Raw genomic sequence first — 72,089 nt, 5'->3', positions numbered from 1 at the left:
AATTCAAACACAACTTTAATATAAATTGGAAGAATTAGAAATGTTAGTTTTTTTTCCATGAAAAATGACGGTTTCCATGAAGGCATATATAGATGAAAGGTTTTTAACTATGTTTTCACTTACAAGTGGTGCTAGTCTTGAATCGAAAAAATTATTAGTTGAATTATGTTGACTGTAGATTGTACTACTTGTGATATATTTTACACATGTACTCATGAATTCATAATGAGTATTGGAGAGATGGGAATTGATAATCCTTATCTCTTGGTTGTTAAACTTATCATATTCATTCCTGTTTGCAAATCTTGTGATTGAGAAATAAAGAAAACCTCATTCTTTTGTAGACATCAATCATCTTAATCAAACCACATAATTGTTTGTATTTTTACTTTTACTTTTAAATAGTTGATCGATACTAACAAGAGTACTCTAGTTCAATGGTGGATCTACTTGAAAACAAAGGGATACGACTTTATCCCAAAATATTACTATGTACTCCCTCCGTCCCATTAAAAATGCAACGTTTATTTTTGCGCACTTGTTTAGAAAAAATTATAATAAATAACTAAAGTGGTGAAAAAATAAAGTAAGAGAGAGATTAATGTAGAGGAGAGTCCTCTTTATATTATTCTCTTTTTTACTTTATTTTTTCTCCACTTTAACTATTTATTATTATTTTTTCAAAACATGTGTGAAAAAGCAAACGTTTCATTTCTAATGGGACAGAGAGAGTATTTAATTATCATTTATGATTCTTTCATAACATATTCAAGGCAGTAGCATAGTGATATTGAGTACTTCTGGTTGAATGCTAGGAACTAGGTTTGACTCTCCTTCGAATTTGATCACACACTAGCTGGCCTACGTGCCAGCACACCCGGCGCAAAATGGAGTTGGGTGTGACGCCCAATTGCCCCCTACGAGTTAGCGTCGTTTTTCACCCTTTGAATTTTGATTATTTAATAAAACAAAATCGGTGGAAAAAATTTCTCACTTCCCCTAATATTACGGCTTATTACTATGTTCTCCCATTTTTCATTTAATCCCCTCAATTTATCCTTGATTTATCTGTAAATATCTCATTCATTAAAAAAAAAATTACACCAACTCTTAACATTTTTATTCTCTCTCGAATTTTCTCTCCACAATTTCATTAACAATTATGCAAATATGTCTGACCAACAACCACCATCCAACCCGAGCTGGAGCTGGAGCCAATGGAGCACGCCGAAGCCGAATTACTTGACATTGGGTACTCAAGGATCAAAGATGCCCAACATGTCTGGATCGCGGCAAGTTGTCTCTCGACCTTACTCGGTAGATATGCAGCACACTGACGCACCATTTGGGTGGACTGCCTACTCGATGGCCAACTACGTCCTGACTCAATCTTTGTCCCAATGCTGAAGCGGATAGCGTTCTAGAGTTCAATGTCTGCAAACCGTACTCCCCGTGCGATACTGTAAATTGTTCGAAGTGTGGGTTGCCACTTCGGAAGATCCGATTGTAGGAACCAACCAAAACGCGAAGAAAATTTTGGATTGGGTCACTGAAAGATACGAAGTTGCCCAATCGGGTGGAAATCATGGAACTGTTGTCCGCAGTCCAAAGATGCTTCGCAATCATTTCAAATTAAACAAGCAAACAAAGATATCCTAAAGTTCAGCGGCATCTACGCCATTGAAATGAGGCGGAGCGACAACGTGTTAGCGAGTTGTGCAAAGAAGATGTTAAGTTGCCTACACAAGATGAGAAGAGAAAGAAATAACTGCCGTGTCTCTTGCAATTCCTTATGATGTTAATGAGAAATAATTAGGTGTCCTTTGTAATTCTGGAGATGTGTATATAAGCTTCATCAGCTTTTTGACAAATAGATCATCTAAATGAAAAATACATTTCTGGAAATATTGTCTACTGCTTAATTCTCTACTATGAAGTTCTTTAATTTCTTTCATGGTATCAGAGCAGGATCTTGATCCTGTCTCTTTTACTCTTTCTTTTCTTGTAATTTTTTTTTTAGTTAAAGATGGCAGATTCTAGCAACATGAACGATTCCGCTCACTCTGCTATCTCAACTCCAGTGCTGCCGCAGAATCCACCGATTTCTGTCAAGCTCACTGATGAGAATTTTTTAATATGGCAACAACAAGTTGAAGCCACGATCTGGGGATACGGCCTCGAGTCGCATTTGACCGGAGATGAGGAGCCTCCTCCTGAGAAGATTGCAGGATCCACGGAAGGACAGACCGTGATGAATCCAGATTTCTTGGCGTGGCGACGTCAGGATCAAAGGCTGGCCGCTTGGCTATTATCTTCTCTTTCAGAAAGCGCTATGATCCTTGTTGTTGGTTTGAAAACCACAAAGGACATTTGGGAGGCCATTCAGACTAATTATGCTAATCAATCAATGGCAAAGGTTATGCAGTATAGGCTGCAAATGCAGAACATGAAGAAAGAGTCCCTTCCGATGATGGAATATCTTGGAAAAATGAAATCTTGTTTTGATATTTTGGGATCAGCAGGGAGCAAAGTAGCAGATCGCGATCAGATCCTCTACATCCTTGGAGGATTAGGGCATGAGTATGACCCCATTGTTGCTTCCATCTCCACTAGAGTGGAGCCTTGGACTGTGAAGGATGTTGGAGCTGTGTTGTTAAGCTTTGAATCTCGATTGGGATCTGTTGGAAGCACTAGCATGGAGGGCTCTCAACCTTCTTTACATCTAGCACAACAATCTGGCCAAAACCAGAGAAAGCATTATTTTCCTACCCATAATCGAGGAGGTTTTAATGGCAATAATCGAGGAGGTGCCAGATCCTATAGGGGGCGAGGAGGAAGAAGCTATGGTGGAAACAAAATCGTGTGTCAACTCTGTGAGAAGCCCGGACATTCAGCAAGCAAGTGTTGGCACAGATTTGAGCAGCATTTCACTCCACACCAGCAACATGCTCCTCCTCCACAACAGCCTAATCAATACTCATCTTTTCCCTCTGCTCATCTGGTTCAAGCTCGATCTCAGACTCCTGGTCCTTCTACTATCTGCCCTTCAGAGCTGAGCTATGATCATTCAAGCACAACAGCCTGGTATCCAGATTCAGGCGCCACAAATCATGTGTCTCATGATTTGAACAATCTCAACACAAGTGCTGAATATTCTGGAGGTAAAAAGTTACTTCTTGGTGATGGTTTTGGTATGGATATAGCACATATTGGAGAAACAGAACTTGATTCTAATATTCCTTGTTCTGATAGAAAATTGCTTCTTAAAAACCTGCTTCATGTTCCAAATATCACCAAAAATCTTCTTAGTGTCTCCCAATTTGCCAAAGACAATAATGTGTTCTTTGAATTTCATCCTTCAATCTGTTTTGTCAAAGATCAGGTATCCAAGGAGGTCGTCCTACAGGGAACCCTTGATCATGGCCTTTATCACTTCCTTGTGAAGCAATCCCCGATCAAGAGAGGCAGTGGCCCTAACTTTTCCTTCAAACAAGACAAGTGTTCACCTGCTGTGCACACCACATCTCTAGGATCCAACTCTTTTTCTGCTTCATCTTCTAGACCTGTTAGCTCTAGTCTTGACTTGTGGCATAAGAGACTTGGACATCCAGCTCTAGATGTTGTTAAAACTGCACTAAATAGTTGTAATGTTTCTTTTACATCAATGAAATCAGTTTCTCTCTGTCCATCATGTTGTCTCTCAAAATCTCATAGACTGCCCTATTCTTTGTCTCAATCTGAATATTCTGCTCCTCTTCAACTGGTTCATAGTGATCTTTGGGGTCCTTCTCCTGTGATATCTAGGAATGGTTTTGTTTACTATGTTTCATTCATTGATCATTACACTAGATTCACTTGGGTATATCTTCTCAAAAATAAAAGTGATGTTTTCTCAGCCTTTAAACAATTCAAAGCCATGGCAGAAAATCTTTGCTCAAGAAAAATTAAGATTCTCCAAACAGATTGGGGAGGTGAGTATCAAGCTCTTACATCTTTTCTCAAGGAGTCAGGGATTATCCATAGAGTTTCTTGTCCATACACCCCTCAACAGAACGGTTTAGCTGAACGGAAACATAGACATATTGTAGAAGTTGGGTTATCTCTCTTAGCTGAATCTGCTTTGCCACAAAAATTTTGGGATGATGCATTTTTAACTGCAGTCTATCTCATAAATCTTCTTCCTTCAAAAATCATAAACAACATTTCCCCTTTTGAGAAATTGCATAACTCCAAGCCAGATTATTCCACTCTTCGTGTTTTTGGCTGTCTTTGCTATCCCTTTACCCGTCCTTACAACAGCAATAAACTTCAATACAGATCTGCCCCGGCTACCTTTCTTGGCTACAGCCCCTCTCATAAGGGGTACAAAGCTCTTCTTCCTCAAGGGAAAATCATCATCACTCGAGATATAGTGTTTGATGAATCCATTTTTCCTTTTAAACCATCTACTCCACCACAAACTTCATCAGTTTTCCCTCCACCTCCCACATCTTTTATCTCACCACCTCCACCTATCACTGATTCTTCTCCATCTCCTATCATTCAGAATCCTCCCGATAATTCTCCTATCATCCATTATCCTCATAACACTCCTCCTATCATTCAGCATCCTCATGACACTTCTCCCGTTAGACATAATACTTCTCCTAACACCACTTCACATGATCCTGAATCTGATACTCCCATTCAGTTTTCATCTTCAGATTCTAGACCACATATTTCCTCTACTGACTCTTCTGTCCCCCCTGTGTCTTCTTCTTCTGCCCATATATCTAGTCCACCACATGTTCAGTCCACTCATCATATGACAACAAGAGCAAAGGCTGGTATTTTTAAGCCAAAGTTGCTCACTGTTGTTCTCTCCCCATTTCTCACTCCTAAGTCTGCCTTGGAAGCCTTATTGATTCCCATTTGGAAGGAAGCTATGCTCCGTGAGTTCCTTGCTTTACTAAAAAATCACACTTGGACTTTGACCCCTCTTCCACCGGGCAAAAACCTCATTGGATGTACATGGGTTTTTAAGCTAAAGAAACATATTGATGGCTCCATTGCTATGCACAAAGCTAGACTCGTCGCTCAAGGGTTTTCTCAGCTTCCTGGTTTTGATTTCAACGAAACCTTTAGTCCTGTTGTCAAGCCCGCTACCATAAGAATGATACTAAGCATTGCAGTTTCTTGTGGATGGGATGTTACTCACTTGGATGTAAATAATGCTTTTCTCAATGGCAACCTTAAGGAGGATATATACATGCGTCAACCTATTGGTTTTGAACAAGGGGGTCCTCATCTTGTTTGCAAGTTGAATAAGGCCATATATGGGCTCAAGCAAGCCTCTCGGGCTTGGTTCTTTACTGTTCATTCTGTGCTCGTCACCCTTGGTTTTACTCAATCCAAATCAGATGCTTCTCTATTCTTCAGGGTTCAAGGTCAGGATGTTGTTTATGTGCTCATTTATGTTGATGATATGCTTGTCACTGGTAACAACCAAACCTCTATCAACCAAGTCATAACTAAGTTGAACTCTCACTTCTCTTTAAAAGAGCTTGGGGAGGTGAATCTGTTTCTTGGCATTGAAGTTCTTAAAACTGATCATGGTCTTCATCTATGCCAATCATCTTACATCAAAGATCTTTTAAAGAAAGTGAATATGGAAACTGCCAAAGGATGTCCCACTCCTATGGTGTCTAACTGTGATCTCAGCAAGGCAATAGGAGACCCTGTCCCAGATCAGAGGATATATAGAAGCACAGTCGGGGCGCTGCAATATGCTGCTATTACACGACCGGATATAAGTTTTGCAGTAAATAAAGTCAGCCAATACATGTCTGCTCCATTGGACACTCATTGGCGAGCAGTGAAACGGATTCTGAGATATTTGGCAGGAACAATTGACTATGGAATTCATATACAGAAGTCCAGTGGAAAGATTGTTGCTTTTTCAGATGCAGATTGGGCGGCCGATCTAGATGATAGGCGATCCACAAGCGGGTATTGTACGTATTATGGCAGCAACTTGGTAGCGTGGTGTGCGAAGAAACAATCAGTTGTTGCTCGATCAAGTACTGAAGCTGAGTATCGAAGCTTAGCCCATGCTGTTTCTGAAGTAACATGGATGCAATCTCTTCTTGGAGAGCTTAAAATCAAGAAAGATGAATCAGCTGTGGTCTGGGTGGATAATCAAAGTGCTATGGCACTTGCATCAAATCCAATTCTACATGCTAGAACAAAGCACATTGAGATTGATATTCATTTTGTTCGTGATAAAGTCTTGGCCAAAGAAATTGAACTCCGGCACGTCCCGACAGTGGATCAGGTTGCAGACATTTTAACAAAACCGTTGGCCCGACAAACCTTCATCCGACTACGAGAGAAACTTGGTGTAATCTCGCAATCGGCTCTCGGTTTGAGGGGGCGTGTTAGCGAGTTGTGCAAAGAAGATGTTAAGTTGCCTACACAAGATGAGAAGAGAAAGAAATAACTGCCGTGTCTCTTGCAATTCCTTATGATGTTAATGAGAAATAATTAGGTGTCCTTTGTAATTCTGGAGATGTGTATATAAGCTTCATCAGCTTTTTGACAAACGGATCATCTAAATGAAAAATACATTTCTGGAAATATTGTCTACTGCTTAATTCTCTACTATGAAGTTCTTTAATTTCTTTCAGGTGCATGGCGTGCTGATTGAAATTTGAGTCCATCCAACATGAATTGGGCCTACCGATCAAGTCGCATCCCCTGCCACAGGAGTAGTTTTAACTTTTCATTTTTAATTATGTAATTTTTAATTTTGAGAATTTAAATTATGGCAATTTAATTATTAGGATTTAAATTTTGTAAACTTTAATTTTTAGAAATTTGTGATATTATTTTCGGGTTTTTAGTGCAAGTTTTATCGATGAAATAAAATTTTATTTAATTGTATTTTTAAATTGAAAATAAATAGTGTTGTATGACTTATGAATAGTTAAGGGATGATATGAATTGTTACAAGTGTTGTCCCTTAGTTAAAAGATTGAATAAAAATTGGTTAAAAGTGGTGCGAGATCTATAAATAATTAAGAGCCAACTCGCCATGGAACGTCGGAAAGCATGTTTGCTAAAGAACGTAATAGTTTGAAAGAATGAACAATTATGCGATATAATGTCCGATTTATAGTTTAATTATACACGGGTTTCACTTAGTTAGTTTCACACATATTGATAAGAGAACGTGGGAAAATATTTGAATGTCAAATATTAGGTACGTGTTTGGATGGCGCGCACTAGCTAGTCTTGACCTTGAATATTTTTGTTTGACATTTATGTTTGAAATTTATGTAGAATGTTAAGAGAATGAGCCAAATAATATGGTTTCAATGTGGGATAACAATGTGACCGCTGCGTCACATCACCAACTTTTTTAATCTTCAACTTTTGTAAAGACATGCATGCAATAATAGTACTAACTCAAATGTTTGAAAGAGAGCATCAATTTTTTTACCACTGCTACTTCAAAGCTATTTAAACCATCTCCAAAGATACTAGTACTACAGAACTTAAAATAAGTTTGAGTTTAGTGTAATGATGAAAGATGCTCTTAGTCTCTTACTACTAGTTCCTCAATGTAAAAGAGTTTTCTTTTGCATATTAGGTCGTTCATAAAAATTAGTTTTGTCTGTTTATAATAAGTCACTATCTCTAATATAGTGGATTTCATTTTTTCATTAACAATAACCACTATTTTTTTACAATATCTCTCTTAATTTATCAATTTTATTGTATTAAAACTAGTATTGTTAAAAAACTATTTTTTATAAATGGAAATAGTACTCTATATAAATATGAAAAAAAAAAATAAGTAGTAGAATACGGAGTTTCACTTTTCTTAAACCTATATCATCGTTATATGATTATGTGAGGCATCCTTGTAAAATGAATACCCCAATGTCTAGTATAAACTCCATTCGTCCACGAAAAATAGGGCTATTTCATTTTTATCTCTCGCTCATTTTAGAAAAATGATAATAAATAATTAAAGTTCATAGAAAGAAAAATAAGAGAGAGTATAATATAGACTTGATAGAAAGAAAAGTAAGAGAGAATAATATAGACAGAATAATATAGACACTCTCTTACTTTTCTTTCTATCAACTTTAATTATTTATTATCATTTTTTTAAAATGAATAAAAATAGAATAGCCCTATTTTTTATGGACAGAAAAATATTATATTTTACATGATACTTATTCGGTACCGGCCTCTGGCGGTACTTGACCTCACATTGATGAGAAAAAAGGGATTGTGAGATTTGCTTTCCAAAGTCAATGGCGGCACATTCTGTTTTAATGACTTTTATTTATCAAAAAGGAAGGTAAGCAAAAAGTTGGTGGATTGATTGGAGGTGAAAAATATCACATAGCTAGTATATATAATGGGGTTATTAATAGTATTATGAATGATGCAATCAGCTTTGTATTTTTTTTTATCTTCTTAATCTTATACTCCAATTAATAGTCAAATTTAAATGACGTAGAAAGCAATGCTTGTTTGTGTGATATCTCTTTGAAATTAAAAGAGGCATAAATGAATATAAATATACTATACTTCAATCTGTACATGATTTGATGATTATGGTCCAAATTTAAAAGATGTAAGAAACATAAATAAATGCTATGTCAGTGGCATTTGAGATAAATATTTGTAAATAAGTGTAGCATATTACTCTTCAATTACTAGGTATTATTTTGTAAAGGGGGATAACATGGTGTAATATCTAAGTTTAAATTAGTTAATTATATAGTGAAAATAATAGAGTATATATAACTACCGACGGTTTGATATAGTCAAACCAAGCGATTCAGCAGTTTAAAAGAAAGGAAAGTTTCTTGGAAGTGTTTGGCAACGTGAAATTAGAATTCAATCTCCCGTGTTCCCAATTATTTACTCCACTTGTCAAACTTCCAACCGCGGCGCCCAAGTCAAACAACCCCTATATATATTCCTCAATTATCATGCACATTTTATCATAGTCCTACTATACTTGCATTTCCACACACAAAATCTTCTGAAATATTGAAATGGCTCGGTGTTGTAAATCTGCTCATCTTTCAATACTAATTTTTCTTATCATTTTGATAATTATAAAGCCGAGAATCGTGGCGGGGAGGCCGCGGCTGGCGGATAAGAATCTTCTGATCCAATCTCTTCCGAGAGGCCGCGTGCCACCGTCGAGGGCCAACCCGTGCACCTACATTCCCGGTGGCAAAAGCCGTGGACGATGCGTTATTGCCGTTGCCGGGGAAGAGATTTCCGGCCACCCTGCAGCAGCACCCACCTCAACATGATATTCCATACTCAAACGAGTTTCTACAATTTCATTGTTTTTGTAAATAGTATACTGTGATTGATTATGTATTTTTTCTATACTACTACATTTTAATTATACTTTTCTCAGTTGTAGAATTAATTGAGTGTGAATTTGTGAATCTTGTGATGGTCAAAAATTTACAATCTAATCAATTGAATTGAGTTTCCTTTCCTCACTTTTTATTGAGAGATAGAATGCTAATGTGAAACGGATATATATATATATATATATACGTACGACGTCGTTCCCAGAAGTGTAGTTCGGCAACTACGGCGTTTGCTTTGTACTTCCTCCGTTTTGCGTTAATCGAGACGCTTCTTTTCGACATGAATATTAAGAAACACTAATAGATGTTTAATGAGTTAAGTAGATACGTTAATAAAATCGATAAAGTAATATGATGTATTTAAACTAGTGTAAGTGTAACACCTGTACGTGTTTATGTACAGATCTTTTAATTTATATTATAGTATTTGTTTAAATTTTAAAAAATTGAGCAATATCTACATTATATTGGTCAAACCAATATACTCCATCCATTCCATAATAAGAGTTCTGTTTTGCCATTTTGGTCCGTCCCACATATGAATCATATTTCACTTTTACCATAAATGGTAAGTAGGCCACACATTCTACCAACTTATTTCACTCACATTTTGTTATAAATATAACACTTTCATTTGGTCAATGTAATATACTCCCTCCGTCCCAAGGAAAATGATCCATTCCTTAGGCGGCAAGGGATTTTATGCAGCTTTATTTGGTGTGTTAAGTGGAGAGAGTAAAGTAGGAGAGAGAGAATAAAGTAGAGATAAAAGGTGTTTTCGTTTTTAGTAATGAGTCATCTTGATTGGGACAAACTAAAAATGAAAGTGGGTTATCTTCAATTGGACGGAAGGAGTATAATGGAAAGGTTAGAGCATCTCCAAGGGGGAAAAGTATATTGAGAAGGTATTTACCTTCTCAAAAAGGTTATTATACCTTCTTAAAAAGTAAAGGACTCCAAGGAAAGAATGTAAATTAAAAAGACAAACAAAAATAACTAATTTTTTACCTTTTCTATCAAAATAAGTAAAGATACCTTCTCAAAATGAAAGAAAGTATAATAACTCCCCAAATACTCTTTCCATTAGAGCATGAAATTTTATAAAGAAGAGGTAAATATGGTAATTATTTCTCTTTACCTCTTCATTTACCCTTTCTCTTGGAGATGCTTTAAGGTTATAAAATTGCACTATTTTGACTTACGTTTTCTTTTTCTTTTTCTTTTTCTTTTTGTCTTTTTCATACTTGATTATTGTATATATTTTATTTTAAAAACTATGAAAGTATATTAATATTTAAAAAACTAAAATTAGAAAATTTAAATATAATTGTATGAATAATGATTAAGTAAGGAAAATTTTAGTTACAATGCTAACAAAAATGATTTACTTTTAATTAATTCATAAACAAATTAAAATATAAAAACTATGCGTATTGTGTTGTAAAAACACAACCAAGACGTTTAATCCGCAAGCCCGGTCGAGCAGGATTGGTCGGATTCCGCCAAAAGGCGGGTTCGGTACACCCGTGGTTAAACAAAAAAAAAGTGCTATTATTTCAAAATTTGCTTATTTAATAAACTTTTTACTCCATTTTTCAATTTTTAGTTTTTTTGTCAATCATTCTTCAAAACTTGTAAAAATACTTAAATTTATAAATAAATTTTTAATTATATAGCAATAGACTCTAATTTATTTTTAAATAAATACATAAAAATAAAGAACATGTAAAGAGTAAGGATAAGTGATATAAAGAAAAAGTATAGTACTAAAACTGAACAGTTTTGTTCAGAAACAACACAATTGAGTAAATCATGATTTCATACTATTATATCCCATCTTAGGTTTTATCTCAATGTATTAACAGAAGCTATAGACCGTCCATTGTCTTGCATGTTAACGCCACTAGTCACAATATCGAACCCATCCTTGTAACAAGTCGAGACTCAACCAATCCTCGAGAGCCTCCCTCGCCAAATTACATATTGTAATTGAATTTTATAAAAACAACAGTTCAAGAATTTGCATATTATGCCTAAGCAATAGATTTTGCAAGCGCCTGTTGCTCCGTCCATACTCATTATCTTCAGCCTTACCAGAATTTATAGGGAGAATAGAAAAAATTAATGGCATAAAATATTCATAATGGTCTTTTAGTTAATTTTTCCAAAACTCTTTTATATGTATAGATTGTTATTAATAATATTGGTATGATGGTATTTCTCTTTTCTAACTCACTAAATTAAATTATGTTAAATTTGAAGTAAAGTTGAAAAAATTAAATGTTGTTTTAACTTTTAAGCATAAACTAAATAATGGATGCAATTGAGAATAAATGCTTGCTACACAAAAATTAAATGTTAAATTTAAGAACTTTTCATTCATCCGTAAACAATGAATAATTAAGCATTAATTATATTTTGAGTTCCCAAAATTTGAATTTAAACTAAAATTGAATGCTGGTAAAATTGAATGCTGGCTAAGGGTGTCTCCGGCGGCGCCCCTCCCACTCGCCCTTCCCATGCCACGTCAGCACTAGCCCCTCCCATTCCACTGCCACATCACTAGCCCTTCCCACTGCACTAGCCCTTCCCACTCGCCCCTCCCACTCGCCCTTCCCACAATTAAATTAATTCACAATTAAAATTCACGGAATTAAAATTCGACACAAATACGAACGGAAAATACGAATATTTCAATAAAAAAAAAACATACATCATTCGGAAAAAAAAATTACATAGTAGATAGAAAAAAAAACAACCACATCAATGTCCACCCCTCCGCGTCCAAACCTCTTCGATGATATCCTCCTGAAGTCGAATATGGGCATTTTTTTGCCGCATGTCGGCAAATGCGCGCAACCGCTCAACCTCTCCATGAGGTACCCCCATGTTCACATTCGCGGTGGCCACGCCGTGGCTTGGACCGGCACCCGTGTCATCTTCGCTGGTCCACTGAGTCAGTTCGTCCCCTTCACTTCTCGACAATCATGTTGTGCAAAATGATACACGCGTACATGATGTCGCCGATGTTGGGAATATACCACTGCCGTGCCGGACCCCTCACCATCGCCCATCGACTCTGTAGCGCACCAAATGCGCGCTCAACATCCTTGCGCGCTGCCTCCTGCCGGGTCGCAAAGTAGGACTTCTTCGGCCCGACCGCATGCTTGATTGTCTTCACAAAGACGGGCCGTTTGGGTATATCCCATCCGCCAAATAGTACCCCATGTTGTGCTGGTTGCCGTTGGCGACGAAACTGATGGCGGGACCAACGCCATTGCACCGATCGTTGAAACAGGGGCGACGACCGGAGGACGTTGATGTCGTTGTTCGACCCGGCCACTCCAAAATAAGCATGCCATATCCATAGCCGGTAGTCAGCTACAGCCTTCAAGGATCAACGTGGGATGCTTGGCTTTGAAGCCGGAAGTGTGTATCCCTTCCGTGCGGCGTGGGCAGTTCCTCCACTCCCAATGTATACAATCGATGCTGCCCAACATCGCAGGGAACCCGTGCACCGACCCGTGCATATTAATCAGCCCGCCTGGCAGTCTTCGGGGCTCGGACGCCGAAGATACCGATCCCCGAATATCGCTCTAACGCCCGCGCAAAACTCCAACAGACACTCGGACGGCTGAAGACTCCCCAATGTGGAGGTACTCGTCGAACATGTCGGCCGGGCCTCCGTACGCCGCCGTTGCTGATTGCGGCCGTACACTTCTGTATTGGTGTGTGTCCGGGTTTGCCAGCCGCATCCTCCCTGATCCTGAAAAACTCATACCTTCTCTCAAACGCACCAACGATATGCATAAACAGAGGACGGTGCATCCTAAAACGTCGGCGGAATAAGGCATCCCCAAAACGCGGCTGCGGAGCAAAGTAGTCCTCATACAACCGCTGATGTGCAGGAATGTGGTCCCGGGGTACATGCCGTCGGCGATGGATTGCCGAGGCACGGCCGCCGCGCCCGCCTGCTTGCCGCCGCTGCTGCCCTCTGCGCCGGATCCGTCGATCAATCGCCGCTTGCACGGCGAGATCCAATTCATCATCGCTAAAGCCATCACTATCACTAGCGCCTCCGCCACTACCACCCGCACGACTACTCGCCATTACAGATAATTGAAAAAAGAGGTTTAGAGAGAGAAACTTGTCAACACAAGTGGTGTGAATGAAATGACGTTGGAGGAGCCCTATTTATAGAGTTTAAAATATATATATATATATATATATATATATATATATATATATAAAATGTCGGACGTCCGAGTGGGACGGGCGACCTTCGCCACAGTGGCGCCCGTCCCACTCGCCCGTCGACGGGAGGGGCGAGCCCATCGCAGGGGCACTCGAGACGGGCATGGGCGCCCTTCCCGCCCACTATGGCGCCCGTCGGGTCACCCGTCCCCGACGGGCGAACGGGAAGGGCGCCGTAGGAGACACCCTAAAAGAAGTGGAACCAACAATGAGATTCTAAATCTGACGCCACTTAGTGTTATAAACGCAGGTTTAATGCACTCAATAAAATCTCAAGTTTTAACTCTACACTAAAGAAGATAATTACTCCATCTTCATTAACAACAAGTGGTTCAGTTCCTCAATTCCTCCGGTTGCAATATTTTTTTTTCCTTTCTTATTTCTATTTTAGTTTCTTCTTCATTCCTTTTTCTTCATTTTCTTCTTCTTTTTAATATTTTATCTTTCTTTCTTCTCTCTTTTTTTCTCCTTAGTATATATTTCTTCTTCTTTCTTTTTTCTTCTTTCCTTTTAGTTTTTTATACATACATCAATTGCATTAATAATATAAATCAAGAACAAAATATCTAATTTAATTAATTAATTTAAAATAATTAAATCAATTGAATATTTTTTATTAAATTACTTTATACTCATTTTAAGATTGAAACACCTAACTAAAAATATTCAACTCTTTATATCATTATGAATACAATTCACAATTATATTACATAATATTATATGATTCATAATATATATAATTATACTATAATTATTTATTAATTACTACTAGCTTTTAGTATTATAACAATAATATTTTTATAATAATTAAATATAAGTATAACTATAATTATAATTAAATATATTTGAATGTTATTAAAAATAAATTAATTATTAATTTATAACATCAAAATAATAATATTAATATTGATTAAAAATAATAGTATAAAGAGTGAGGAGAATGAGAGAAGATATTACAATATCACTTTTGGTACTAATTTTATGTATACCTAAAATATCCTTTATGACATAAAATGTATTTGTTTAGAGGGCATTTTGGGAAGAAAATTGCATCAGGTAACAAAAATGTGATTTATAAGTACCAAAATCAATATAAAATAAAGATCAGGTACTATTTACGTGCGAAAGTGAAAGATTAGGTATCGTTTATGTAGTTCATTCTAAAGAATATAAAGAATGTTTGTGTTCTTCGAATAGAAGATTCGCACTAATAAAATAAGAAATAATACTCTAATGCATACAGATCACGCACGGAAGCAGCATGGCTAGTCTAAAGAAGTTATGGTTGAGTTTCTATATGGTAGTAGTATAATTTATTTTTTGAAGTTGATAGTAATATTCATATTTCTCGCAATTGAAGCAACAAGTTGCTTAGTTATCGTTTTTGTGGTGACTAAATGCTCAAAATATAATTTAAGTGATTATTACCATACATTTCTACTTGGAACTTTCAAGTTTGAGCATTTAATATCCCAAATATGCTAATTAAAAACTGACAATGATAGTAATAACGAAATTTTGAGATATAATTGGGTATATATTAGGTTTTAAACTAAACATATATAAATAAGTTTATTTAACTTTAGCTAGGTAGGTCCACTTCTCTAGCCCAAAGTAGTTTCAGTTTGGGCCAATTGGGCTTTCCAAGTTTTCTATGCTGCCATTAATTTTTATCCGCATATTTTGTATACTAGAGGTGTCGTTCGGTTATCATTACTCATTAGCATATGATTATCCATCCAGGATTATTTTAGTTGGATGACGTGGCTATAACTATTTATCATATATAAGAGTATTCATCTAGGATTAAGTTGTGAAATTCAATCTTATGAACCAAACATTATACATATTTAATCATGAGATTTAATCTTACAATCGAACAACCCTAAGAGTATCATAGAATTTCAAAGTCTAAGGCTTCATTAGGTAATTTGGAATTATATCTTATATTTATACTACTAACAATGTTTGGGATAACCCGAGAATGATTAATATTTGTGATCAGACATTGTCCTACAATATATCATAAACCAAATTAAGAAACGAGTGCTATCAGACTGCATGGCAAAATGACTAAATAGTATGGAATATATATACATGTGTAATTTGTGATGTACCATATGGTTAGAAATGAACCGTGTAGTAACATGGTTTTCTCATAGTTTATGGGACGAGCAACAGGTAAATAAAGAGAGACTTTAATCAGCCAATTTTGGACTAATAAAATAAAATAAAATAAAGAGAGACTTTGAACTGCGCTTTCAATTAAATAAACATGAATATATGCATAGACTTGTTCTAATGAATACTCCATATGTTATAAGTATAATAAGTAGTAAATCATTTTCAAATAATAGGTCAGGAAAATTCAAGGTGCCCTAGTCACATTACTCAATCAATTCCTGGTACATGATTATAATTAATCTCATAGGTAGACATGTTTTTATGGATTTATCATTTTCACGAATTGATAATGTTTTATAGTGTTTCAACGGGGCCTTTTTCATGCGATAAATTTGGTTAGGCATGAAAAAAAAAAATTGGTTGTGATGTATTCCTACTTTTTTTTGGGGTCACATGGGTGGAATGGAAGTGATGCAGAGTAGTAAAATCTTGCAAAACTGTTGGACGATTAGTTTGAATAAGAATGTGGTGGCTTATATTATATCACTACATAAGTGGAAAGACATACACCTAATCTTATACTCACTCAATCCCATTAGAAATGAAACATTTGTTCTTCGGCACAATATTTTATATAGCGTTGTTTTATGAGTTATGAATAGAAAATAAAGTAAGAGAGATGAAAGAGTAGAGATGATTTTGTTTCTATTTTAAAAAATGTTTCATTTTTAATAAGACAACCTAAAAAGGGAAACGATTCATTTTTAACGGGATAAATGAAGCATATTATACTATCACTATGGAAAGACATAACATGTAATGTGAACTATGCCTTTCTCTCTAACACACATGCACACCCATTGATATCTACGAGCATTTGCTTTTTGTTAGGGTAAGATTATTATGGAGTGATTAGTTAGTTAACCAAAAAGAGAGTAGAAATGTGTATGAACAAATATAGGGCAGCAGAAAAGCAGCAACCCGTGACATGTCTAATTACTTCCTCAGGCTAAATATCCATTTTTGAATAATCACATAAACTTTGAAAATTTCATAGGTCTAAACCTAGCTAGCTAGCTACTTCCAAACTGAAAATCTTTACAGTGGGAGTGGGACCTTATAATTGGAGAAGGATCATTCTACTCTTTATCTTTGGAGATTTTTTCCCATATGTTACAAACCCTAAATATGTGTATGTCAGTCTCCGATAACGACCATTGAGTTTGTAATGCCACGTGGGATGGCATCATACTGTATATTTTAAAAGTGTAAAAATCGAAAAGTTAAAATTACATTATTGCATACTATAGTTGAAGAAAAAATGTCCAATTGAAGATGATGGGCGTTGAAAATATTCGGATTCACAGTCTCGTGATACATAAATGTGCAGAGAAAAAGAATATTACGAGAGTATATAACCACAAAAACAAATGAAAAAAGCTGCACTGAATCGAAGATATGTAGATATATATAAAATATATGTATGTATGTATGTATGTAAGGGGCATTCACCCTTGATGTTTGCACAGCTGGGAGCACCACCAACTCATTTTTCCATGATATGATTGGAATATTGATTATTGACCCACACCACCCTCTCTCTCCTGTATACTCCCTCCGTCCATCATTAGAAGTAACACTTTGACCGGGTACGAATTTTTAAAAATGTAAAGAAAAGTTAGTTGAAAAAATTAGTGGAATGTGAGACCCACTTTTTTATATTAGTTTTATAATAAAATGCGAGTAAAATGAGTTAGTGGAATGTGAGACCTACTTACCATTTATGGTAAACATGAAGTGCTACTTTTAATTGGGGACGGATCAAAATGGAAATTAGTAACTCTTATTTAGAGACGAAGGGAGTAATCCACAAGAAAAATATTTTCATTTTGCTATTTTTTATGTCTATAAAAAATAATCTAATTTCTTAAAATGAAAAAATTGGCTCTACTTTTTCCCTAATCTCTTATACTATTTACCAACTTTTTCTCATATTTTTTTTATTTTATTAATTTTTCATTAAAACTCGTATTGTCCGCGTAAATGAGATTGTTTTTTTTATTTTAGAGTCCTAGACAGAAGGAGTATATATTATGGTGATGAGAGAGAGAGAATAGAAAGTCCAAAAAAGAGGTTCACGTCACAATAGTAAGCTAAGCATGTACCACCCAACAACCGCGCAAAAGCATGTTATTCATCTTTGACCAAAACAAAAATTGAATGGTAGTATTGGAGAAGAAAAGCTTTTGCTTCCTTCTGCACACCTACAATCTTTGCTGTTTGCAGCTTGCAGGTCCTACTTCTACATTTGATCTATAGTATACATATTCATACTCTTCTGCAAAATAATTAATTACTGTATAATATTCAGAACTACGAAAATCAAACAAAATATCTATGTACAAAAGTAACGGTACTGTCAACGTCCCTCTGAACTTGTCTTTTTATTTTTTTTTAAAAACCAGTAAAAAGATGATTTTGAATTAATTTGATTTCGTATGTGACTAGAGGTGGCCACGGTTCGAAAACCGCCGGTTCCGATTCGTCGAAAGCTTGAACCGTAACGGGCCCGGATACCGGTTATCCGGTTTTGGTTTAACTGCCGGTTCCGGTCCGGTTAATAACCGCCGGTTTTTCACCGGTTCCGGCGGTTCCGGTTCATTTTTTTTTTAAATCTTAGAGTTATTTGAATCTTAGAGTTATAACTTTTATTGCAATTCTATTGTAAAATCCAAAGAGAATTGATAACGATAACGATAAAGAATTGCAATTTTATTGATTTGAAACTTTGAATGTAAATTTCTACAATACAATTACAAGTTACAAAATACAACAATACAAGTACAACTTAAGTAAACAAGTAGAGAGCAAATTGAGAGAATGAGGTAGAGAATAGAGAATTGGAGATTGAGAGAGAAATACTTGTTAACACAGAATGGGGAGAATAGAAGTGATGAATAAGGGGGTATTTATAGATGAAAAATGGGGGGAAAATCTGATATTTAAAAAAAAAAAAATTGAATTTCAAATTTGAAAACGGTCAAAAACCGCCGGTTTTTTGACCGAACCGCCGGTTTCTGACCAAAAACCGACGGTTTCTGACACCTTTTCAGACCCTACGCTGCAACCCTACACGCCTACGCCTGAACCTAGCCCTGAACCGTCGGGAACCGGCGGTTTTGTGTCAGAAACCGCCGGTTTTCCGACACAAACCGGTGGTTTTCCGACCTTTTTCAGCCCTACGCCTGCAACCCTAGGAACCTACCGGCGATAGCTACATATTCCCGGTTAACCGGCGGTTCCGAACCAACAGTTAACCGGCGGTTCCGAACCGACGGTTAACCGCCGTTCCGGTTTCATATTTTTGGAACCGTAACCGAACCGTTATAACCGTGAAACCGGATTTCGAACCGAAACCGTCGTCCGGTTCCGACCTGCCGATTGAGAACCGGCGGTCCGGTTTGGTTTGGCCACCTCTACTGGTATTGTCCATTATAATCAGTTTTGGCAAATAATGAATACTAGTAAGTACTATTGGAGTACATTATTATGTCTATGTTTTATTACTATATCTGTACTTAATAAGAACATCTCTTATTTAATCAATTCGCATTGAAAAGAAATTTCCATTATGAAGAGAGTACTCCTCCTGATCTTCACTAATTAAATGTCTTCTATTTGATTGTTGTAGGTTTAAAAAATTGTTTGATTTTGGAAAGAAAAGTAGAGGAAAAGGTTAGTGGAGTGTCAATACTACTTTTATAATTTTATATGACTAAAATAAGTTAGTAGAATATAAAATTTAGTTATAAAAGTAAAAAAAAAGAAAGTAAATTCTATCCAAATAACAAATAATTTATTGGGATCTATCGACCAAATAAGGATATATGAATAGGCCAGGATGGAGTAATTGTTTAAAAGAGTTTTGATATCATTTCTAAATTTATATTAAAATTGGATCCACTGGTGAATACCTTTAGTAATTGAAAAAAAAAATGAAATTAGTGTAAGTACTAGTAGACAAGACTTTTTCTGGGAAGGATATCTACATTAATATTTATAGGCAATATCTGGCGAAATTAAACTATTGCGGTGATAATGAATAATCGTTATTCTAGAAGGGCCCATTGGGAATAATGCGTTATTGAGTATTATCAGAACCTCAATTACAACTTTAATTATATCTACACCCTCAAATCATGGGCCTCACAATAGTCTCTACTGCATTTCCACTTGTGTTGGATGTAATTTAGCAATATATGTTTAACGCCCGTAACAGATACACCTTGTTCTATTTATTAATCTATATATTACAAAGGTACATGATATTTGAAAAATCAAATATGAAATGCTCGACTTATATAAGTGTATTTAATTTATAGTAGTAATATGCAGCGTCTCAAAAAAAAATGCAGCGCCCATATATATAAGTGTATTCAATCGATGAGTGAAAATGGTTTATGGGCCATTTGGGAAATTAAAGTATCGTAACTCGATATACTGATAATGCAGAACTTAATAAGCCTTAATGGTAATGGACTCAAAAGTAGCACATCTTATTAAAGTTCAACCGGATCAAATAATTGGCACTTGAGCCCAATTTGAGGGATTCGTGATTATCTATCTAATTACAAAAAATTAAATACTAGTATTTGATAAACTATCACAATGTGAATATGTGAGGATTCTTCAAGAATTTGAAATTCTAGCTAACTATAAATTGTCACTTTATCAGTTAAAGCGTTTTAAATTGATATGGTAGATGGAACAAATTTGAGGAGCTCAATCAATAAAATTTAATCTAAAGTACTCCAACTACTAAAATACAATCAATTTAACTGTGTTGCCATTGGATACAGTGGCTCTACTTCACTGTCCAAAAGCAAAAATCAATGCTTATTTTAAAGAGCAATTGTATATAATGACACGAACTTTTAAAATAGTTCGATTTAAAATAGTTCGATTTTTCTCATTAATTTTAAATGTTTATATGAAAAGTCATGGATTTTATCGTATTGTGTAAATTTTCTATCGATCCGACTCGATAAATTTTCGATACAAACTTATCCTACGTAGCGTGTCGGAAGAATGACTTAGCAAAACTCCATAACTTCTGATTGTTTCTTTTCTATCTTTGCAATCTCTGACCCTAAATTTATCATAAACATACAAATAGCACAAATTAAAATATACAAATCGACATAAACATACAAATCGAATTCAGCATAAAAGTCGCATTAATTTCATAAAAATTAAATTCGAATTGAACCATGAATTTGTCATTTGCCAAGTCACGCCTCCGGCGTACCCCGTAGAATATGTTTGTGTTGGAAATCTATCAGGTCGGATCGGACGAGAAATTTACACAGTTCAATAAAATTCATGACTTGTCATACAATATTTTAAGTGAAAAAAAAATCAAACAATTTCAAAAATTATAACTTTACTAAGCAATTTGCCCTATTTTAATAGAGTAGAATTAACTCACCTAATAATCTCTTACTTTGATATTCATAATCTTTTGTCAGCCAAATTATATTACTGCCTTTTACTAGGGATTTTATGTAAAAAAAGATAAAATAACCCGATAAAATATAATCTCTCTGAAAAGCGTGATCAAGTTTGAGTTTGTAGATTTCAAAATTTCACTACCAAGAATATACAATTTTAAATACTCTTAAAAATATTAATGACAGTCATCGAAAGCGTAGAGCTGCTATCCGTGCACCCTACCTTACATGAAAAATTGCCCCGGCCCCGGCCCCATCGCATTGGATGGTGCGAGGAGGCGAAAATCCCACGCAGAGCCTGGAGCGTGCGTCTCTATCGAGGCTTCGGTTGTTTATGGGTGTGAGGGACGCGGTAGTTGGGCGCGTGATGGTGAGAGGAATTCCTCGAATGTATAAAGGGAGAGTGATGTCATGATACAAGTAAGCGACCAATCGGTAATTGTTTGGACCGAGATGGGGCGGCCCAAAGACCAATGGTTATTGTCCTTTCTTCCATTTACCTTGATCTACTCAATAATTATTTTTGTTTTTTAACCTTTTACTCCTACATCATGCTATCTTTTCACATGTTTTTTTACTATATTTATCATTAATATGCCTCAGACCCTATATAAAATCTTTGTAAGTATCAAGGGCCCTCGAACTTGTAAAATTTGGGCAATCTGCCAACTTTTATTGTCTATCTCGCTCTCGCATTCCTCACTCTCTCGCTCTCGCATTTACTCGTAATCCAACCAAAATTTGAATTGAATGTGGTCTTTTTCTCATGAGGGAATTGCTAGTAATTATATACCTCATTATGCTCCCTCGGCTCTTCACCCTGCTTCCAAAACCAATTTATAAAATTACTCCATTCGTTCAAAAAAATATGTACTCCTTCCGTCCCAAGAAAGATGACCCCTTTCTTGGGCGGCACAGGATTTTATGCAGTTATATTTTGTGTGGTAAGAGGAGAGAGTAAAGTAAGAGAGAGGAAATAAAGTAGAGATAAAGGTGTTTCTATTTTAAGTAATGAGTCATCTTGATTGGGACAAACCAAAAAGGAAAGTGAGTCATCTTGAATGGAACGGAGGGAGTAAAATTTATATGGCACATGAATTAAGACAAAATTGATTAGAAAGAGAGACGATGAGAATAAAAGTTAAAAGTAATTTTAATGGATAATGAGACCTACATTACTAGTAGTGTTTAATAGTGGTATAAGTTGATATATATGTATATTAAATAATTAGGACAACTTTCTACAAATGGAATGCACATATTCTAATTATGGGACAGACGAAAATGGAAGTGTACATATTTTTATGGGACAGACGAAAATATTAAGGAAAATTGGATTGAAAAATTTAGTGGAATATGAGTCTCATTTTTATATACTATTAGTTTCATAAACAGATGTGAGTGAAATGAGTTAGTGGAATTTGAAACTTATTACCATTTATGGTAAAAAAAAAATAAAAGTGGACAATTAATGGAAGACGGAAAAAAATGGCAAAAATGGACAATTAACGGGAGCAATGGGAGTAATTAATTTCGCTCGATTAGTGATATAAACAAAAATTGATCTCGGTACATAATGAATGCCAAAATTCCAAATTGTGGCCATGAGATTTATCTATCTAATAGTCAATAGTTAATCAAAAATACAAAAGATCACTATTAATCAGTTTTGAGTCATTTTATAAAATCCGTGTTCGAGGCTATTTTTTGATCATTTTAAGTCAATCTTACTAGAATGACCTATAAACAGATTAACAATGACCTAAACATGATCTACATTTGTTCTAAATTTTATATTAAGATTTAATTTTGCATAAACCATAACCCTATATACATATATAGATATAAATAGATAGACTAAATCAATTGTAAATTGCATTTTCACTATAAATCGCAAACTAATATTTGACTATTATAATTTTAAATTTAATGTTAATAGATGATAATTAATGTTAATAAAAAAATATTAAATTAATATCAAGTCGTGGATGATTGCTAATTATGTTGTTACCTTACTTTTAAGAAGTAAAGATGATGTAACTGAAATGTATAAAGACTTACTAAATGAAGTTGAAAATCAATTTCGATGTCGAATTAAGTGTGTTCGGAGTGATAGAGGTATTGTGTATGTGGCATCGTTTGCATAATTATGTTATTCATTTTTTTATAAAACCTGTGTCAAGTCAAACTTGGGCAAAATTTTATGGACGAAGGGTGTATAATTTAATTTAAATGTTAGTAATGTTTATTAACAATATACAATATGCATATCAAAATTTTCAATAATTAATATTTGAATATTAGATGTTACTCTCTCCATCCCTAATGAATATGACATCTCCTCCTGGAAGTCCTACATTAGTTGACGTTCTCTGAAGACTCGAAAAATACTCACTATTTGAAAAATTTACGGTCATATAATTCAATTTGGATTTTTCTTCTTTGATCTTTAGTCGCACTTTTTGTAATATTATAAACAACAACAACAACAACAACAACAACAAATATATGCATTTGTGTATTATAAACAACAACAAAAAAATATTTGTACAATTGTACTTCTCTCAATTTGATTTATTCTACTACTCCTAGATAAGATAATTTTGTGTATGACTTTGAGTTCTATTTCTTTATAATTTTCAAAATATTATTATGTACTATTGAATTTAATTTTAATGAAAATAATTTTCTTATTTTTTGTTTGCATTTATAAATACTTATGTTTTGTTAATAGAAACTGGTAAACTATTTATTTGTTCAAATAGTTTACTTTTTTTTCTTTTATAAATATTAGTATTACATTTTTCTTTATTTGTATGTCTTATTCTATTTCATCGACATATCTCCTCTTTTGTTATTTCTTTTATTTTATACCACTATACTCATCAAATATTAAAATAGTACTCCCTTCGTTCCATAGTAGTGGAGTCATTTTGTCATTTTGATGTGTCATTGTAATGGAGTCATTTCCTTTTGTTTAGTAAAGTCAACATATTCTTCTCATTTACTTTACTCTTACTTACTTTATTCTCCCTTCATCCCTCTACTTTTTTCATTTCTTACTTTATTCTTTATTTAATTAATCCACATAACACAATTTTTCTTAGATTGTGTGCCGAAAAGAAACGCCTCATTACTATGGAACGGAGGGATAACATAATCATCTGCTAAAATATGAAATGTTCCATTGAGAGTGGGTTGAGAGAAGTACAAATATCTTTATGTTGTTGTTTATAATATTTTTAATTATTTTTTATCTCTAAATATATTTTAATACTTATATACTTTATTTTCTTTATATTCTTTATTTTAAATTAATATATCTTCAATCTTTGAAAATCTTTTGTCATGTGCATAGCACAGGTGTTAACACTAGTTCTCTTAAATCGAATGACGTTATTGAACGTAAAAATCTAATAGTAGTATGTAATAGAGATGATAAATACTTCCTTGATTAATTTATGTGTACCCAAAATATGAGGGAATTTTGTGTTAACAACGAATTATATTATGAACATGATTCAACTAAAAAATAGGGATGAGACTCTTACGAGTTGGGGACTGGAAAGAAAATTTCGTATGCACAACTGAAAATATGAGAGTGCTTATTGAAGGTAGGAGTGTCTACTCTAAAAGAAGTTGCAATTGATTCTTTTGCAATTGACCTAAAAGAATCAATTGTATCTTTATTAAATATACATTTTATAGTAGTGCCTATTGTTTCAAAGAGTAAGCACAACCGTACTCTCTGCAGAGAGCATGCACTTAACTATTTATAGGCCCGACCCCACTCTTCTTCGTATTTTATTCATTGTTCTTAGCTAAGGCACAACACAACAACTAGGGGATGTCAGTGCATCGACAACCCTTGGGGTCCCAAATAGTCCCACAAATTTATAGGATTAGGGTTTAAAATTTCTACCCGGATAAAATTACAACACGATTAGCCTGCAACCCTTTAGGGTCACAGCCGAAAACCCGATAAAATCTATATTGTTCTAGCTATTTGTTTGACTCCTTATTCGACAATTCATTGATTATTTTTATAATTTAGATCACTAAAAAGTAACTTTCAATTTTATATTAAATATACAAATTATATATTAAATTTTAATTAATATAATACTCCCTCCATCCCGCTTTAGGAGTCCCGGTTGATCAATTTTGGGCGTCCCGCTCTAGGAGTCCCGGTTGAGATAAATTAATAAAAAAAGGCCTACAAAGTGTTAAAAGTGTTAAAAGTGGGTCCCAACATCCACTACAACTAATAAAAAAGTGCTTAAAGTGGGTCCCAACAACCACTACAACATTTATTTATTAAACACTCAATTAAAAGTGAGTCTAAATATTCACTACAATATTTATTTATTACACACTCAAACACTTATTTCTTAAAACATGTGCCCAATTCAACTGGGACTCCTAAAGCGGGACGGGGGGAGTAATAAATAAATAAATTATAAACATCAAATTCACTAAAAAATACTTAAATTTCTAAAACATGCTTTGAAATTTCTCGATGTTTATATTTATTTTGCACAAACTCAAATATTAGTATTTGACCATGTTTATGTTTGAGTTTAAGCACATATCTCAAGTTTATTATAATTAAATGTTTTACATTTTGTAAATATAACTTATTTTTATTATTATTTATTGGATTGATCGCATGTTAATTTTTTCGGAAAACTCGATTATCCCGTTGGGGTAGCTCAAAACTCGAACTTTTAAGGTTAGGGTCGAACTTTTATAATCTAAAAAATTACAACCAGATTATCCCGCACACGATTGACTTGCAACCCGAGTAGGGTTGATGCAAAACCCGCGACATACAGGAAGTGTCGGCCACTATAGCCATGAACAACTATTCCATTAAAAGAGTTGTGGAAATTTGCGTGGTCGCTTGATTTGGTTTGTCTCGTCCCTTCCTCAAGACAAACTTGAATTTAGAAAAATGAGTGAGAGATAGTTTCGTTTGATGTTAAAAATGGGTGATGAATGAATTTATTTGTAGATGGTTTGGATGAATTGGGAAGTGGGATTATTTTTCTGATTTTTTCAACTTTCTATGAATTTCTTTTTATTAAAACGGATAAAAACAACGTCCACTCACGGATGGGGAGGGGGCAGGGGCATCACGCCAAGCGCACGACGTGTCATGTGGGTTAGGTGCATGGGCTCTTGCCGGTGAGGGAACAATTGTAACAAAAAAGTTGTTGACTCGACTCTTTTTAATACTCAAAACATCACCCGCAAGTGTATGAGATTTTGTAGGTCGTGGCTAGTTAAATTATCGATTCTCGAAGACTAAATGGTTGTTTGAGTATCACAAAAGGACGTTGAACACTCTATAGACTAATAAAAGGGATTTTTGATTTTCTTAACTAGGATCTGATTGAAACTAAGTAGACAAAATGAAAATAACAAATAAACCAAAGAGATAATAGTTTTCAAACAAATTTGGGAGGATAGGGCTTTGGATCCGATTGCAATGGATCACGGGGTATCAAGTAGCGGACATGCTTAGGTATTGGGCCTCACTCTTGGCTAGGAAAGTTGCTACAATTGGCTAGGTCCTCTCTCGACTACACCTAACACGTGGATCATCTTCTAATGTCGAAGTCTCATCCCTACGGGTCGAATCTAAGTCCTAAAACCTAAAGACTCAAGTTCTCTCTCTAACGTATGCTTCTCTCGAATACATAGACGACACGTAGTTGTTTATTACACTTCATACCCAATCATGCATATCTCAGTAACATTTATTAGGCAAAGATATATTCATTTGGTAGCTAAGCAATTGAATAATAAAAGCACTATAGTCAACAAAATCATGAAATGAGATAGATAAACATCAAATCACAAGGTTAATCCATTGAATCTTTACCAAATCCCTACTAATTAAGTACTACTTAGCTACTCATACTAACATCCATAAAATAAGAAACATCTATGAAAACATGATAAACTAGGAAATAGATAATGGTGAGAAGTCTTCTCCTTCGATCTATTGGATGGGTGAAGGTCCTTAGTCTTTAAATTCCCTTCTAGATCTCAATTTCAGCTCAATTTGGGTGTGTGAAAGTTGTGGGATCGAGTGTGTGAAGTCCCTTTTATACTTGCAGTGAGAAATGGGCAAAATTGGGTACCAGTAACAATCGCCTGACCAGGTGATTTGCATATTTGACAACGCCCAATCAGGCTTTCTCTTAGCAACCGACTTCTTCTAAACAAACGCCCGTATTTTTTAAGACGATTAGACATCCAGTTGGTTAGAAGAAATCTTGGTTTGCGCAACGACAAGAGGGTATGAGGAAGGATGTTGAGAGAGCATTTAGTGTGCTCCAAGCCCGATGGAGCATTATACGGTGCCCGACACGAGTTTGTCATGAAGATGATGTCGCTGATATCATGTATGCATGTATCATATTGCATAACATGATAGTAGATGATGAAGGTATATCCGTGGAGCGTTGGACCGCGAACGATGGTACTGGACCAAGTCACACTGTTGCCACCCCCCTTGCAGATGGGTGTACACTGTACCGCGTAGTGCTAAGGACTTGCTCCGAGTTTTCCTAGATATACACAAGGATAAAGAACATCTTCAGCTCCATGCCGATATGGTTGAAGAGATATGGGCATGTAGGGGAACGAGCACGTTATGATTACTTTCGTTTGTAATTCTCGTTGTATAATTATTTATGAATGAATTATGTTTTATATTTGTAATTATTTTTATCTAATTAATTTTGTTCTGGTTCAATTAAAATATACCAATAACTAAAAAAATGTGAGGCATGACTAGAAAAGTTTAATGTGGCTAAGGCCTGATTTTGATGACCAGGCGGACAAGTTTTTTTTTTTTTTTTTTTTTTTTGGCTGAGACATGACTCTTGCACTATTGTGGACACCCTAAAGTAGTAGCACTTCTGTATAAACCGAGTACCAAATTAAATAGTGACACTCTATGTAGCCATTATTATAAATAGTAGTACTACTCCAAATTAAAAAGTGAGCTATGTAGCTATTATTATAAAAGGTATTACTCCACCATTTTCTTTATAGTTTATCCCAATGAAAATGTTACTATATTTTTATTTTTGGTAATTCTCTCTCCAATTAATACATCTAATCACTTTTTTATCTTTCCAATTAAATATTTAACTCTCCTTCTCTCTCCAATTTAATATTTACATCAATCCTTTCTATGCCCAATTAACCATATTGATCAATAACTCTTAAATCTCATGTCGACTAAAAGTGTGGTATTTTAGCTGGGACGGAGGAAACAATACTTTTCACGTCAATAAGGATGCCACTGGTAGGGTTGGCCCAATGGGTATTAGGCCAACCCGATTGATATCCCTCTCAATAAGTACTCCCTATGTTCCACTACAAGTGAAGCGTATCTTTTCGGCTGTTGATTTGTGAAGATGATTATACATAGTTAGAAGGAAGAGAAAGTAAAGTAAAAGAGATAATAATATAGAAAAACATCGTATATATATTATTCTCTTACTCACTTTAATTTTTCTATATATTAACTACTAATCTCTCCGTCCCAGCTTAAGTGAGACGTTTTCTTTTTTGGCAACAATCAACTCACTCCTCTCACCTATTTTATCCTCTTATCTCACCTATATTATCATCTTTCTTACTTTATTGTTACTTTCTCTTTTTACTTTATATTGTCTCTTACTTTACTCTCTTTCTTACTTTACTATCAATAATTTAATTCTCTAAACACCTCTACCTAAATTCTTGTGGAAAAATAGAAATATCTCGCTTAGGCCGAGACGAAGGGAGTATTTATTAGTACTTCCTCCGTCCATAAAAAATAGAACAATTTGTGTATGACATGAGTTTTAATGTAGAATTGGTAAGTAAGAGAGAAGGGAAAAAAGTAAGAGAGAAGGAGAAAAAGTAAGTGAAAAGTATTGTTAGTGAAATGATGTGTAGGGTTATTATTTATTGAAAACTTTCCATAAGAGTGTCCACAGTGGTGGCCCTCTTGGGCATGCCCAAACCACCATTTCTTGGGCATGCCCAACAAACTTGGCCCTGCCCATGAAAACTTGGCCACTAGGCCACCAATTAAAATGATTTTCTTACATTTTTTGTTATATTTTAATTTACCTAGAATAAAAATTATTGGACAATAATATTAAAAAAATCTAAATTAATTTTAAAAAATTTGACAATTACAAGTAAATATATTTATTGAAAATTTGAATTTTAATTATTTCCGTAATTAGGGTGTGAAATCACAATCCTTAATTAAAAAGTTGACCAATTTAATAGGGATTTAGTGATTGAGATTGATTTATTTCCTAAATTAATGCTAAATTAATGCAATTTTTTTTGAAAACTGCCGTTTAATTTTTGTCACATACACACACTCTCTCTCTCGGCTTCATCTTCTCCAAAACCCTAAAATTAACACAAAAACTGAAAAAAAAACATTGAAACCATGGCTTGGGCCGCGGCTCTCGGCCCCTGCAGTGGCGAGCCGAGTCGCGTGCCCAAGGGCCTCGGCCTGGCCGAGAGCTCGGCCCTCTCTCGTGCACCCCCTGGGCCTCGTCCACCTTGCACCTCGGTAGTGGGGGGTCGCGCCTGGGCCGAATCCGGGCCAAGGACCGCGGCCCTCCCACTGTGGATACTCTAAATGAAGTAGTCACTCTTATTGTGAGCACAGGATTTAAAAAATGTAAGAATAGTGTGTCGGAAAAGTTATTGGAATATGAGACCCGCTTTTTATATTAGTTTAATACTCCATTCGTCCCACTTTAAGAGTCTCGGTTGAGTTCGACACGAGTTTTAAGAAATGCAAAGGAAAGTTGGTGAAAAAAGATAGTGGAATGTGAGTCCTATTTTTTTATATTAGTTTTATAATAAAATGTGAGTGGAAAAATGTTAGTGGAATGTGGGGCCTAATGCCATTTATGAAATATTTCAACCGTGACTCCTAAAGTGGGACACCCAAAAATGGTAAACCGGGACTTTTAAAGTGGGACGGAGTGAGTAATAAAATGTGAGTGAAGTAAGTGGAATGTGAGAACTACTTTCCATTTATGATAAAAATAAAATATGACTCTTATTATAAAACGAAATAACATGCAAAACATGTATCGTGGGACGGAGATAGTAGGATAATACCGATGTAGTCAATTTAGAAATAAGAGTTTGGAAAATTGAAACGAGGACAAAAAAATGTGAGCAGCCATAATTAGTAATTATATGACCTCACTTACCTAACATAATGCTGCTCATATTTTTGTAAACGAAAAACTTAGGTATACCAATTAAGCATTTATAGAGGTAACCAATAACCACAAAATAACTAAACTCTGTCCACATAAAAATAGTTGTTCAATTAATTATTACCTTCGTCCACCAAAATTTATCCTGTCTCTTAAAATTTGTCCCATTTTTTTATTTTCATTCGTCTCTCAAAATTTGTCCTATTTCACTTTTATCATTTTTTATAGTGAATCCCGCGATCCTCTAATTTTTTCAATTCAATTTTCACTACGTTTTTTAAAATCTATGCCTTGTGAAAGTGGGACAATTTTTTTTGGAATGAAGAGGTGAGATGTTTAGGAATGAAGAGGTGAGATGTTTGTGTTTCTCTCTCCTGTGCGAACGAGTCTCTATCAGCATCCATCACGTGACCAACTTTTTGATCGACAGAGCAACGGCAGCAGACCAAACCCCAAAGTGAAAACTCCCCTTAAATTTTCAATTCACTCAATAATGCTGCTGCTGCTGCCTGCCTGCCTCGGTCCCTCCCTCTGTCCTTTGCCAGATTCTTTTCTCTCTCCTACACCTCACACACTGACAGCGACACACCACATAAACAATCCATTCATTTTCTATTATATTTATGAGTACAATTACAATCCACTTTTTTAATTCACGTAGTACAAGCAAATATCCTCAGCCACTAGTACCTATGTCACTGTTCCAATTATAATATACACGTTGCCCACTGCTCCCCAGATTATTACGAGTATATATTAATCTTGTTAATCTTGTTTATTAGAGAGAGTTAGGTTGAGTTCTTGAACTCCAAGTTACAAATATAAAGCGGGGTTGTGAAGAGATAGACCCAAAACAGGAGGGGCCATATTTCTCCTTGCAGCTCCAGTCTTTCTTGTTAACACAGTCAAACTTACAGAGGGATAGAAAGAGATAGTAGGAATCTTGATATTTTGAGAGAGAGAGAGAGAGAGGGGTCAGTCTGTTGCTGTGTGTGTGTTTTTGTGTGGTAGGGTGGATATAAAAGAGAGAGGCATGCAGCAGCACCTGATGCAGATGCAGCCCATGATGGCAGCCTACTATCCCAGCAACGTCACAACTGATCATATTCAACAGGTTTCCCCCCCTTCCCCCTCTCTTCTCTTCTCTTCTCTTCTCTTCTTCCCCACCTCCTTCTCTTTCTCTATCTCTGCTCTTATCCTGCTCTTTCTCTTTCACTTTTGTCTGCCTCAATACCTGCTTTCTTCTTGCATTTCTGCCAACTTTTCTGCTCACAAATCTTCAGATCAACGAGTTTTGCACATTATATACATACATGTTCCTCTCTTTTTTCGGTTGCCGATTAGTTTAATGTTTTTCATTTTATAAACTCTGCGTCTCTTAAATTAAATGCCTCCTTTTTCCCATTTATTTGGTGATTTGGTGTTGGTGGTGTAAAAGGAGGACTTTCTGCTCTTCCCTTTTCACACTGATATGGATGTTTCAGAACCTTTACAAAGACCCCTTTTTTATTTATGTCTCTCATTAATCTATTCTTCATTTTGAGATTCTTCCACTATATCTATTTGTTTAAAATTGCAATCTTTGTGGGGTTAATTGGCTATTTCTCTTCGTCTGTTGTTGTATATACATATTGGTTCACTAGAATATATGCGCATCCTTTGGGAGTTGGGGATTTTTAATTTTGCTTATTTAGGGTTTCTCACTTTTGATCAAATGAATACCCTTTTTGTCCCTCTCTCTCACTTCTATGTTCTCTACTTCCATGTCTTTCAATATTTTGATTTCTTTGTAGTATCTGGATGAGAACAAATCGCTGATTCTGAAGATTGTGGAGAGCCAAAACTCGGGAAAGCTTAGTGAGTGTGCGGAGTAAGTATGTTTTGGTTGAAAAGTTGATGATTTAGGTTTGTACTAGTAAACTTAGAGTTGTTGATTTGGTGTTGCCTGCAGGAACCAAGCGAGACTTCAAAGAAACTTGATGTATCTCGCCGCCATTGCTGATTCACAGCCCCAACCGCCAACCATGCATTCTCAGGTATAGTAGTATTATTAACTAATTAAGTTTCTAACTAACCAACTGCTTTGGCTTTGTATACTGACAAGAATAGTTGCAGTATGCGGGGGGCGGCGGGATGATGCAGGCGGGCAGCGCGCACTACCTGCAGCAGGCTCAGCAGCAGTCCCTCATGGCAGCGCGCTCCTCTATGCTGTACGGATCCCAGCCGTATCCGTCGCTGCAGCAGCAGGCCCTGCACAACCAGCTCGGTATGAGCTCCGGGGGCCTCATGCTGCAGGGCGAGCCTCACAGCGCCGCTGCCAGCTCGGGCCTCGGATTCCCGGACTTTGTGCGCGGGGGCAGCAGCGACGGGAGGGGTATGGGCAAGCAGGATATGGGGAGCGAGGGCCGCGGCGACGGAGGCGAGACGCTCTACTTAAAAAGCTCCGAAGATGGGAATTGAGGTTAAAAGGTAAGCGGGGAAGGGAAGAGTTGCTTCTTGTCAACTTGTAATCTAATTAGCGGAACAAACTTTTATTTGGTATCGGAATCACCAGGATCTTATCTAGACTACTTATGCTACTTATCATATAATGTATATTTCTAGTTTTAATTTTTTTCTTTGGCATGCTCTTTTATGTTTTGCTTCTTATTCGTTTTGCTTGCAAACATCGTCCCTATTCTTAGTTACGTTATGAATTTGCTCCATTTCTTGTGAGTTGAAATTCTATGTATGTTCATGAATCGTATGATTGATTATTTAAAAATCTTGCATAGGACCAATCTGGATTTGAAATTTTAGTTGTAGTTTTAATTAGTTCAGTTTTAGTGTCAAGTGTCATTTACCAATTACTATGTGCTAACAAAATGCTAGGTGATCACTGAATCATTTCATTAAGTTAATGCTCAAGGTATCAAACAACATAAATGAGCAAATTTTCTTGACTTTTACCAATTATGTGTTGCTTTATATAGATATATGATTTTTATGCTTATAGTATTAGGTTTATATTTGATAGTTTGGCTGCCTTTTTTCTCACTCATTATTGGCATTTGAATTATTATTTCGAATAAAAAATAAAAATTGAACTTTAAATGATTTAACACACAGTGCAACATTCATTTTTAAATAAAGGGATATTGACCTTTAATATTACAAAATTTTCAAAAAGTTAGATTTTTCCCACGAACTTTAAAATTGACAAATAATATCACGAATTTTACCTCGAGTTTATTTTTTTCCACGAATGAAAAAAATCATGTTATTTTAATAAATTGAAAAACAATTTTGGAGGGTGTGCTTCAAGGAAAACTTTTTTAAAAGATTGAAAAACTTGAAACTCTCAAAATTGTTGTCGAGAAATTATGAAAAAAATTCGTATCATAATATTATTTGTGGGAATTTTTTCATTCGTGGGAAAAAACAAACCTGGGGTAAGTTCGTGATATTATTTGCAAATTTTAAAGTTTGTGGGAAAAATCTAACTTTTTGAAAGTTTTGTGATATTAGATGCCAATATTTCTAAAATAAATTATTACTCCTCCTGTCCACTTAAGATGACACGTTTTTCTTTTTAGTTTGTCCCAACTAAGAAGACACATTTCCTTTTTTGGAAATTTTCTCTCTCTAGTTAATACACTCAATCACTTTTTTCCACCCTTATTAAAATATCCATATTTTTTTCTCTCTCTATTTTAATATTTCCATCAACATTTTCTCTTTCCAATTAAACACATTAACCAATAACTCCTAAAATCCCATGCCGGCTCAGGAATGTTTCATCTTAGCTGGGACGGAGGGAGTAGAAAGTTTAATGACCAATTTGATAAATTCTCGTAGTTTAATATTTTATGATAGTATTAATCAATAAGAGGTATCGACCAACTACATAACGGACATCGATTTGCATGTCATGTGATACGAGTATATCTGCGGAATCTTCCCTGCGAACGAATCAATATCTTCTCTGCGATCTCTCGCAGTTATCTCCCTATACGAGTTTACTCGTATCATGATTTAGTTTTTGAAATTGCAATTTACATTCAACATTTATAACATGTTTAGAGGTTTAAAGTACACATGCAGTACTATCTCTTAATCGCGTTTTGGATGATTTATAAAAGTCCCCAGCAACTTACAAAAATTTCAATTCATTTCGTAACAAAATTGCCACATGAAACAAAATACAAAAATACATATGTTATGGTTGGGAAAAAGAAAAGAAAAGTAAAGAAAGATTGTGAAAAATTACGATAGTCGAGAAAGGAAATAGAAATGGGAAAGGGTGCGTTTTTTGTAAGCCACAAATTTCCAAGGAAGAGCTTAAGATCCGAAGTTGCAGGAGCAATGCCATGCAAAAGCTATGGAGACACTTACAGAATACTCGCATTTGCATGCTTCCTTTTCCTATCAGAAGAAACGCGGCGTATTCTTCAACCCAACACATGCACACCTTTCCAGACAGATGATGAGAAGGCCACTCAGAAATTACAAATTTAAGATCTAGAAATGGTACGTTTTGTGTTCAATTTCTGAGAATAGATTGCTGTACAACGTATTCATCTAGTTTAATCGAGATGAGAATTAAGGAACCCCTATAGATAGATCGACTCTTTATTGAATACATCTTTAATTTATAGAGAGAGGTCTTTCCGTATGTGATGACTGATTTTTAGTAAGATCGATTTAGGCTTAATACTATGATTTGCCTTTTCGAAATCTCAGCTTCTAGCAATTACAACACTTAGTGGCAAGTAATCCTCCTCTCATCATGTTACCTAGTTTCTGCTACTTAATATGTTTTCTATTGGATCGATATTAACTGTGACGAGGATGCTGTTTGAGAAGGTTCAGATTGAAGAAAGTATTACTCCTATTGTGGATTGTGGTCAACTGTTTTTAAAAAGAAATTTGGTCCATATGTACGAGCTTGAGTTTGAGCTTTAAACTTGAAACTTAACTAAACTAAAGCTCACTGCTGCCCTTGCTCATGAACCTCAAATAACACGGATTCTCGAATAGTTCCATTAAAAAGATAACTTCCTTGAATGATTACATATCCTTTTCTACCATGAATAATTTTTTTAATTAAAGTCATAAAAGGGCTGGCTTGCTCAAGTGCCCTTAGCAGATGTTATAATGGGATATAGTAACATATTATTGGTTGCTGGCTTCTCAAATTCAAAAGGTCCGATAAACTATGGATTTTGTCTGAAACATTGTCACTTTATCGCATTGCATGCACCTAAATCTCTAACAAAAATGTTATCCTCCGAGTGACGAGACTTATTTGATGTTTTCTCTTCTTTTTCACTTAATGTGAAATGATTTTCTCCATTTGTGCCAAACTTGATCTCTGAACAAATCCACCAACGAATTGCAATTAGAGATTCTCCAGCAATGTGAAGGATCAATAGTCATATATATGAGCGTTGATATGACTAACCACTGTAAGTTGAAATGTTAGAATACTCAGCAACTTAAGTTAAACATTTTGTTTTATCAGTAAACTTATAATTGCTTTTGAAGAGATAATTAGAGTGACTAGGTCAGATGTATAAGATCACTGTTTTCTAGTTCAAGCAGTCTCATCTACCCAGATAACCAAACTGATGATGTCAAATTAAGGCAACTCAGTTATTAATAGTACTATAATTCTCTTCTCTAGAGGAATGTACATGTTACTTTTAGAATATAGGCTTGGTTAATCTTGTCATATACTCGAGATCTATTTTTTATGTACTAAATTTGTTGAAATTACAAGATCTTATCATTATTTAAGAATGTAACTTATCACCAGCAACGTTGAACTTCTAACAGGGTACTCCAGTGAACATAATTGTTGGATCCCATGTCTGGGCTGAAGACCCTGCAGTGGCTTGGATTGATGGGCAGGTTACCAAAATCAATGGCCAAGAAGCTGTGATCCAAAGGAGTGATGGGAAGGAGGTATGTTTTGGATACTTGGTTTACTATTTTTTATATGCTTATGTATCCTTCTATGATTAGTAAACGGTGCAGTATATAGAAGAAATCATATACCGCCACAAGTCATTGCAGGACGTACAAAATTCATCTCCCATTATGATCTTCATCACATTTTTATTCTAGACTTGTTATAACAATTCCTCATCGATCTTGCTATTAGATTTGCATCTTGCCTTCAACCTTGGTCACATTAGCTTGTTTTTTATAACATGCGAACTCTTAGTTAAACTGTTGGCATTACTTGTAACTTTCAGTATGCTACTTTAATCCCTGCCACCTCATGTGGTGCATGCTTTATTCTTGAATAAGGCAAGTGTAACATTTAGAGTCCTTTGTTGAATTTGTAGCTATGTAATCAGTTCATTTCTATATATGGATAGAACTATGACTTTGCTTGCTAGTGGTGCTTGTTACAGAAAACAATTTAGGAAGTAACAGCTGAATATACATTTGATAGTTGGACTTTACTGTTGCTGTTGTATATTTAGTCTTGTTCTATCTATTCACATAAGGTTCACAACCCTGCACCTCATGCACATGTACTTTGTTGCTGGATTACAATAGAACTCTGTAGTTAGCTTATTTTTCATATCCACGAAGTATGGTGATATGAAATTTAATATATAGTCCAGTTTCAATAACAGACTCATTGATAGGGACTTTCCTTGTTTTTTTACAGGTTGTTGCCAAGTTATCGAAACTTTATCCTAAAGATACAGAAGCTCCTCCTGCAGGTGTTGATGACATGACAAAGCTATCTTACCTGCATGAGCCTGGAGTGCTGGCCAATCTGAGAAAGAGATATGAACTCAATGAAATTTATGTATGCTTCCTCGGTTATCCAAGCTATTGATAATCATATCACTTTTCCCCGATTTGGTCTAATCATTGGTAATTGTATGTGCAGACATACACTGGAAATATTCTGATTGCTATAAATCCTTTCCAAAAATTGGCTCATTTGTATAATTCACACATGATGCAACAATACAAGGGAGCTCCTCTCGGAGATCTCAGCCCTCATGTCTTTGCAATTGCTGATGTTGCATACAGGTTAAATTTATCAAACTTTGTCAACAGATGAAGCACAATTATGAAAATGTATCAAATAAACTACATAATGATATTTTTACTGGAAACAGGGCCATGATAAATGAAGGGAAGAGCAACTCTATTCTGGTTAGTGGTGAAAGTGGAGCGGGTAAAACTGAGACCACAAAAATGCTTATGAGGTATCTAGCCTATTTAGGAGGCCGCGCAGTTACAGAAGGACGCACTGTTGAACAACAAGTCCTTGAAGTATGATACACGATAAATCTATTTAGTGATAGTAGTTAAAATTGGTGTTAGACTGTTAGCAAAGTCACTTTTGGCTTGCTATATTTTGTCACTGGAGCAAACAAATGCAGCATAATTAACTCTAGGCTTACTATCATGTGAATGCAGTCGAACCCTGTTCTTGAAGCATTTGGCAATGCTAAAACTGTTAGAAATAACAATTCCAGGTGAAACCCTTTTTACACTTTTGCACTTGTGGATTTCCTATTCATCTCCTAATGAAAGTACTGAAATTTTACATAATCAATAATGAAGTCAAGTGCCTTATGTCATATGTTGTTTACACACTGTAGCCGATTTGGTAAATTTGTGGAGATTCAGTTTGACAAGCATGGGAGAATATCTGGAGCAGCTATCAGAACCTACCTTCTTGAAAGATCTCGAGTTTGCCAAGTTTCTGATCCTGAGCGCAACTATCATTGCTTTTACCTCTTATGTGCAGCACCAAAAGAGGTATTCTAGTTCTTTGTTACTGCTTAATGCTTTTGGTAATGCTTTCCTTCACCATAATTGAAAAGAAGTTCTTATACTTGCTGCAAATGCATTCCCTTCCAGGAAATTGACAAGTACAAGTTAGATAATCCTAAATCATATCACTATCTTAACCAATCAAAATGCTATGAGCTGGTTGGTGTAAGTGATGCCAGTGAGTATCTTGAGACTAGACGAGCAATGGATATTGTTGGAATAAGTAAATTGGAGCAGGTATATCCTATGTTGTTTATGTCCATAACCTCCAGTGAAATACTATAAGTATCTATCATCTCACTCACTCACGCATTAATTCCCCTTCTCACGGTCTTAGGAAGCAATATTCAGGGTAGTTGCTGCCATTCTTCACATCGGTAATATTGAATTTGGAAAGGGAAAAGAAGTCGACTCATCAATCCCTAAAGATGACAAAGCCAAGTTTCACCTGAAAACAACTGCTGAACTTCTAATGTATGTTAGCCTCTAATTTTCATGTTAATCCTCCCATACTGCATTCTAGATGGTCAGATGGTGAAAATTTTTACTACTCTGTCTTAGGTGTGACCCTCTTGCATTGGAAGATGCACTTTGTAAACGTGTGATGATCACTCCTGAAGAAGTTATCAAGAGAAGCCTTGATCCTCTTAGTGCTACATTTAGCAGGGATGGATTAGCTAAGACGTTATATTCTAGACTGTTTGACTGGTATTCAGCTCTTTGCTTGTCAATTTTTCTAATAGATTATAGAGATCTAAAATGAAGTTAATAAAATGCTAAAAATATTTCTAATTTATGGTGATTCATGTGTAGGCTGGTGAATAAGATCAATAACTCAATTGGGCAAGATAAAAACTCAAAATATCTGATTGGGGTCCTTGACATTTATGGTTTCGAGAGCTTCAAACACAACAGGTAGGAACTTTATCTGATTTAGTACTGGTTCCCCACTTCCCCTATGTTGACCACCATAATAACCCAGCAGTGCTGTAGTTCTCGTGGTGGGAAATGCTCTACCACTGATTTCTTATAACAAAAGCATATTATACTATGCAGTTTTGAACAGTTCTGCATCAACTTTACAAATGAGAAGCTGCAGCAACATTTTAATCAGGTTATATTGATATCAGCTGGTTGTATAGCTATCTCCCATTATATGCTTGCTAAGTCTGCTCTACTTGCAGCATGTCTTTAAAATGGAACAAGAAGAATACACGAAGGAGGAGATTGATTGGAGCTACATTGAGTTTGTCGACAACCAAGATGTGTTAGATCTAATTGAAAAGGTACTTCCCAGTGAGATAGGTGTGCACAACATTGAAATGCTAATCTGCTAAAGAGAATTTTGTTAAATTTTCCATATTAATATTTAATGTCATTGGCAACTTGTTTTCCGAAGAACTTCACCTTCTCTTCTTCTTTTATGCATATCGTGTCCAGTTCGCACACTTACTTTCTATAATACTTAGTCGGTCCTTGAAAAGTATGAACTTTCTAATTTTGTACAGTTAAAAAACACATTACCCCTTACACATTATTTTAGTTACAACTTATACCATTACACTACACTACTAGTGATGTGGAGCCCACTCTCTACTGACACTAGCTTACACTACCCTTTATCTATCTCTTACTTTATCAATTATATATTAAAACCCGTGCCGAACCGAATCTTCATACTTTTCAGTGACGGAGGGAGTATTAATTTTATGATGCATACACTACCCTTGATCTTATCTTCCTTAAGAAGCATACTTATAAGCATAAGGCCTACGATCTTCATCTTATGATGTATGCATTTCATCTTTGATTTTGTATTTAACCAGAACTAAGACTAATTGTTTTGCAGAAACCTGGTGGCATTATTGCTCTCCTCGATGAAGCTTGGTAATGCTTTTTAGTTATCCTGCATTTCTTTTTTCTCCGTCATTATTTTGAGAATATATTCCTCTCACATTATTTTCCTAGTAAGCCCTAGATTTAGTTCTTTCTCAATTTGGTTTCATTTATTTCTTGGAACAACTTGTAGGCCTATGAATAATTATACATTCCATTTTCTAATATAATATCTTTACTTTTTGCAGTATGTTCCCAAAATCAACTCATGAGACATTCTGTAATAAGCTCTATCAGACTTTTAAAGTTCATAAGCGCTTCATCAAGCCAAAATTATCACGTACCGATTTTACTGTTGGGCATTATGCTGGGGAGGCATGTTATGTTACACTCGCTCTTTAACTCATTGTGCTTAAAAGCCAAGGCTTTTAATTCCGACATCATATAATTTTCAGGTTCAATACCAGTCTGACCATTTCTTGGACAAAAATAAGGACTATGTTGTACCTGAACATCAAGATCTTTTAGGTGCTTCCAAATGTCCTTTTGTAGCAGGGCTTTTCCCTCCAATAGCTGAAGAGAGCTCAAAATCTGCGAAGTTTTCTTCTATTGGTTCCCGTTTTAAGGTTAAGGCGCTCATGATTAATTCCAGATGGAATTTTACTTTTATGTGTGTGCACCAACACATAAAAAAGATAGTAGTACAATTTTGTTTAAGATATATATCTATCATCGTTATTCTCTGGGAAAATGAGACATACGAAAACTATTTTTTTTTTAAAATTCATTATCTCCTCATGCAGTTGCAACTACAACAATTGATGGAGACTCTAAGTGCTACTGAACCTCACTACGTTAGATGTGTAAAGCCAAATAATCTTCTTAAACCAGCTATATTTGAGAATCAGAACATTCTGCAGCAGCTACGTTGCGGTGTAAGTTATTTCGATATTTTATTCTCTTCTGGTCTTATCCTTCCCATTGGCTGCATTAGAACAATCTGGTTTTAGGTTTGTTATTTGTTTGATCACAAACTATTGATTCAGGGTGTTTTAGAAGCAATCAGGATAAGTTGTGCTGGATATCCGACACGCCGTCCTTTTTTTGAATTCTTGAACAGATTCGGGCTTCTTGCAACTGAAGCTTTGCAAGGCAGGTATAGCTTGATGAATTCGAGGCTCTAATCTGTACTCAGTTACATACTTAAACAAACAGCTCATTTACTGTCGTTTTATTGCTGATACAAGAAAAGCTATATACACCCTTATTATCTATCCTGGTGCTGAATTGTTGTTATATATAATAGCTTGTTTTCTTGGAAGAATCATATTGTAAAAGCAAAGTTCTTTCTTATGCACAGTTATGACGAAAAATTGGCATGCAAGAAGATTTTGGAAAAGAAAGGGATAAAAGGTTTCCAGGTATAAGGATAATTTTTTACATAAAATAATCCTTGTACTAGTACTACTGTTTGAGTGTAATGGTTCCTCTGTGTGTGTGTGTATCTATCTCTCACCCAATTAAAGTAAACCACTAAATGTGTTTCCCTCACCTTACAAACATTTAAAAAAAAAGTGTGCATTAATGTTTCTGTGGCATAGAGAGGTTTCTTCTATTGCACTGTGAAGTCCAGAATATCCTTGAAAACCATCATCTCTTGAGCTCCCCTCCGCTTCATTACCTCTGCACTACTCTCCCATCTCCCTCTGTGGTCAGCCTTCCTTCAATTTGCTTACCCCTCATTTCTCTGCTTCATTCATGCATTTCTACTCCATCCTTGCCATGGTCTTGGAGTCTAAAATGGAAAAACTGATGGTTACACCAGGATAGAATGAATTGATTAATTAAGAAACAAAGAGAGCCACATTTTTTTATTAAGACCTGCTACTCGTGTTTCTAAAATATTATTCACTTAAAACATGGTCAATAAATTTGAACAAATTAATTTAGAAACAAGTACTGGTTGTTAGAATGTCCATAAAACTAAACTCAATTCCCCCTCCCATTGTATTAAACACCATTAAACCATTTTTACCTTCACGAACCTACTGCCTGTCTATATACGCTAACTGACACCCCTTGGAATATTACACACCCAATATCAGCTCTACTTCATGGTAATTTCATGCATTGTGTACTTCTTTTAATGGTACAGAGGGAATCTTAACTCAATATCTTTTAATCACTATACAGGTAGGAAAAACAAAGGTCTTCCTAAGAGCAGGTCAAATGGCTGAGCTGGATGCTCGTCGAACAGAAGTTCTTAGTTCTGCAGCAAAAATTATACAACAGCGTAGACGGACACATATTGCTCGTAAACGATTCATAGCTATGAGAGAGGCTTCCATACAGCTGCAATCATTTTGCAGAGGTGACACCTAGAACTTTAGAGCTTTTGATAAGTATTATGCAGTGTGGTAAAAATCTGTTTAAATTACTTTGTATTTTTTAGAGATGTGCATTTGGTGTTTTGCAACTGTGTCGCCCCTCCCTTTTTTCTAGTCAAGTCACTAGTTTGTCTGCTATGGAATTTTTATGCTGTTCTACTCTTTCAGGCAGATTAGCATGCCACCGTTTCGGGAGCATGAAAACAGAAGCAGCTGCATTGAAAGTTCAACGGAACACACTCAAATTCCTAGCTAGAAAAGCTTATAACACACTCCAGAGATCTGTTCTTGTTATACAAACAGGTTTACGTAGCATGGACGCACATAAAAAATTTAGATATATGAAGCGAACTAAAGCCGCGACTATTATTCAGGTACCAACTTATTTTTATGTCACAGAAAATTTTGGCGTGTCCTATGAAACCTTCAGCTTGCGGCTTATATTTTTTAGACTCAATGCCGGAGGCATAGAGCTTCATCTTACTATAAAAAGCTAAAGACGGGAGCCATAGTTGCACAATGTCAATGGAGAGGAAGAGTAGCCAAAAGAGAACTGCGGAAGCTTAAAATGGTAGGCGTTAATAGCATATTAATATTGAAATAGTAATTCTCCTCTAACTTGTATATCTGAAGCATGATATATTGTTGAAACTGCCTTCATTGTCAATCGAAAACTGATTTTAAAGTTAATATCAGCATTAAGGCTTTCATATTTATCAGAAGAACATCTCATACACAGTCCCGTAATTTTGTCCTTGGGCATAAGAAAAATGTTTTTAATATTATTCTGTAAGTTATGACTGGTATGGCAAATATGATTTTGGTTATATGATATATTGTTTCTTTCCAACTTATAGAACACTTCTTGCAATCCTCTGCAGGCTGCAAGGGATACAGGTGCACTCAAAGAGGCTAAAGATAAACTAGAAAAACAGTTAGAGGACCTCACGTGGCGTTTACAGCTTGAAAAACGATTGAAGGTATGCTATTTTCTTGTGCAAGTGATTGCCTTCTGGATGTGTGTGTATATATAGCATCCATTGCGTGACAACTGAAAGAAGCAAACAACGAATACAGCTTGAAAATTGATCGATGGTGTGTATGTTTGCTTTCATATCATTCATTCATCATGCAGGTTGACTTGGAAGAGGCAAAAAATCAAGAGATAGCAAAGTTGCAGAGTTCTATGGAAGAAATGCAGAAGAAAGTTGATGAAGCGAATGCTCTAGTTATCAAGGAACGGGAAGCTTCCAAAAAGGCAATTGAAGAAGCACCTCCTGTTATCAAGGAAACCCCAGTTTATGTTGAAGATACTGAGAAAATTGAATCTTTAAAGGGTGAACTTGACAACATAAAGGTGAGACACTGGTATGTTAATGTATAAGTCATATTTACATGCAGAGTTGATTTCATATCCTTCAAGTTTTTTGTTTGGGATCTACCTGCCATAGCATGCATGTGTATTTTCCAGATCATAGCAATTTATTCTTGCCATTTGCTTAAGTCTCCATCCGAGACCTCTAATAATACATGTAACATCACTCTATTAGAAGCTCCATTTAATCTCACAAACATCTTGATCAGGCTTATGTGCTAAATAACGGAAAATACGGAAAATGAATTACTGAACCGTATATGTACACTTAGACTTCTAGTCAATACTAGTCTCTGGTATATGAGTATCTGCTCGAACTAGTTACCTGTGAATGATCTGCTTACACAGGGATTCTGCCACTTTTAATGGATCAAGGAATTAATCTAATTCAAAGGTCATACTGAATGCATCCTTTTCCAAACTGAGTTAGGATATGCTGGAAAAGCAGCTAAAGATTCAATAGTCTTCTCCCACGGGCTCAAAATATTTATGGTTAAACTATTTTCTTGGCAGGTTTCTTTGCAACATGAACAGGAAAGTTCTGAAGAATTGCGAAAGAACTATGCTTTGGAAAAGGAATCTAGTGAGGAGAGGCGTGCAAAATTAGAGGAGGCAGAAAAGAAAATTCAACAATTACAGGAATCATTGAAAGGGTAATCAAATGACAAAGAAGTGTTTCCCATTTGTGCTTACATTAGAAGAGCATATTTCATCTTTATTCGCTATTATAATCTATAATTACTCCCTACGGTTTAAAGCTAGAAATAGTCCATTAAACTGGTTATATGGAAAAACAGTGAATTATCTTGGAATAGTATTAGCCGGGGGGAGTGGAATGAGGCATTCACTATTGGATCATGGACAAGATCAGCTTTATTTGGATATTCCATGAGCTTTATATGTTCTCTTCCCACTAAATAATAAGGTAATTTACCAGATTTACAATGTGGAATAATCTATCCACCCTTACCATCATCCTCCACTTTTCTGCACGCCCTTGGCTAGCTTATCTTCTGTTGCTTCTCCTAATTTATTTTCAAACCATTGCAATGGACTGAACCCTCTTCTGTTGTTTGCATCATCTATCCATCTGTCTCTACATTTTCCTCAAAAGCTGTCTTTTGTTTTATGTAAATGTCACCATGAACGAATCAACAATGACTAGTTATGATCATGACTTTCAGAATTTTTTATTTCCTATTGAGCCGTTGGCATGGCCAACAGTATTCTTCGAGGGGTAGTGCAATCTAAATTGCTCCTTCTAGAAAGAAATAGGACAGTAATGGCTACCGGCGTAGCAACCATTTATAGTATCATTTGCAAATATGACAAATGCTGAAAGCTAAACAAACTTCTCTCTCGCAGGGTGGAAGAGAAGCTGAATAATGTGGAGTCAGAAAATAAAGTTCTTCGTCAACAGGCTGTGACTATGGCGCCAAATAAATTTCTCTCTGGACGCACTAGATCAATCATGCAGGTATATGCACGACTCCCTTGTGGTTTGATGGAGACCTTTTGACTATGCAGATATATGAAAGCTAATGGCATTTGCAAATCACAGAGGACTGATAGTAGCCATGGGTTTGGGGATATCAAGCTCCATGTGGTAATCAATGTTCTTCCATTAAATGTTATTTCCTTGAAAATGCTACCTTTTTAACTATGCCTTTAACTTTCATGCAATTCAAATTGTATTAGGAGGCACACAGCCCCCGTAGCCCAACATCTTTTGAAGCTGATGACAGACCTCAGAAATCACTTAATGAGAAGCAACAGGAAAATCAGGAGCTGCTCATTCGCTGTATATCCCAGCCCTTGGGCTTTTCTGGAAACAGGCCGATAGCAGCATGTATCATCTACAAGTGTCTTCTACAGTGGAGGTCATTTGAAGTTGAGCGGACAAGTGTGTTTGACCGTATCATCCAGACAATAGGTCATGCTATTGAGGTTTAATCATTCCATCCTTGTGTATACTAACCATATGACTGATATTTCTTGGTTCAACCATTTCCAATTTTCCACTTATAATCTGCATACTGGCCGTCACCTAAGTGTTTTGAACAATTAGGGAACTGGTAGAGATCAATTCTTGAGAGTTTCCATGTGGGATGTGGAGATCTCTATCCCTACTTTTCGTTTTGATAGTTATCTCGTGTTTTCCTTAATTGAAAAATTTATGTGGGGCTACACTAAAAAGGGATGGAGCTAAAAGATTTGTTCTTGTGGAAGAATTATGTAATTGAATTAGTACATATGCTGGAATTAAGATCCTGTGGACTCGCGTTTTTCATTCTTTCAGCATTATTTTCCTGGGATTCATGATTGGTTATTGTTACTTCTGTTATCAGTGATCAAGTGAGATTTTTTCTTTCTATTGCCTTTAATACCTTTCACTATATCACAATTCTTAAACATGCTGCTTTCTCCATTTTCAGAAAATCCAGGAAAACAATGATATGTTGTCCTATTGGTTATCAAATGCTTCTACCCTACTATTTCTCCTCCAGCGTACACTGAAAGCAAGTGGTGCAGCTGGAATGGCTCCTCTACGTCGTCGGTCATCCACAGCTACTTTATTTGGCAGGATGTCAACGTCAAATGTATGGATTCCTTTCCCTTTCTGATTATATTGAAAGGGTGGACAACTTTTATCTGTCTCTTCTTTCAGAGCTTCCGAGGAACTCCGCCAGGAGTAAATCTTCCTGGCCTACCTGGTGGAGTAGATACCTTACGCCAGGTGGAAGCCAAATATCCTGCTTTGTTGTTCAAGCAGCAACTTACAGCATATGTTGAGAAAATCTATGGAATGATACGAGATAATCTAAAGAAGGAGATATCTCCATTGCTTGGTTTATGTATTCAGGTACTGAAATTGATCATGTACCTACTCCAAAATAAGCCAATGCAGTCCTTTTCTAATCACATTCTACACGTTGCACGTGTCCATTAACAGGCACCAAGAACTTCTAGAGCGAGCATAGTTAAGGGGTCATCTCGTTCAGTTCCAAACACAGCAGCCCAGCAAGCTTTGATTGCTCACTGGCAGGGAATAGTGAGCAGCCTCGGGAACTTTTTGAACACTTTGAAAGAGAATCATGTCAGTAAAGACTTTTTCTCCTATAAACCATCTTTCTTGTTTAATCTGGATGATTCTTGGATTTTATTTTTATGGTCAAACTCAGCTGGTTTTGCAGGTGCCAATCTTTAAAATTTTGTTTGATATTTAGTTTATCTGAAATCCACCTGTTTGTTGTCAATATATTCCTTTTACCAGTTTTACCAGTTGTCAATATATTCCTTCTGCATCCTGTCAGGTACCACCTATGTTAGTCCGCAAGGTGTTCACACAGATATTTTCTTTTATCAATGTTCAACTATTCAACAGGTTTACTATATGTTTGCTTTTCTCTTTCAAGATCTTGAGTGTTCTCATTAAATTTAAATGTCATCCATTAAACTGTTCATGACTGCAGTCTTCTATTAAGACGAGAATGTTGCTCATTTAGCAATGGGGAATATGTTAAAGCTGGACTTGCTGAATTAGAGCAGTGGTGTAGCACGGCAACTGAAAAGGTCCGTCCAAGTATCTTCTAGTTTTTCTTTCAGCCTAGCAAATCCTAAGAGATTAATATCTTTAGACATAATGCAGTATGCAGGTGTAGCTTGGGATGAGCTCAAACATATTAGACAGGCCATTGGATTTCTGGTAATGTATTTAGTGTTGTTCCAGATCTGATAAGCATTATTAACTTTCCCTCAGACACCATATAAAATTAATTTTGAAACTCCAGGTTGTACACCTAAAACCGAAGAAAACATTGGATGAGATAAGTCATGAACTTTGCCCAGTGAGTAGAATGTTGCATGCTGAAACTCAATGAGAGTTTCATAGTACATTCATTACTTTTGAACATATTCTTCCTATCAATGAACAGGTGCTGAGCATTCAACAATTGTACCGGATCAGTACGATGTATTGGGATGACAAGTATGGCACACATAGCGTGTCTTCAGAAGTAAGTTTTTTTAAAACCAAATTAGGTTCAACTCCACCGTGCAGAGAGAGGGACTATGTAAACGTGCATCTTGGTTGCATTAATCAAAAAACATTTTTTTTGTACTTCAATTAGGTTATATCCAATATGAGAGTGTTGATGACGGAAGATTCAAATAATGCAGTAAGCAGTTCGTTTTTGTTGGATGACGATTCCAGGTTAGCATCTACTATCTGGTATTCTGCATATACTTCAATGAATATAATAAGATCAAAAACATATTTAACTGACCTGAGATGTAAAACTTCAAAAGATGTCTTGAGGTTTTTGATTCAAAAGGTGGCATGAGATTAAAACCGGAGAGAAGAAGTTTTACGTATAGACTTTTGGCATTTGTAATATACTTTAAAGGGAGAATGGAAAAGAATAAAGAACTATGGAGAGATTGAATAACCGTAGACATTGTAGCTTGAATAAATTGAAACAAAGAACATTCTTCTTCTCTCTTCTATCAATAGAGTATTTACGTCCATACATACCAGCCTTTTACTTGTATTTATGCTCTTTTATGTGGAATTTGTGGGGGAATTTAAGAGCAAGAATATGTTAGTTCTCAATGAATGTATATAGATATATATATAGAGATGTACTAGTATAACAACTAATTTTAAAGTTACAACGTACATCCAATCTGGTGCAGCCGCGTGGCAAAAAAATGCAATATTGTAAAACTAAAATGCAATATATATTTGTAGAAGCTGTAAATGAATTTCGGCAGATTGCATTTTTGTTATATGCAGATTGCATTTTTTATTGTTAAGTTTTGCATTTTAGATATTGACTGTTTAATTTGCATTTTATATATGGACGGATTGCATTTATATATGTGAAAATGCAAAACTTAACAATATAAAATGCAATTTATGTGAAAATGCAAAACTCAATACTATAAAATGCAATTTACCTACGACTAAAATGCAATCTGCGGAAATGCATATACAACTAGATTGCATTTGTGTTTAAAATATTGCATGTTTTGTGCCACGTGACAGCACCAGATTGGATGTACGTTGTGACTCTAAATAAGGGGGCACCCTAGTGCGCCCCTATATATATATATAAAAATTCTAAAATCCATGGTTCGACTCTTCTAATCTGACTCGGGATAGAACCGACAAAGAAAAGGCAAGTAGATAAACTGAAACCTAAATCCTAATATCTATGACTCAGGCAAGATATTAAAAGATATGCTCTATTCTCTTTTGTGTTTTCAGCAGTATCTTATCTTCTTTACTAAATATGGCAACTTTTGATGAAATTGATGGTGAATTGCAGCATACCTTTCTCCGTGGATGAAATATCAAAGTCAATGGATGAGATAGACATCGCTGACATTGATCCTCCTCCTCTAATGGGTGAGAACTCCGGATTCGGCTTTCTGCTACCACGCATTCGTGAGTAGGATGCTAAACAATATAAATTCTTTGTTTAAAGATGTCTGAATTCCAATTATAATTGTAATTTAGTGTTGGAGTAAGTCTGGCTTATGACAAGTACGATACATCCCCCTCCCCTAGTAAGAGTTAGTCCAGGGAAAAGCTGTATAACTGTTGAGGTTATAGGTGATCATGTTATATTTTGTTTTTTTAGTACGTCCCACTATATGTTTTGTAATACACCATCCACGGATTTTATTCGGTTTAACTTAATTTAATCCGTTATATTTTCTCCATGTACAGTTTTTATTTGTAAGAGAGAAAAAGCTGTTTACTGCCTAGGAGATTAGTTTGCCAAATATTTATGATATATGTTGCCATTTCTTTTCTTTTTTATAAGATTAAATTGCTCATAAAGTCATAAATTTTCAAAATAGTTTGGTTTTTTTCGTGAATTTTAAGTGTTTGGGAAAAGTCATGAACTTTATGGGATTGTGTAAATTTCCTATCCGACCTAATCTGATAGATTTCCGACGCAAACTTATCCTACATGGCGAGACTTGACATGGCAAAACTATACTAATTCTGATTGTTTCTCTTCTATCTTTGCAATCTTTGAAGATATACCACGAACATACAAGTAGCAAAAATGAAAATATACAAATCAAATTCAGTATAAAAGTAGTATTAATTCCACAATTCGAATTGAATCCTAAATTTGTCATTTGACAAGTCACGCCTCCGGCGCACCACATAAGATAAGTTTGTGTCGGAAATCTATTGGGTCGGATGAGAAACTTATATAATCCAATAAAGTTTATAACTTTTCATGCAACATTTAAAGTTCACGAGAAAAACCAAACTATTTTAAAAGTTTATGACTTCACATGTAATATGCTCTTTTTATAAAGAGTAAAGGTCAAAACTGGTCCTAAACATATGACCATTTTATGATTTTGGTCCTATACTATTTATCTTTTGAATTTTTGCATCCTGAACATTTCAACTCGGATCACAGGTCCTACACTAACAATTCCGTCAATTTTTAAACGGTTTTAACCCGATTTTAACCGATTTTGATGGTTTTAACGGTCCCATTCGGGTTAAAATCGTTTAAAAATCGGTTAAAATTGGGTTAAAACCGTTTAACAATTGACGGAATTATTAATGTTGGACCAATTGTGATCCGAGATATTCAGGATGCAAAAATTCAAAAGATAAAGTATAGGACCAAAATCATAAAATGAAGATATGTTCAAAATTAGTTTTAGCCTTTACTCTTTTATAAAATACACATGTATACTACTAGTTAAAATATTTTCAATAAATATACTACTATAAATTATGGCATTAAGTGTTGCACTAGTTTTATAAAACTCAGTTCTCAAATTTTATACTCCCTCCGTCCCAAGGAAGATGACCCCTTCCTTGGGCGGCACGAGATTTTATGCAATTAATTTTTGTGTGTTAAGAGGAGAGAGTAAAGTAAGAGAGAAGGATAAAGTAGAGATAAATGTGTTTCCATTTTAAGTAATGGATCATCTTGGTTGGGACAAACTAAAAAGGACAATGAGTCACCTTCAATTGGACGGAGGGAGTAGTTTTAAAGACGGAAACTACAGATTGGGATACGAGGTTTTTGTGTGTTTGGTGAAATACTTTTCTTTTTGTGAAGCAGAGAAGCTATGTTTGTGAAAACTGCGAAGATTGGATTGAAGTTTTTGTGCGTAGGGAAAAGGTCCCTGTCAGTTTTAGGCAGAGAAAGTGTGGGTTCCAAAGATGGGGAGCTGAGAGTTTTCATCGTCGCTGGGGAGGTTTCTGGCGACATTATTGCGTCTCGTTTTATGAATTCTTTAAGAAAGCTTTCCCCTTTTCCCGTTCGTTTCACAGGCGTTGGAGGGTAAGAAATTACTCTGATTTGGTTCACCCAAATAATCTAAAGCTGATTTGATTAAAGCATTAGAATACCTTTAGATTGATGATGTCGCAGCAAGGGTTGGATACCTTGTTTCCCATGGAGGATATTGCTGTCATGGGCATTTGGGAATTATTGCCGCATCTCACCAAGTTTAGGGTAATTCTAACTGCACCAATCCCAACTCTGAAATTTCCAATGCTTTTTACTTTAATGGGGTATTGCCGCTTGATATCACGAAACTTTTCAAATGTTTGTTTTTTCACACGAACTTTAAACATGTCATTTAATATTAGTTGTTGCATTTTTATCACTGGCGAAAAAATCTGAGTACATTCTCTTACCATCATAGCATGTCAGATATGGTTATCACTGAAAAATGATAGTTATATGATTACAAAGTCCCCCCAGAATGCCGGTGGTAAAAATGCAACAACTATATAAGTTTGTAATATAATATGCCAAGTTCATGCGAAAAATCAAATTTTTGGAAAGTTTTGTGATATTAGGCGCCAATACTCCCTACTTTAATTAGTAGTACTCACTAATGTTTAATTCCAGCTCAGGCTAAACCAGACGGTTGAATCAGCGCTAGCTTTTCAGCCACATGTTGTGCTCACAGTTGACTCCAAGGGCTTTTCCTTCCGCTTTCTCAAGCATTTGCGAGGTGATTTTGCTATAACTGCCCTTGCCTTTTTTCAAAGGATGTCTTATTTAAATAAAAATGTGTAGGAACATGGGAAAAATGCTTTTTGCAGCTAGATATGGTCCACAAGGACTTGCTACTCCTCAACACTTTCACTATGTAGCTCCATCATTTTGGGCGTGGAGAGGAGGTGAATCGAGACTTAAAGGACTTGTGGGGTTTGTCGATCATTTGTTCTGTATCCTTCCGTTTGAGGCACAAATCTGTAGATCATATGGACTCCCTGCTACATTTGTCGGCCATCCAGCACTAGAAGATGTTTTCGACCTCAAGGTGAACTCTCTTGTTTGATGCTCAACCGTTGATGGCCATTCATGACCATCGATGCTCGTTTTCTTCCCTGTTCCATTTTAACAAAATGAGAAACCGACTAAAAATGCTCCCTTATCCATTTTCGAGTCTGACTGATGGCCTCATGGTGCTCTAATTCGGAACAAAAGGATGGTTTACTTCAAATTTGTAGATTTTTCCTGTCTCTTTTTGTTCTAGTTTAATGTTTTTCTTCGCAGAATGACAATTACATGGACAGGGAGTGGAAGGTTCAAGGTGATGGCGAGGAATTTAGAAAGAAATATGGGGTGCCCTCAGGTACATTAAACTAATTTAATCTCTAGGTATTATACCTACATTGGTTGGTTGTCTTCTTTTGTTTAAATAATATATAGTTAGCTTTACAGATTGTTAGTTATTACATAAGGTAGAGAATCAGTAGTCAATCTTGAAGTGAGTCGATCTGTGTAAAAATTGATAAAAACATAAGGGAGTGGCAGTGGTTATGTGTTCATATAAGTTGCAAACTGATCATTTACTTTTGTTATTAAGGATCAAAAATCATTTCTGTGCTGCCCGGAAGCCGATTGCAAGAGGTCACCCGCATGCTTCCAATATATGCACGCACTTTGGAACTAATCAAGGATTCCTTCTCGGAGCTGACAGTAGTAATCCATGTGGCACCTAATAAGCATGTGCAAGAGTATATAAGTGACACTGTTCACAAGTGGCCTGTACCTGTTGTATTGGTTCCGGGTGGATCGACATGCATGAAGTACAATGCATTCAGTGTAAGTGTTCACAGTATTCTCTCTGCATGCTTGATAATGAAAGGTCTCTTCTTCATGTCAAGAAGACCAAATTGATTAAGCATGGTTGTAAATTCATTTGTTAGGTGGCGACACTTTTCCGATATAGTTTCACCATTTATTTGCTCGCTGCTGACGTAGCTTCAGAAATGATTTTCTGAATTTGCTTTCCTTATTGCACTTTGCTAGCTGTACCATCTCGCCCCCTAGTATATCATACATTTAGTATTGGATTCACTCTGAATACTTGTAACTGACTTCAAAATTTGCACAGGCAAGTCAGATAGCACTATGCACGTCTGGGACCGTGGCAGTGGAAATGCAGCTTGCTCGTTTACCTTGTGTTGTTGCATATCGAGCACATATCCTGACTGAATGGTTCATACGATATAAAGCTAAAGTACCTTACATCTCACTTCCAAATATTGTCCTAGATTCACCTATAATCCCTGAAACTCTTTTTGAAGCGTGCACTCCTCCACAGTTAGCTCCAGTGCTCCTGTAAGTCCCACTTCCTCTAACATTTTACTCGTTTTCGTGGTTTTATCCTTTTTCTCGTTAGGGCGTGTTCTATTTGACGGAAAAGTATGGAATACGTATATTTTCACGCTTTTAATATATTCTCTAAGATAGATAGGTCCCCAGGTAAGATGGGCAGAGTACCTCTAGATTGAACTTACATTTCGATATGTTGTGTGAAGTGAGTAGTGCTTAAACAGTTGTAACGCAGGGAGTTGATGCACGATGAGAGCCTTCGCCAACAACAGATTACTGCTGCCAATAAGTTTCTGAGTTTGCTGGATCCTCAACAAAAAGTAGATGCACACTCGATATGTAATCCGTCTTTTGAGTACACACCAAGTGTAGTGGCTGCATCAGCAGTATTAAGATCTACGGTGGGCACTTCAGGTTAGAGATTTTTCCTTCACGGTGATATGCCCGAATAATTTCCTACTGAGTTTCTTACATGATGTGATTGTTTTGAATACTATGAAAATTCTGGGGAAAATCTTGTCAGATATGGTAGAAAACAATGTTCAATATTTTGCTATTAAAATCATCCATTTCTTCTGGCTATTAAAATTTTCAAATTTTGTTGGCAAACTACTAGCTCAAAGTTTAAAATCTCAGCCTGGTGCGTAGATGCCGATCTCTACAGACGCTTTCTCGAATCGCCCTCCCTGATTTCTCGATGCCTCTCCATGCCCACTTCATGGAGAAAATCGTTTTACTCTAAAACATAGAGACGAAGGATCTCACGAAAATGGATTCAGATGCATTAATGGAACTATGATGTCAACTCCATGGTGTTGATGGGCAGGGTAGGATGGGGTTAAGACTTGAGTCATAGTGTCTAAATTTCTGTTGCTTCTGGCAACAAATATATTCATCAAAATAAATTCTTGCTCCAATGAAGTAGGGGTCCAGAAGTATTTAAGTAGAATACAAAATAATTTCAAGCTCAGAAGGTAGTTAGAATGTCGAATCTCTTATTAGTAAAAAAAAGGTTCAAGAGACGACAAAGGATGTAAATGTGATGATACTGAAATCAGTTGAGAAAAGAAGCGCCACTCCACATCTAATTGAGTGACTTAAAACAATTAGTTTCCCTGTATAATCATACATATCTCCAATCAATACTTGTTTCTTCTAGGGTCTACTCAAAATCATATGGTTATAGAACAAACAGGAAATACAAGGGCAAAAATGGAAAAGTATAAATACACAGCTATACCCTCTATACATCCCCGCCAAAAATCTTATGCATTTCTAATTACAATAAAATCTTAAGATGGAAATATACCAAGGTAACTCGTAAAACTATGTATAGGTGTGGAGGAAGAACCTTTGATTGACTTTGAGGCTACATCAGCTATTAACAGCTTTTATGCCTTGTTTCCATAAAACCACAATTTTTTCACCACACTGCTTGTACTTGTGACGCGCATATAGACATGATATGCCTTTGATCCGCTTGAATTCTATTCCCTCTCCAAGTTCACTCCTTTACACATCCAATGCACAGCTCTTGGGTATGTACTAATTGTAGATTCTGACAGGTTTCTCAAACGTGTGCCGATTCTACAATGCCAAGGTAAAACAGATTAGGACCAAATGTACATATATTACCAAGGAAGGAGAGTGCATGGTTAAATAACATTGTAGATTGGATTTCCTTCACCAGAAATTCCTCAATAAAAGCAACTAGTTGACTGTCTAACTTGGCAGAATCTAACAGTTCTCCAACTTGCATCAGAAGCCAGACATGATGTTGCAATACCACTAGTATATTAAAATAACATAGTGACTTAGGCATATGTTCCTTGTATTGAAAGGGCAATTTTGTCTACAGTACTAGAGAATCATCTTTCGATATACTGTGATTCACCATACAAAGGGAATCTAAAAGGAGGTGGCAAGCAGATGAGTTGCATATCATTTTAAAATGACTGTTTCATTAAAACGTACTTAGTCTAGAAGTAAAGGAAAGTTTTCCGCATTAAAGCACCAATATGAAACTGCAGTGCAGTGAAAGAATTTTAGCTGCCAAGAAAATCCCTATAAAAGACGTATGCTTTTACAAACAACGTCCATGGCATGTACCACCTAAGAGCAGGAGCTACTTATAAATTGAAAGGATTGAGGTGCCATGAAAGTATTGAGCTGCCACCAGTCATCTTTAAAAAAATTCCAATTCAATGATTGGAAGCAATAAGAAAGTAATCAAGATAATTGTATGGTTTCACTAATAAACAGAGAAAGAAGGAAAATTATAGTAGTAGTTCCCAACTATACATCTATTTTGAATTAAGAGGACCGGATATTATAAAGTGAAACAGCTTCAAATAAGTACTAACCTGGTTAGCTGCATATGACCGCTTTGGAGTGTTGTCAGAGTGCTCTAGTCCAAGGTATTGTTCCCAAGCACCGTAAACATCTCTTCTCTGCAACACGTAAGTGAAATAAAGGTGAGAAAATCACATATATATGAGGAAAGAATCTTGAAGCAATAAGGAAATCATTACCTGAAAACGACTGGACACGATGTCTGAATCTTGAAGATATTCAGGCCGACCCAAAGATAAAAATGCAAACTTCCACTGGGATGTTCCAAAATTATCAACACAAAAATGATATCCAAAAAGAGGAAAAGCAAAACATCCCCATTCCACAGGTTTTCTATCAGGACATTTCAAAAGAGAGAACAACATACCTTGGAGAACTCCTCATCAGGAACATGCAATTTTTTATGTATGCGCATTTTAATCTCACCCAAAGTCTCGTTATCATTAATGGCCAAGAAAAAGGGATCTCCAAAATTGTGGATCTGCTGTAAGGAGAACAAGAGAGGCAACTTGAATATCAATTTGAAGAAGTAAAATTTCACTATGCAGGAGTACAAATGTGTATGTCAGACTACACATTTTCAAGCATCTAATTTAATTACAACCTGATTTTGAGCAGTATCTTTCATAAAATGGTATACATGGATCAAGCGATAATTAAGACCAAGGTTTTTCTCCTCCTCGGGTATCTGCATCACAAAGAAAAATATGAATATTTTCAAGCTCATGTTTAAAAAATTATATTCATGCTATCATGCGAACAATATTTCCTTCTTTTGTATGTTTCTGAATTCTACGACAGACCCATAAATAGGGAAAAGAGATACAGAAGATGCTCAAATACACCCCATTGTTTACTGCTAGGTTCAAATACCTACTATTACTGTACTACTGCTATCCAAGGAGTAAACATTAGGTGCACAGGAACAGGGACAGGGGGAAAGAGAGAGTACCTCCTCAGCACGCAACGTCCAGTATTGATCATTTATATTTTCAATCTTTTCTTGGAGCGGGAATATCTGAAGACAAACAACAGAAATAATGTTTTCAATTTTCATAATAGAATTGCATTAGAACCTTAGAACATCATAAATTTAGTGGACTGCAAAAATCAATTGTAATAAACATCAAAGTTAGTTAAAGCACTAACAAGGATGCAAGTACGTGTGCTAAACTATAGCGAATATTTTTTAACTATGGGTTTTAGCAGCAACTCTGCAACCATAGGGTTAACAACAGCAAATCTATAGACTCCATTTACATGTATTTAGTGCCTCCAAAAAGTTTGGATGTAAAAAATGTTAAAGAAAACCCAGTATGCAAAAGAGCTAATAACAGCAGGAAAAAAAATGTACTCGCATGAAACAAAGATGGAAAATAAGCAGGCACTAACAGCAGCTATAACACCATGAACAATCATTTATGGATTTAGAACAAAAAACTAAAAGTCAATTATGTAGGATAATATGACTATGTAATACTACCTGAATAAGCTCACTCATTTATCAAATAAGATAAAGTAACTACACATTTATGTCTCAAGTCTTGCTGCTAACTGCTATACCATGATAGTAATTAATATACTCTCTCCGTCCCTCTATAGTAGAGACATTTCTTTTCGGCACGAGATTCAAGAAAAAATGTTTTAAAAGAGTTAAGTAAAAGGAGAATAAAGTAGAAAGGAAAAAGGTAGAGAGATGAAGAGAGAGTAAAGTACTTTTTGCCAAAAAAAGAAATGACTCAGCTACAGTGGGACAATTGAAAAAGGAATACGACTCATCTGCAGAGGGACAGAGGGAGTAATAAGCAGAATCAAGTACCTTATAAATCTTATGATAGAAAACCTCCAGCAATCTCAGTTCTGCATCTGGATGAGACAGCTCAACCTGAAATAGGAGTGCAATAAATTAATGTGGGATTCATGCTACTAGAAATCTTTAAAAATTATCTAAACGTGACTAGGAGCATACATTTACTAAAAAAGACTTTGAATTAATATGTGGAGTATCTTAACACAAATACTTTTATCTTTTACTCTACATGCATTTTGCAGCAGGATGATTTCCAGGTCTTACCTTACTCTTGAGATCATTAATGACGTCCCCCACACTACTCTGTTTTGGTAATCTGATAGTGTGAATAACAACCTGAATAGTTTTGGAAATGGCATTGAAAGATCCAGGGAAACATTGTACACCCATAAAAAAAAGAAAAAGACAAACAAAAAAAAAACAAAAAAATCCAGAGGACTGGTCCTTGAAGCACTCACTTCATCTTTAGTGGCATGATGGAAAGCAACTTTCAAAGTTTTTAGGCCTTGCAGTTCAGGCAAAGGGATATCCAGCACTTCATAGTATAGTATATCTGAAATCTATATATTCAACAGACATGGAATGGAAAGCTGTTGTCAACAGACAAACTCGGACCAAACAAAAATCAACTGAGAAAGCTACAAGTTTAATATCACAATCATATACCACCTGGTTATAATGAATAAGCATGTCTGTAAGTCGTTCAGCACCTCGATATTTGATTGGTTGTGGCTTTGGTTGCTGTGAATAACAGTTATGGGATGTAAGCCTAATTTTAGATGCATCATCTAAGCCAAGACGCCGGGCCACATATTCAACAACTTCATCATAATTGTTTTGCTTTGACCTGGAAATTTTATACTTATATCAAGAAGATAATCCCTTGGAAACAGGTAAATGGAACAGTTCAACTACAAGAATAAAATCAAAGAGTTCAAAGATTTATAAACCAAGATTCTCACAATTCCAGACAAAATTCATCTTCCTTTGGCTTCTCCAATGAACGAAAGCGAACAACCTATCAACCATCAAACAAGCTACATAAAACAGAAATGAAGTTTCTGGATGAAAATATGACTGCTAGTGCTTAAAATAATCCCTATTTTTTAATCACAGCTGGTCGACATAAAAGAACAACTAGAATGAACTATGAGAGTACCAAACAGGTGAACCCACTAACGAAATCTACAAATGCAAATGGTTTAGCCATCAAAGAGATACCTGGCGATTGTGCACATAAATCAGAAAAGCAGAGACAGTAGGATAATTGCATTCTTCACTGCTCAGACCTTGAGGAGACTTTTGGAAGCAAATTATGTCACCATCTTCAAGCTGAGTATAGCCAAGAGAAAAAGGACATCATGTGACGCATGGCTTGAGAAATATAGAATTTTTTGGTTTGCCAAATTCAATGAATTTACAATTGATAAACCTGACTGCTACGAAAGCTGAGCTTCTTATCAATGTGCTCGCACATGACATTAGGTTCGTATTTGATTTCCTACATAAATCCAGTGTAAGGTAAATAAGAAAACTTAAAGCTTAAAGATTTAGAATGATGCAAACTCTGAAATACTCACTCCGTCCCACTAAATATGAAACATTTTCTTTTTGGCATGGGATTTTATGTAGTGTTGTTTTTTGAGTGGAGAGAGAAAAAGTAGAGATGATGTTGTATCCATTTTAGGACGTGTCATTTTTACTGTGACAACCCAAAAAAGGAAAACGTTTCATTTTTAATAGGACAAAGGGAATAGAACATAGATGAGAAGCTTCGACCTCAAAGAGTTCAATTTCTTCATCAGGAGCAAAGCCAGCCATTTCATTAAGCTTTTTCAATATATCCATTGGCTTTCCATTTCCTTTCACAAACAGCCTTCCAACATATCTAATCACAACAAATAAAAATTCACAAACTATAGTTATCTATCATGATCCCTGATGCTAGTTCCAACTTCCAAGAATTTGTCAAGAGATCAATCTATCTAATGCAATTTAGCTATAATGAGAAGACAATAGACAGCATGACATACTATGAGGTGCCAATATATTTGATGCAAAATTGGCACAAGACAAGATGAGACATACCTGAGCTCCTCTCTGATTGGATCATAAAGTTTGAAAAACAAAATAATATCCTCCTTAGTCTTCTCAGGTGGAGGAAGAGGTTGCATATCCTGTATAAATGGTAATGGGGCACAAAAACTTAAGACATAAAAGTCAGGAGCATAAATAATCATTAAGCATTAGCAAAAAAAAGCAAATTTTTTTTACCAGGCCGACTGCTACTTCCAGAAATAATTTTAGCTCGGCATTATTTGCCTTGTTGGATACTTCTCTTAACTGGCCTACCTGAGGAAAACAATAAGCAGAATGTCATAAATGCATGTAAAAGAAGAGATCCCAATACACAATGTAGAATAACTGAAAAATCTGATAAAAAAAAAACTTGAGCAGGTGAATGTCATTGGACTAGCAGTTTCCAACAACAAAGACCGTATTCTTCTTACTCTCAAATGTCAATCCTAGATGGAAGGTTCATCCCAGTTTAAGCAGTAGAAGAGGGAATTAAGGATTGCCATATCAATCAAGGCCACCATATCAGAAGCTACATGTAAAAAACTAACTATCATTGCTTTGCCCCACCTTTCAAATTTTGTCCTTTTAACTAGAGTGCTTTCTCTTATTGGATCCACCACATGGTTATTCTACTTAGCTTGAGGTTATTTTCCCCTTTAATATAATTGCTTCTAAGTAGTTTAATACTCCAACTTCTTTTCTCATCAGTCATCACCACACCTAGCATCAAGCTATTCCAATATAATCCGACTTGCCATTGCCCTCTACAAGTAGGCATCCAGCATATTGAAGGACAATTGCTTAGAGCCGTTTACAAGTTTTATGATGGAGCAGGAAGTAAATGAAGTGTTAAGATCTTAGCAGCAGTACTATAACAGAAATTAATTATGATCCAACAGTAGTTCCACAATGGCCACTGAACTCTTTTAAAACCAAGCATGCATCCATTGGAAAACCCCAATATTCTATGTTATCATGCCTTGATAGACAAAAAATATTGTATTACTCCGTACATTTTATAAGCTATTATAGACATGTAAAAACTTGACCTAGTTTTAGGTGTGAGCTTCTAGCCAAATGGATATTTTAGCAACCACCAATGTCGACAAGAACATAAGAATCAGGGTGTCAAGCATTTACAGAGAGATGATGTTAACTTGTTTCAACAATACCTACATCAACAAGGACAGCAAAACATAAACAAATAAAAGTACTTACAGATTGATTTTCCTCTTGAGGTGTGAGTGGGCGGTTTGGGCGGTATGTATGATTTTGGCGTTTGGCCCATAACCAGAAACGTTGAAATTGCACTGGTATCCCAAACTCCTTCGCAACTTCTTCCTGAGAATTGACATGATAATGAGATAAGGTGCCACATTGTAGTTAAGTATCTTAAGACCACCAAATCCCCCACCTATGAAAATCAATATTCAACGTATAGTGGTAAAGCTATAAATCAAGTTCATAAAATTAATCTTTGAGAAATTCTGCTACAGGAAATGCTCCAGTTGAGAGAAGCCTAATCTTCATCTTGTATTTTGATAATAAATGGAATCGCTAATTTTAAGAACCAACTCATGCCAAGGTACAATAGTTACATGCACTGATGCACCAAGCCTTTCAGCATCCCCAAGATCAATTGAGTTAGGTAATTAGCCCTCAAAAGGTCAACCACCAGCCATTATGGTGTTAGGTTGACAATGATATAGGTTGGAGATGGATTTCATTTCACCTAGTATTCTTTACACATTAATGGAAGGAAGTACTTAAGACGGATTCAACTGATTCTGTGATTATCCTAACCTTGGTCTCTGTGATACTCCCTCCATCCCAACAAGAAATTGTGTTGAATGAATTAAATGAAAATAAAATAAAATAGGAGAAAGGAATAAAGTAGGAGAGATAAGAGAGAGTAAAGTAAGTAATGACATAAAGTTAAGAGTGGTTAGATGTTTTTTTTGTCAAAAAAGGAAACGGTTGAACTTAGTTGGGACATCTAAAAAGGAATACGACCCAACTTCGTTGGGACAGAGGGAGTATCATGTTTCAGACAAGACCAATCAACCACATCCGTGACCTTGAAAATGATGTAAAGTGATCAACCCAATAGCAGTAACTCAAACTCCAATCTAATGTATACATGTGAGTTGTTAAACTCTTTCTACATTCTGTGTGTGAGTCCAGAAGCACACACACATTGCATACATAATACATAGAGAGGACTTCCATCACTCGCACAAACATTTTTTGAGTTTCCTTGGTAGATTTTGAGACATAAGCATTCAGTAATATCAGTTCCAAAATGATCTTGATGTATATACAACAATGTTATCAATCTCGTATGGCGGCTTATGGCGGTTTGCCTAAAAACCGCCACAGGGATATGACGTATTAGTATGGCGGATATGGCGGTCAATAATTAAATAAATAAAATAATACTTATACATTTATATATAATTCAAAAATTAGAAATGCAAGAATATGTAAAGATTAAGATACCTTAAAAGAACTAAAAGCTAGCTGTTTCTGAATACGGAATTGGCCGAACTTTGTCATGATCCACAAGATCAAAATATATATCCTTTCCAATCTGATGAACTAGATCCTCATCTTGAGCAACCTACAAAAGCAATCGATAACAGTTGAGAACAACCTTCCATGTAAAACATGTGAAAACGAAGAAGAATAACTACAAAAAATACGAGACCTTAATAATTGTGTAGAGGTGAGCCTCAGCCTTTTCCTTTCTCTTTTGCTCTTTTTCTTCCTGCTCTTTCTTCAAACGTATCTGCAAATAGATCCGATTAAATCAGAGTAATGAATACGATTAAGAGCCAAAACTCATAGACTTACCCTTAGATGTTCTGCTATGTCTTTCTCATCCACATTGCAAATGATTTTATCCGTGTCGCTTTCACGTATATAAACAAGCATGTAAGCGTTTGAATATTTGGTGAATTTGAATGGTGAGTTATTAAATCCAGGATTCGTCTGTGGTAGCTGTGTCAGGGAAGAGAAACTGTGATTTGTGGAACATGACCAAAATGCAACCAGCATACAGGTAGACGCCAAAATTAATGCCTTTAAGTAATTCACTAGTAAAAGGAAGCTAGTGTAATGTAAATTGCTCTACCTCTTCTTCACCACCATATTGCTCTTCTAAGGCACGCTTCATGTCTTCTTTGGTCACACGCTCATCATCAAATTTGAACCTAGAAAAACATAGTCTAGGAAATTCATCAACATAAACCAACAACCTAAATTACATAATGACACGGAAGTGGTGATCCCAAACACAGTTTGCAGCAATATCAGATTGCTATTAAGGAAGCAGAGCCAAAGAAAAGCTCCATAGCAGTCTTGCATTATTTTCCTTGGAAAGACAATGTCTCCAGTAACAGATTAATATAATGAATCTCAGCAAGTACTATTATAGCATACCATGAATAAATAATCTCAAAATTAAATTCAGAAAAACAGAGGGAAAAGGACGAAAGAGAGTGAAGATAATCCAGGATGCATAACATGGCATACCACTGATCAGAAAGTGTTGGCCGTATATAAGCATAATAGTGTCCACCATGCACTCCCCCACTGTGAACCAGGACACTGCAAACAAGGATATTATTCAGTACTTCCTCCATCCCACCCTAAGTGGAGCATTTCCTTTTCGGTACGGGATTTTATGTAGTGTTGTTTTGTGTGTTAAGTGGAGAGAGGATCAAGTAAGAGTGGGAAAAGGTAGAGAGAGTGATATTTCTATTTTAAGAAATGTGTCATTTAGGATGGGACATCCCAAAAAGGAAAATGTGTTAGGGTGGGACGGAGGGAGTATTAAGAATCAATAATATTAATCCCTGCTAGAAGTTATAAAGGTGCTGATAAGTTGGAGGAAGATGTAGAAGCAGACTTGAAAATCATCTAAAGATAAACCAATAGGAGGACATTCACTAACTTGGAAAAATTGAAGTGAAGCAGGTGACAGAAACTACACGGCTGTTTAAAAAGCATGTATTGATAGGAATACCTGTGAAGGGTGTATAGGTTGCGGACACTGCTATCTGCCTCAGGAGATAAATATTTTCTGTTCTCTCTATCAAGGTCAAATTGCAAAGGGAACTCATAACGATCATTTATCTGCTTGGTCATACAAAAGAAAGGTTACAGTTTTAAGCAGCTAGTTAAATCAGAAACTTAGATCATGTAATGTTCTAGTACAATCTAATTTATGATCACTCGTGACTGGATAGATCTAATTCCCTGGTTGAAGATGGGACATAATTATTCAAATAATACAGCAAACTATGTAACAAATGCTGCCAGTCCACAGAGTTACTATTGAAGTAATTATGACATGAGGGATCTCCACCATGAAGAACATAAGATGTTTTCCAGAGAGAGTTATAATGTCTTTCAATGAGAGAGTTATACTGGAATGAGGAGGTTAGTCCATCCAGAGGCATCAAATTAGTTGAGGATTCAAGTTTCAGGCATTTAATTAGATTTTTGCAAGATACAGCTTTCAGAATTGCATTGGCAGTACAGTCCAGAAAATTTTTGACTTGCAAACTCAACTGATTTTTTAGAAACAATGTCGTCAGTTGATCCTAACGTGTAAGTAATCATGTCGAATTAAACTAAATCACCTACGTAAAAACTATATAATGTTACGAGCAAAAAAAGGCACGCATTCATATTCTTAAAGACTTAAACTACCAAGTCTATTCTGGCAAAGATATTAAAAGTGAAAAAAAAAAAAAAAACTTCCCCCTCCATCCACGAAAATAGTCCCAAAAGTTTTTCTCAAAGACTTAATCCGCTTTTTCTCCCTATCTGTCTTACTTTACCAATTTTCTAAAAAAGGAAAGTTTTTCTCTTTCTTTCTTACTTTACCGATTTCTGATTAAAACCCATGCCGTCCACAAATGGGACTTTTTTTTTTGGACGGAGGGAGTATAATATTATACTAGTTTACTCTAGAGGAACACAATTGTATATATAACCCACAGCTGACTGCACATAATGGGATGACAACATTGTTGTGGTAGTTTTGCTTTAAGGAAACTGCTGATCACTCATCTCTTCCCAAAGCAAATAAGCATTAGCATATATCTTTGAGACTAAAGGGGAAAAAAGAGAAAACAAAAGGAAAGGAAAATATGAATCATAAGCAGTCAAATGCCAATAGGGGATATTAAGTAAGAAGTTACCTTGACCATAGTATCACGAACAAAATCGTATTCGAATCTTTTTAACTGAAGCTGAAGAACAGGAGGGAAATCAATGAAAAGGACACCTTTCCTAGCATCCTGCAAAGCAAGCAGTCGCTTAGACATGAAACCAGGGGGGTGAAGGCACATAAATTTTGTTTAGAGGTATATTGTCATTTTATTTTTCAAGAGAGAAAATTCTAAAGCAAAGGTAACGTCTCAAAAAATTAAAAATTATATAATTTTTACATAAGCTTCAGAGATTTTCTCAACAGTTATACTTTCTATTCTCCATTTCCTGTCCTTTGTTTTTCCTTCGCCAATTATAGGGTGTTACTACCTCTTGACAAATATATCCAGTGAATTAGCCAAGTGATTTATGCATTCAATTAGTCTCTCAACATCCTCCTAAATAAAAAGCTAATGATGAATAGAAGAGGCCAACCTGCAATCCATACTGCTCAGCATGATACTTGTTATCACCCTCAAGACGTTCTACTTCCACATATTTGTCAAAAGAAGCATAAATATCTTTACAACCTTTAACATCAAGCTGCAGATCTGGCACCACAAGTGTAAGTAACATTAGGAAATTAATAACAGCTCCAAGTCACTCTAGTCAAACCCTATGACATACCATAGAAAGATTCCTTTCTTGTTGATTTGTACTCCACATTAATACATTCTATGTAATTCATATGGTGCCCCTCAAATAACTGCTGTATTGTGCCCTCCACTACAGTTCCCTGAAATAAAAATCAATTATAAAATAAGCATCTTATTAGCAGCACACTTGTGGAGAGCAATTTCACTTTCTCTTTCATCAATTCAGCAATCATAAACTCTGAAGTGTCGTCATATTACTTTCATTTTGTCTTCAAGTTTTTCACAGAGAACCCTGTTCAATTCTTGTACATCATGCTGCATAAAAGAATCATATGTATCCCAACCAAAAGACTTCGTCAACTCCTTGGTTGCAACACTTGTATCACTGTACTGCAACTTATAGAACAAGCTCTGAAGGGCCAGAGGGATGCTTCCATATGGGTTATCATTTTCTGTTGTTGGCATGTGGTATACAGCCTGCAGCAGAATCTCAAGTAAGTTCCTTCCCATGTAAAGTAAAAAAAAGACAGCACAACAGAAGAGCAAACCTTTCTAAAATAAGGAATATGATACAGTGTCTGGAGGAGGGAGTTCATATAGCAAGTAGCACCCTGATTCTTCAGCCCTACATAACCTGTTTCTTTCTTTGAGTCATGGGACCAGTAATCAACAACTTTACGAACAGCAACATCAGCCTCAATTATACACGTGTCATTCACAAGGTAACCACGACCAGGGTCATAAAGGTCACTGAGTGGCATGAATGAGGTGAATCCCCAATCACTTTCTCTGGAATTGAATTGGTGTTGTGTATCTGCAAAATTAGTTAATCAATCATACAGCCAACAATTATAGCAAATGAGTTATAAAGAACCTAATCAAAATCCTGAAGAAAGAGCAAGCCAGCACGAAGCAAAAAAGTTCCAAGCATAAGAATCATACATGCACCTGAAGACTAAATTATACTCCCTCCGTTCCATAGTAGTGGAGTCATTTTGCCATTTTGGTACGTTTCATAGTAGTGGAGTCATTTCCCCTTTTAGTAAAAGTCACCAAATTTCTTCTCACTGACTTTACTCTCTCTTACTTTTTTATCTCTTCATCTCCCTACCTTTTTCATTTCCTACTTTATTCTTCCTTTACTTAACTCACTTAATGTATTTTTTCTTAAACCACGTGCCAAAAAGAACACCTCCACTACTATGGAACGAAGGGAGTATTGATAAAGTGACTGCTTTGGATTATTTGCAGTATTAAGAGACTTGCAAAGATATATTTCGTCAATGCATGTGTAACAGTGTAAAAAACACAACAAATTGCAGCGATAAAGAGTACAATGTGACATATTGTCGTATGAAGCAACTGAAAAGTATTAATAAAAAACAAGAACTATGACCAGCTTTCAGGCATATTTGCCTACTCCCTTTCATATTTTCATGGCTAGAACACTTACAATGTCCCTATCTACAGTTCAGTAATTCCTTATATTGATTGCTGAGCATAGAAAATGATCCCTATGATCACCATCCATATAAAGATATTATCCATGTAGGAAATTTAACCTCTACGTGTACATAGAACTTTTTTTTACAACAAGCATGACAGGCATTCACCCAAGTGAATTTCTTGTTCAAAGAGTGTTTTTTGCCAAGCTAGCTTAGCTAGTCAAAGAAAATTTTATAGTGCCTAGCCTTATTAACATGTTTTTTAGTTTCTAATATGTTAACAAATAAGTTGTCAGTTGACAAAGTTGTGATCAAATAAGTAAGATATATTTTAGAAATAAAATTGGAATCCCCTTACTTCTCTAGAACAACTTACAACCTCCCACCATCTTATTTTGGGAGCATATATATTTCTTTGCATAAGAAACAAGAAAGTTTCATTGAAGTTATGGAAATTGTACAAGATAACAGTTACCTACAAACTTGTAAGAATATAAGTTTTACAAAAACCTGGTAAGTTGTTCTAAAAGCTTATAAACTTAGTCAAACAACCTTTAGATCTTATTCATGAAATCTAAAACCTGTCCAGACAAACTAAACTAACAACCGGAGTGCAAGAGAGAAATTAAATTGGCATCAACCCTTTTCTGTTGACACACATAAAATATCAATAGAAGATACTTGATATACATGATAACTCTCATTATTGTATTTTCTATAAGAGAATTTTAACTACTAATAACTCATTTGACATATTCGAGATTATGGAACTTATAAGGTTTCTTATTTTCTTATGAATGAATAGATAAGTTTAAATATCATGTCACAGTGGAGTGGAATCGAACCTGAGGCCAAAACCTTTGGCCTCGGGCATTAACTACACTACCCCTAGACCCAACACAAGCACATGGCAATTGTGAAGTTTAACTGTTTAAGAGTCTCCATTATATACAATTATTCCACTGGTGGGATATATCCCATACAAATAAACAAAATGGCAAGACAACTATGATTTCCCAAGCCACACATACCAGTATCAAATATGTTCTTGGCCCAGTTTGCGTAGGCACATCTATCCATTTTATAAGAATCAAGGGATCTTATCATTGAGAAAAATAAAATTACAGAGGGGATGAGAATCCCCAAATATATAAATAAATAGTTAGCAAACTAAATGACACTGTTCAAATGTCCAATAGTAGCAAGTACAAGGAATGCTATGAAATCTATGCGGTTTGAAACTGACCAGCCAACCCCTAAATTTAATGCTCTCCCAAACTCATTGATGGATTTCCTCCGAAATTCCAAAATTCCTCCTATTCCTTTCTAACCAAATAGACCATCAGAGCACTGACAAGTATCTGTATATACAAAAAGAAAGAAGATAATTGAGTCTGATAGGCTAAAAAGATTCCCCATTACCAAAGAAACAAGGCATTACATCAGCACTTAAGACAACAAGTGGAAATCAAACTCCAAAACCTGATGTCAAAAAGATACCTCCAAATAGAAACAAGGAAAAGTAGCATCTTAAACTCCCATATAATGAATCTAACAGCTGAACACTATAGTAAAAAGAATGTAGAAATGTAGTTAAGATGCCCTTCTAGCAAACACAACCAACAATGCAGCAAATGAGCATCATTCAGCTGCATGTTGTCCAGCAAGACAGGATGCCTAATAAAAGAAATGGAGACTCGATCACTAACAATAAAAATAAAAATACAAGATTTGGCTGGTATATAATATAGTCCTTAGAACTTAATACTGAAAAGAGAGGAGGTGATCTATTCTATCATTCAGGGTTAGGCAGCAGCAGGATTTGTTCTGCTGATATGGGTAAAGACTAAAGGAAAGTGAAACATAAGAACATCAGCATTGTTCTACATGCACTAGAGGTGAAAAGTGGGAATAGAAACTGAAGAGGGGAAGCTAGGAATCAGAAATGAACAGTAAGCATCTGAAGTGACAAGATGCCTACAACTTGCTTAAGGTTGTGTGAGGACTGCTGGAACTAGAGGCGAACTCGGGGAGTTTATTTGAAATCCATACTTCCATAGGTAGGTACATTCAACTTATGCAGCGAAAATCTTAATGCTCAATGAATTTATATAGTTTAAATCACTAGTTCATTCTGGATTAATTTAAATGTTTGTACTAAACCTAGTTAATTTATATCCCTCACCACCTCCCACACACTAAAGTCACAAAGTTAACACAATCACACACAGAGTTGCGGGAGAGCGCGTGCATTCACACTTCTGCAAACACGCTACAATAACTATTCTATATGACTAGAAATATTATCATAGAAGTTCAATATCATTAACATATAAATTCACATTAAATTAAATTTTCCCTGGTTGTATATTATATAACAACCAAAAAAATGCTTGATCAAACTTGGTGTAAACAATTTGATTGTGGATTAGAATTTCTCTAAACAAATCCACCCTAAACAAATGTTTGGTACAAACAGAGGATTTTTCCCACTCCAACTGAGAACGAACAAGCATGCTGTCGCATCTTAAAGAGAAGCAAATGGCATCAAAATACCATTATTTCCCCCCTTTAGCATTATTTTTTATAATAATATCCGATTAGAATTACTGTGTAATATGTCTAAAGTGTTAGCTCTCCTCTCAGAGCTTGCATTCATCCTATACTAGTAATTCATAGAATATCTTTCTATTATGTATAGTATTTACTAATTAGTAGGAAGCCATAGGCCGAAGGGGCTAAAGTGGCAGGAGAACAGAATATCCTACAGACTTTTTCTAAAATACTTCTACGGGGGTATATTAAAAGATGTGAAAGTGCTGTAGTTTGTAAACATATGAATATCAGAAAGTGAGACAAAAAAGCTTATTTTTAAGATAATAAATGCTTTCAACTTGGCACAGAAGATCTAAGATTAATAATTTAGAAAACCACTTTAAATGACTCTCTAGCGAGATCTGGCATCAGAGAGCATTTCAGATACAACATAATGATGTAGGGTAGTACCCACAGCTGAAGCAATACTAAAGTTTTTCTGGAAAAGTTTAGTCAGTTGTACTTGTATTGAATTAGTGAAACTAAGAACGCCAAGAAAATCAGAGAATTTTTCTTTCGCCACACTACCTAATTATTCCCACATCTACAATATTTTCGAAATGAATATTCCTAAAGCAGCTGCCAATTAATTCTTACCTTTCCTTATTGTGAATTTGCTGTGAATTTGATTAATCACAGACAGACTAAATTGTGCATATCTGCTCCAACCATAGGGTAAAGCAGAAGAGTCCGCAACATCAAGATACATAGACAGATGATCAACATTGTTCCCTTTTGGGAATATAAGAATTCGCCTGACCACCAAAAACATAGCTTGTATCAGCTTGAACATAATACCATCAAAACAAAAGACATAATATGAGGAAAAGCACAATGTAAAATACCATTTGAAACCTCCAACATGAAAAACTTCAGAATAATGTTTCTTCATGTTCACCTTTGAGAAATTCTCGATTTTCCAAGTAAATCGTGCAGATGGTGGTTCATCTATCGCTTGTGCATCCACAGCATTTGTTGTTGCTTCAGTAGAAGCAACTAGATAATAGAGTACAACAACCCAATAAGAAGAAGAAGAAGAAGAATAAAACAAATGAAAAACCAGCCAAACCTCCCGAGCACCAACAACCAATACATGACAATAGATGCCAATTGCTAAATTATGAAAGACTAACCCAACTCAAAGAATCAGAAGTGCGACTGCTGAGATTCCATGATGTTGACAGAATCACAATTAAAGCAGTGGCTAGTCGAAATTAAAACGTAATGACACCTTTAATACACAAAGGCAATACCTTCCATGGGTTGAGGGCCTTCTGGAGCAAAATCAGCATGTGGCACAAGCATCTGCTCGCCTTCTGCCTGCTAAATAAATAGACCAAAGCCACATGTCACGAATATGGATCTAATAGGCCTACTGTTGTACACTTATCCCTGACCCAAACCCTAAAATTTGAGCACTAAGCGTAATACACCACAACAATCTTCAATCTCAATCAATGCAAAACTCGTAATTTCCACTTCCCAAAAAACACGCCATCAACAGGAAAATGCCATCTTACAGCTGAATTCAACACAAAAGTGAAAGAAAACTCAAACAATACAAAGCCATTAAGTAAGGCAATCATGCAAACAAGGGTATCTACGCCCACGAACTGCTATTATAAACATCAAAAAGAAATTTTGTTTAAAAAAAATGAAAAGATAAGTCACTTACGTCGATTGGGGGAGTTGTTAGGAGAGTCATGGGGCAAAACTGGGGGAGCGCGATCGATTGATCGGGATTATTTTGCAGAAATTTCAAGTTTTTGTGTGAAAAGAATAGTAGCAGTGATCGATCTAGAGAAAGAATTACTAGGGAGATTGGAGTGGTTCGAATTCCAAGGGTAGTTTCGGGATTCCAATTGCTGTGATTCCCTTTTACTGTGTTGATTTTATAAATGTTGGTGAGTTAATTAATTTTGATTGCCACGTTGGAGCCAGAATTGTTTAATCAGATTAAAGCTTGAAATTGGATTCACATTTACCAAAAAAAAAAAATGTTTCTAAGTAGTACTATTAATTTTGTTAGCTTTTGATATTAAAGATTATATTTGATCCATATTTAACAATTAATTTAGCTTTTGACCTAGATTGAAGATTTAGAATCAAAAGCTAAGAGTACGTATAATAGTGTTCCATAAAGAACACGTTCCTTACTATTTATTTATGGACCTGGCCTTACTTTGATTCATATTTATTTATTTACCATTCTTTAACTAGGGCACAACACTCACAATCATATTTTTCCCCCAAAAATATGCTCTTCACAACTTATGGGTCTCATTATTCTATTATTAATAGCAAAACTTCATTAAAAAAAAAACCCAAAAATGGCATTACAAATTCATAAAAAAAAATATTGACACCTAATATCATGGAATTTTCAAAATGTTGGGTTTTTTCCACGAAGTTTGAAATTGACAAATAATATCAC

General features: G+C 35.6%; 3 protein-coding genes and 1 pseudogene across 6 annotated transcripts; 3 read left to right on the top strand and 1 right to left on the bottom strand.

The window, feature by feature from the left end:
* The first annotated feature begins 31,294 nt into the window (after positions 1–31,294).
* Positions 31,295–33,178, top strand: LOC125204170 (GRF1-interacting factor 1-like). The gene is made up of 4 exons (XM_048102743.1): positions 31,295–31,657; positions 32,337–32,413; positions 32,495–32,579; positions 32,659–33,178. Exons 1-4 carry the CDS (start codon positions 31,577–31,579, stop codon positions 33,001–33,003), a joined length of 588 nt encoding a protein of 195 aa, XP_047958700.1. The 5' UTR covers positions 31,295–31,576; the 3' UTR covers positions 33,004–33,178.
* A 1,590-nt stretch (positions 33,179–34,768) lies between these two features.
* LOC125205732 (myosin-11-like) lies at positions 34,769–49,659 on the top strand. Its single transcript, XM_048104820.1, has 38 exons — positions 34,769–35,052; positions 36,361–36,489; positions 37,208–37,351; positions 37,436–37,581; positions 37,671–37,827; positions 37,975–38,033; positions 38,160–38,319; positions 38,422–38,571; positions 38,672–38,808; positions 38,896–39,042; positions 39,148–39,249; positions 39,391–39,448; positions 39,519–39,620; positions 40,184–40,221; positions 40,419–40,545; positions 40,626–40,796; positions 40,974–41,105; positions 41,217–41,326; positions 41,531–41,591; positions 42,364–42,541; positions 42,726–42,931; positions 43,009–43,128; positions 43,439–43,537; positions 43,693–43,914; positions 44,446–44,585; positions 45,298–45,409; positions 45,494–45,538; positions 45,631–45,879; positions 46,368–46,532; positions 46,601–46,795; positions 46,886–47,029; positions 47,247–47,317; positions 47,406–47,505; positions 47,582–47,638; positions 47,724–47,780; positions 47,868–47,948; positions 48,063–48,145; positions 49,263–49,659. Exons 1-38 carry the CDS (start codon positions 35,050–35,052, stop codon positions 49,387–49,389), a joined length of 4,584 nt encoding a protein of 1,527 aa, XP_047960777.1. The 5' UTR covers positions 34,769–35,049; the 3' UTR covers positions 49,390–49,659.
* Positions 49,660–51,014: 1,355 nt separating this feature from the next.
* On the top strand, positions 51,015–55,364 carry LOC125203129 (probable lipid-A-disaccharide synthase, mitochondrial). Of its 4 annotated transcripts, none has more exons than XM_048101418.1 (9): positions 51,015–51,263; positions 51,338–51,437; positions 51,840–51,945; positions 52,037–52,257; positions 52,494–52,572; positions 52,807–53,045; positions 53,338–53,564; positions 53,794–53,972; positions 55,124–55,364. In XM_048101418.1, exons 1-9 carry the CDS (start codon positions 51,049–51,051, stop codon positions 55,219–55,221), a joined length of 1,464 nt encoding a protein of 487 aa, XP_047957375.1. In that variant the 5' UTR covers positions 51,015–51,048; the 3' UTR covers positions 55,222–55,364. The 4 variants fall into 4 exon arrangements, with proteins under 4 accessions (XP_047957375.1, XP_047957374.1, XP_047957376.1 ...); XM_048101417.1 differs by lacking the exon at positions 55,124–55,364 and adding an exon at positions 54,195–54,537; XM_048101419.1 differs by lacking the exon at positions 55,124–55,364 and adding an exon at positions 54,175–54,537.
* On the bottom strand, positions 54,617–71,495 carry LOC125203128 (annotated as a pseudogene).
* Positions 71,496–72,089: the final 594 nt, after the last annotated feature.

The sequence above is a fragment of the Salvia hispanica genome, chromosome 2 (genome assembly GCF_023119035.1).
Source record: "Salvia hispanica cultivar TCC Black 2014 chromosome 2, UniMelb_Shisp_WGS_1.0, whole genome shotgun sequence".
Lineage (NCBI taxonomy): Eukaryota > Viridiplantae > Streptophyta > Magnoliopsida > Lamiales > Lamiaceae > Salvia > Salvia hispanica.
This window is presented reverse-complemented; position numbering and strand designations above follow the sequence as displayed.

What these genes read in the sequence shown, in the direction of transcription:
- LOC125204170 (XM_048102743.1), top strand. Translation starts at nt 31,577, where the DNA reads ATGCAGCAGCACCTGATGCAGATGCAGCCCATGATGGCAGCCTACTAT. An exon ending in CAACTGATCATATTCAACAG is followed by an intron (nt 31,658 to 32,336) that starts GTTTCCCCCCCT and finishes ATTTCTTTGTAG; the next exon opens with TATCTGGATGAGAACAAATC. An exon ending in CGCCAACCATGCATTCTCAG is followed by an intron (nt 32,580 to 32,658) that starts GTATAGTAGTAT and finishes GAATAGTTGCAG; the next exon opens with TATGCGGGGGGCGGCGGGAT.
- LOC125205732 (XM_048104820.1), top strand. An exon ending in GAGAGCTTCAAACACAACAG is followed by an intron (nt 39,250 to 39,390) that starts GTAGGAACTTTA and finishes TATACTATGCAG; the next exon opens with TTTTGAACAGTTCTGCATCA. An exon ending in TGCTTGGTTTATGTATTCAG is followed by an intron (nt 46,796 to 46,885) that starts GTACTGAAATTG and finishes GTCCATTAACAG; the next exon opens with GCACCAAGAACTTCTAGAGC.
- LOC125203129 (XM_048101417.1), top strand. Translation starts at nt 51,049, where the DNA reads ATGTTTGTGAAAACTGCGAAGATTGGATTGAAGTTTTTGTGCGTAGGG. An exon ending in CGTTTCACAGGCGTTGGAGG is followed by an intron (nt 51,264 to 51,337) that starts GTAAGAAATTAC and finishes GAATACCTTTAG; the next exon opens with ATTGATGATGTCGCAGCAAG. An exon ending in AAGATGTTTTCGACCTCAAG is followed by an intron (nt 52,258 to 52,493) that starts GTGAACTCTCTT and finishes TTTTCTTCGCAG; the next exon opens with AATGACAATTACATGGACAG.